This window comes from Cynocephalus volans, chromosome 14 (genome assembly GCF_027409185.1).
Source record: "Cynocephalus volans isolate mCynVol1 chromosome 14, mCynVol1.pri, whole genome shotgun sequence".
In the NCBI taxonomy this organism is placed as follows: Eukaryota; Metazoa; Chordata; class Mammalia; order Dermoptera; family Cynocephalidae; genus Cynocephalus; species Cynocephalus volans.
Window position 1 is genome coordinate 35,522,072 of NC_084473.1, and position 72,089 is coordinate 35,594,160.

Sequence of the window (72,089 nt, forward strand, 5' to 3'; positions counted from 1 at the left end):
TGTTGGGTGTGATCTGGTGCTGGTCATGAGTTCTCAAGAGATTCTCTTGCTGGGTCCCTCTCACTACATCTTCTAGTCTTTTCTGCTGTGGTCATCATACCCTTTTCAGAAAGCACTCCTGAGTGGGTGACCTTGTAAATGACCCAAGTTGACATTCCTACTATGAGTTCCACATCTGGTAGCCACACACCAGTAGCCTGGCATTTAAATCAGAGGTGGCTTCAGCTAACATCCTCTCACAACTGGTAGCAGAGGTTGAGTGGTTTGGGTATGAATGCCCAAGTGTGGAGCTGGCAGAGACATTGCTGTTGAGATGCTTCCAGGAGCTTGGAAGGGAAGGTGGGCAGAAATGTGGGCCTCCCCTCTCTCAGCCTGTGACAGACTCTCCCTTTGCTGCTCCTTCCTTGCCACTGGCTGGCCACTCCCTTCCCTTGCTTCTCTTAGGTGTTTACACTTCTGTTTGCACAGTCACATCATCTTTTCCATTTTCATAGGATTTTCAGCTTCTTGGTGGTGCCAGCCTTTCTGTAATTTTTGTCCTGACCCAGTCACATATCCCTTTCACTTGCAAGATTGAGAGTGTTTGGGTGACTTTGTAAATTAGACAAAAGTTCCCTTGCCAACCTAAGCATCCAAGGAAATTGATCAGGACTTCAGGAAGTTCATGGGAGATGATATGCAGACATAGAAGGTGTCTGCTGGGAAGAATGAGCCAGGGCAGGACAGAAGCCACCAAGTGAACAAGAGGAGGAAGGAGCTGCCTAAGAGACACAGGATCTGCCTGCCAGTAGTCCATGGGGTCCAGCAAACTGCCTGATTGTCTTAAGTTGAGAGAGAAATACACCAAAGGAGAAATCAGTTGCTATTAAGTTCTAAAGCATTTTAACATTCCAAGCAAAACAATAAAGGCTGTGGATATCAACTCAATAATCCCTCTAGTACTAGGATTCAGGGATAACCCATTTCTCCAATCTACTACAAAAAGTTTCCAGATCACTCAGAAAAATATTCAGTCTTTCCTTATCAGCAGGCTGGTGCTGCCAGTAAAGATAATACTATGCTTTTCCCTAAAGATGTGCTGGATTATTGGCCATGGAACAGATGTTTGAGGTTTACGACTATGCCTGCTCAAGCATGATTTTTAAAAAAATAATATCTTTCAGGTGCCTTCTAGTATGCACTGACTGCATTTGCTAGAGGTCTCTTTCCGAACACAAACTCTCAACTCCCCTTCCATTTGGCTAGGGGATTCAGGAATGCTTGGATTTAAAAAAAAATCCTAGCCTTTGATTAGGGCTGAAACTGGGCTAACTGTCCTAATGGGGCTTGGTGAGTTAAATCTCCCCGAACCTGGTCTTGATGTGTTTGCTCTGATGAAATCATTTTATTACTGGTAGAAAGGTGATGCATACTCTTTCTCTCCTGGGTTGGATTCCTAGGCTAAGTCAGGTTTGCGGGGGTTAGCATTACCTCTTTTTCCCCATGTAAAAGAAAAACAAAGACAGGTGGTTGCATAAAGGCCCCAGTGAGTACATCTAAAGCACCTGTGAAAACTCAAAGTCAATATTTTCTTTAAAGGAAAAGAGAGTGTACACAATCCCGGTTGTTTAACTTAGCTGCCATAACAGACATGACCTGGATATCAATTCTTGGCCTCTTTAGTTGCTCAGTGTGTCCTTAGGGTCACAAAGTTGGGCAGTGCCCTTGTCAATTTGTTACTAACAAGATATCCTAGTATTTTGAACAACATTGCTATTCCACCTTAAGAAAACAGTAATAATATCATTTATACTTTTAAAATGCTAGTCATGTGCCTGGCAGCAAACTAAATGTTTTTGTGGACTGTCTTGTTTAACCCTCACAACAACCCTATGAAGTAGCTACTGTTATTTTCATGCACAGACGATAAAAACTGAGGCTCAGAGAGAATTAATTTGTTCACAGTCATATAGCTTGTTATTGATTCAACCCATGGTTGTTCTGACTACAAAGTCTATGCTTATTATTGTCAAGCTGTCTTCATCAGTTGAGTAAAACTTATCTTCTATGTTGGTGGCGTGTTTTTCCTTCCCAGGCTTTTCAGTTATCTATCGCCAATGATTTATTAGTTCTCACAATTCTGTAGGCAGTTCTTGTGCTCTCTGTGGTGCTGACCACACTCAATGGGGACTCAGCTGGGGCACCTTGGTTCTCCTCCACATGGCCTCTCTTTACAGGTGTTGTCTCCTTCTGCAGGGCATCTGCACATGCCTCTCTCCAGCAGAATAGTCTAAACTCCTCACACTGTGGCAGCTGGAATCCAAGAGGGAGCTTTCCAAGAAAACAAACCTCACTTTGTAAGTGCTTATCAAGGCTGTGCTTCTCTCACTTGCTAAAGATTCACTGGCCAAATCAAGTCACAAGATCAAGCTCAGATTCAATGTGGGAGGGGACTTTACCAGGGACTGAATACCCAGAAGTGTTATTCACTGTGGAGGCCACAACTTAACAGTCTACCACATCAGTAATAATAGTAATAGTGATGATATTGAAACTGCATAACTAGTTTCAACTGGTCTCACTTCTTTATACTACCACATTGTCTTGCAGGAAACTCACTGAGCATGCTCAGGGGAGGAAGATCATGACCTTGAGCTCTACAGGAACAAAGTTCCCAGCTGGTGGAGCGAAAAGACTAGACATTTAACTGCTAGAGCCAATTCTGAAGTGAGAAGTCCTACAATAAGGAAGATCCAGTGTACTGACCAATCAAACTCTGCCAACTCAAAACTTCCGTGCTCCTTGACCCCTTAAAACATACCTGGACCCTAGACTGGGGAGACAGATTTGAACCTTGCCCCTGTCTTTTTTGCTGGTTGATCTTACAATAACGTCTTTTCTCAAAAACCAGTGCCAATAGTATTGGCTTCTATGTGCATTGGGCAGTAAACCCTTGCTCGGTAACAATATCTTTCAATTATCAAGCACTTACCACATGCCTGTCAATGTGCTATAGGCTTTACACAGCATTTCTCTTTAATCATCATAGTAACCTAACTTATTAGTTTGGTTTTATTTTCATGTTATAGGAGAGGAAACTGAGGCTCAGAGATTCAATTAACCTGATAAAATGGCAAGAGTAAATTCAAACACTGGTCATTCTGTTTCCAAGGCCCCAATATAAAAAGAAAGTGCAATATATAGAAAATGAAAAAAAAAGTAATAATGCATTTTTAAAGTAATGTTAGCCTTTGGAATTTGGAAGGAGAAAAGAAAGACATTAGTCAGTGGCTTCCACGCTGAGTACTATAGCCTGTTTGGGGGCCTTCCTACCTCAAGACTGACTTTCTTACATTTGCAGCCATCCTCTCTAATTCTGGCATTTTGAATGGAGAACACAGTCAGTAAACAAAATTGGGTATCATTAGGCTAATTAAAATATGAAGGAATATAACATGACTTCTTTTAATCAGCCTCTTGTTTTAATCTTTGGCAAAAAGAACCAGCCTTTCCTTTGGCTATGTTTTCAAAAAGTTTCTCAGCCATTTGGGAAGCAGAGAGCAGGAGAAGGAATGGAATGGAAGGAGCTATCCCTCATAATATTGCAGATTTCAAAACATAGCTTAGATTTTTGGAAAATCCCTTCATGATCATGAAAAGTGCAACGACTATGTTCAGATGTCTTTGCCAGCTAAAAACCACCATGACACTTGGGCTTGGTTACAAATGTTCTCTGCTTCCCCACCAGCACCCAGGCCTGTGGCCCAGGCAGCAAACACAGTGTTTGGCCTGTCCCAGGGCTGAGGGTATATGAAGCGCAGCCATTGTTGGGTGAGCCTGGCTGAGAGGGCAGTGCTTAAAAGCAAGGGAATCATGTGGAAAGATTCATGGAAACTTATGTTAAAATATGATACCTCCAAAAATAATTTCTTGCAAGCAGCAAGAATTAATGCATTGTGAAACAAACAGAGCTTTCACTATTAACCTCAGGGAAGAAAAAAAAATGGGGGTGGCTGGCTCAGTGGAAAATATTGGCTGTGAGAGCTGTGAATTTTTTTTTTTTTTTTTTTTTTTTGGCTTTTTCCATGCTAGATGGCACTAATTGATTGAAGAGCTTAGTTGTTTGGGAAGAAAGTTGCTGGGTGAATAAAAATTAGACCATGGGATTTTTGGTGCATCCATGGGTGTCCTCATTTTACTTTCGCTACTGTGCCTGTCTCATTACTTCAACATTATTTTGGTCTTTGAGGTAATTTTTAATTTTAAGTTGATTGTTTGGTTTTTTTGAATGTAGAGATTTGGAGGGAAAGCTGACTAGTGGGCCTGCAAATGTGCTAGCGTGGGTGTGGACAGATCTGATTGACAGTTACATGGCATTTCCCTGTGTCCTCTCCCCGCACCCTGCACTCTAGTGGTAGTAGTTTAATAATACAAAGATCCCAGAAAATAGAGTTTCTTAATCAATTTCTTTCAAAATGAAGCCCGTGGAGAAAGGAGCCATTTTCTCTGGGCAAATAATAAATTCTTACAGAAACTTGTAATTGCAGTCATTTCTCCCTCTCCACCCCCCAAAATAGACCTTGTGGTGTGAAATGAGGACAGCCAATGATTCATATGTGTTTATAATTCATTCTAGAAATAAAACTGAGCCGGTAAAATACAGTCCAGGAAAAATAGGAAGAATGAATAGTTTTAAGGGCACATCAGACTACTTGGGCCAAAATAAAAATATTTGGTATAACTTAAAATAAGTCTATATTTATTTTTTAGAAGGTAATGTACAATTAGAGTTTTCTCTGTCTGTTGAATAGTCACTCAAAAATAGTTTTGTAATATTCATTTTGTGACTTACAATTTATGGAAGGATTATATGCTTTGATCTCTCATCAGTGGTTCTGTAAAAAAGGCTTGTCATGTTATGTTGTTGACAGTAATGGTCAAAACAGAGGCTCAGAGATTTTGTCATTTTCCTAAGGTCACATGGGTGGTGAATGACTTGAACTTGGGTATTACTACTCTAAAGCTCATTCTCTGCATTAACTTGTACTGCATCCCATTCTATAAGACTTTGTAATGATGGTCCCCATGGACCTGCCCACCCATGATCTGGGCAGTGAAAAGAGTTTTGGAAAGAATTAGGAGAGCTAGTTGGATTAGAGTCTCACCTGATATTACTTAGTTGGGTGACTTGAAACACAACACTAAAATTCTCCAAGACTCAATTTTATCATCTGTAAATTTGGAGGAGATATTTATCTATAGAGTTGTTGTAAGACTAAAAATAGTGAATGTAGAAGTTCTTTGAAGATGGTAAGGTGCTCTACCAAAGGCACATTGTTATCGTTTATTGGGCACAGACTGTAAATCTAGTAATAGGCCAGGACCTATAAGAAATTCAGAAGGCTTTTTAATAGCCCACTTGACAACCTCTTTACTTCTTTACCAACTGCTCTAGAAGCTCCATACCCTAGTTACACTGAGCGTTTTAATTTTCCCTTACTTACCTTGCCCTTTTTTGTCTCTGTGCCTGTGCATATTTTAGTCTTCCTGTCTAGAATGCTCTTCCCCTATGAACTTGCATGAGTCAAGTTCATTTTTCCTCTTATGGGCTCCTCTCCACTTTGTTCACATCTCTACTATAGCACTTGCCACCATGTGTTGTAATTCCTCTGTTCATGTATCTGCTTGCTAATTGATGAGGTCCTTGAGGGAGAGGCTGCCAGCTGTATTAAGCGTGCCTAGCCATAGGAGACATTCAAAAGCTTGCTTGCTTGCTGAATGATTAGAAGTGCAAGAATTACTGTCCTGACTCACAAATACATTACAACCTAATTGAGGGGCAAGGCAAATAGACATAAAACACATTAGCAAAGTATTCATACATAAGGAAAAGTATTATGTGATGTGGTACAGACCCTTAGCTGTGCATAAATTCAGGTAAGCAGGAGATCATTGAAAGTTAAGTAACCAGGGAAAGTTTCAATGAGTATGTGTAATTAGCTAATACTATAGAATAAATGGAAGACATGTTAAAGACATCAGAATGCCTTTAGGGAAGCAACCCTGTTTGTTGGAAGCCCTGCTCTGGTACATGCTAAATACTCAAGGCATCTGCTTGGGGACAGAACTGGTCTGTTCTAAGGAGACAAGGGATGAGGAAAGGGAGTATGGAGGTGGATTGAGAAAGATGGCTAAAGATGACATGCCCAACAAAGCTCAATAAAGTTGACTAAATCCTGAAGTGTTGGAACTGAATGAATTTTTTTTACAAAAATGGAAACAGTGGATTGACTTGAACCAAAGACATTCACTCTGAATACTGGAACAGGGAAGCAAAGAGAGAAGCAAGGCACAGGTACTCAGAGAACATGAGAAGGGCTTCTGAGAGTCCAAAGACATAGATCTGGTCTCTAAGGGATGGTGCTGGGGAGCAGAGGGAGGGGGAAGCTGACACCTGGATGACAATATCAAAATGAATTGTTTCTCCAAAGTAAAGAATTGGCCATGGTCTTAGGGACTCATCTGAGTTAATGCAACATAATATTTAAATTCTCTTTGTAGTCACTCCTGTAGCCACTGACTTCAGTCCCGTAGTCCATAAGTGTCAATCTGCTGACCGTGCTGAAGAGGAAAAGCTTTCACCCATCTCTTGTCTGTAATACTAAATTCATTTAATTTAAAGAACTGTCTTTATTTTGAAATCATGTTCTTGTTCTTTTTGTTGTTTTATAAATGTCCTTTTAAAAAAATGAATCGATAGTTTTTGATATCTTTACGTGGCAAAATTAAAATGTCTCAACTTCACATTCATCTCCTGAATTTCTTGGAAATTTCACTGGTCTATAAAATCCAAAAGTCTAGCAACCACCTCTCTTAATATGACCTGCAGTATAATTTCAATTAGCTAGTTTTCCTGAATTAAATGGAAGGAAGGAGACTTATTTTCAGCTCCTAAATCCATTATTGTCGGTCATGGTTGGAGTTGTTTAAGGCAAAGCCTTTTGACTTACATCATTCATAACCTCTTTGAATTAAAATTTGTGAGTGGATGACTTGCCACAGGGTCCCTCTGAAGGCTGCTTGCATATGAACAGGGTTTGGTTCTATAATCAATATGCTATTCAACAAAGTAAACCCTACAGCTAGCAGAAATAATAGCTTGCATTGTATTATTACAAAGCAGTGTTTATGTAGTGATTACATATTTTCACTTACATAATTATGAATGCACAATTGGTATTGTGTTGCACGGTAATTAGCCACCAATGGCACACATTTCTTGTAACTGGCTGCAATTCCTGTGACTTTTCATATCAAGGCTAGCTTCATGAGCATGTGACCTGTGTTATTGCACAGAGTCCATGCTCAGGAGGGCATATGCTTGGCTTAATGCTTTGTGGTCACTGTCTTGAAATTGTTAATTTTTGAACGGGGGACCCACCCCACCTTTCCCTTTACACACAATTTTACAGCCCTACAACTTATGTGGCTGCTTTTTTTCATATTCAACAGCTCTTATAAGGATTTCAGGATGGATTGGGAGATAAAAATAGAAGGACTGGGCAGAGAGGGAAGCAGAGAGACTGGACCTCTTTACACATCTCAGGAGCCCTGGGCTCCATTCCAGCCAGGAAGGCTTCCCCTATTACATGGTCCTAGCTCTTTTATTCTATTGGAAGAAGAAAGAAGGATTAGCTCTTTAGAAAATACTGGGTTTAAGTTAGTCCACAGTAAGGAGAATGAGCAGGGAGGTATGTGAAAGGAGGGGCTGATGGAAATGGTGGAGAAAAGAAAAAGATGTATTTGGAGGTTTGAAAATGTGAGGCACAGCCAGAAGTCAGTGGGACACAGGGCACAGGGGGGTCTGGAGGAGGAAGTGCTCCAAAGGAAATCTTTCTCACCTCTTACCTCCCTCTGGCACTGACCTCTGGCCTTATTTTAGATGCTGGGCTCAGCTGGCTTTAAGTCTTGGTTGAGGCCATCGAGTGGAGGGACAAGCAGAAGAATCTGAGCAGTCTGATTTGCAGAAGAATTAAGACACCAAATGTCTCCCCATGACCTAAAATCCCATCTGACAGAGAGCATTTATGTGAATGCAGAACAATCACCCTGGAAGGGTTAAGGGATAGGGTGCGACCCTTGTGCCAGGGGTGTCTTTGGCAGGAGGTTGGTTAAGTGGCCAAGGAGGGACTTTCTGGGGGAACAGAAGCACTTGATGGGGTAAATCACTGCTGTGAAGTTGGCAATGTAACCTCCTCGCATCTTCAGTAAAGCTGGTATGGTTTCTCATGGTTTTGTGTTAGTAGATTTCTCTGTGGAGCTCAAAAGAGTGCCAAGTTCTGAACTCACGTTGATTCAACATGAAAATAGAAATTGCTCATGTAGGCTCAGGAAACAGAAGATGGAGGGGTGGGGAGGGCATGGAATGGGGGATGGGGGAGGTGGGGGACAGTGGGCAACTGGCCTCCGGGTGTTGCAACCTCAGCGAGAATTCCAGTTCTGCCGTGATCTTCCCTGTGAGGTCCTGAGAAGGAGCGTCTGAGGCCATCATGTGGCCCCAAACTGTGGTGGGGTGATGGGTGTTCCCCAGACTTGAGCGAAATGAAGGCTGTGTAAGCTGTGAACCTGTCAGCTTTGTGAATTAGTCATCCTCGTCCCGGCTCTTTATAAAATGGATGCACTTGTTAGGTTGATGTTTTGCTTCTCTCACATAGTAGACTTCAGACACCACTGGAAATAGTACTTTTGTCGTTAGCTATGTTGCCCTTTTAATTTTTTCAAGTTTCTTATTTTCTCTCTCTTTCTCTGTCTCCATATGAGTGTTCTTAAAACTTTACTGGTGCTATGAGCTTAACTTAAAGCAGAGGATATGTTGCCAGCCACAGGCCAGAACTCTGGACAGGCATGAGGGAAAGAAATATTTTGGCAGCAATATAGCTTAGGAAGACAATATTTTTTACCATAAGTTACAGTAAATATTTACAAATGTAGTCTCCTGTGGGTGTTCAGATTCTGAGTGAAAAGCAATCTCAGGCACTGATATTTACTTTGAGTATTTCTCCTTTTTTCAGTAACCATGACTAATTCCCCTTTTCACAGAGTAGAGAGCAAGTTGGCTCTCAGTCTAGTGAAAAAAAAGTCTACTATACACATTCTGGTAGTAGGCGTACAGTTAGAATTCAGGAGTAAGAAAGCAAATGCAACTCCTAAGATGATAGTACCAATTAGTAAGTGAACTAAAGGTTGTCGCTAAAGGGGCTGAATCACAGGTCTACCAATTCTTACTCTGGCTTTTGCTAGGAAGGCAAAGAATCTGTACATTCTGGGTGTAGTACAGCAAATGCACTAAATCAAATGAAGGCACTTATTGAGTATTGTTGATGCTGTGAGAGGTGAAGACAATAAGATAAGATCCTTGCCTTCAAATATAAAGAGAATACATCAACAATGCAAAGTTAGGTAATCATAAAAATGTGAATGACACTTTAGGATAACAATAGGAGGGAGGCAGAGAACAGACGGGATTAATTTATGAATGGAATGTCTGGAGTTGTTTCAGAGAGGCAAGAGATTATTTGGGGATGGTAGGAAAAGAAAATCTCTCTGGAGGACGTGGATTTGAGTCGAGTATTGAAAGGGTGCATTCCACTCATGCAATCACAGAGGTGGTGAAATATCCATGTGCATGAGAGTGGGATGAGTGAGCCAATCTGGCTGAAATGAAGTCTCAGGATGGGGGGTGATTGACATAGTGCTAGAAATTGGGTTGGACAATAGAAGGCCTGGACAGTTGGGGATAGGAGCTTTTCCATGCACCATCAAAGACCTGCTCTGACGTGGTAACCATCTCTGAATCCCCCTTGGACCTCTTTTCCTTTCTGTTTTTCCCCTGAAGCCAGGAGTCCACTCTCCCTGTTAGGTTCATCCTTCCTGGCTCCACTGGGCCAAGTCCAACTGAAGACCAGGCATGGCAGGTGAGCATGCAACACCATTGTTGGGGCTCTCCAAAGCTTACAACTATTCCAAATTGGTCAGGACCAGCTTGGAAAATGGAGTGGTGATGTCCTCTTGCTTCAGGATGTGTAGAAACTCCTTCCACATGCACAGTGGAAACAGAGAGTGCTTCTGTTATCCTCCACTGTCCTAAGAACCCACTCACCTGGCTCCTGACCTAAGAGCCTGAGAAGTAGGTGTAAAATTGGGAACTTGTTCAAAGGACCAGTATTGCATAAAGATTCATTTCCACTTCTGAGCAAGGCATTATGAATACAGAGCTGATAATACGTTATTATAAGAAAATGAAAAGCACAGACTTTGTGGTGGTGCCTTCAGAGTTGAGTAATTCTGGAGAGTAATTATGAAGTAAGAGAATGATTATACAAACTGCAGACTAAACATTTAGGCCCTGTGTGTGAGGCCAGCTGAAAGAAGAGGTAATTAATAGGCAGTTACAATGTGGAAGATTCTGGAAAATAGAGTTTTGTTGTCTGAAATTTCACTGTCTCTGACAGAAGAATATTAATCAGATGGACATAGCTGGACCAAGTAATTCTGAGAGGAAGGGCATTCTCAAATTACTTTTGGAAATAATCTGTGGTGGAGTTTGGTTCCCTCAGTCCCTCTATGGAAACAGTGTTGTCCTTGAGTGTTACGGCTGGCAAGCCCGTGGATAGACATGTCATATGCACCCCACTACAGCTGTACAAGCAAGCTGCTGCGAGCATTAGACACGTGTTGGTTTTCATGAAGTTAGGTGTCTGGTCTCTGTTTCTTTTCCTTTCAGAGGTACAATGGTGCCTCATAGAAGACCCCAGGGCAGCAGCATCTGCTCTGCAGCTTGGCAGACTACAGCTGGCCCTGAGCCTGGCTGCTAATTTTCTGGGTCAGGGATGGCTGTGGTGAGATGGAACTCAGCCAGGTAGGACCCTCCAATATCTGATCACCTTCTCCTGCCATAGATACACCGATTATTAGAAGGTGTGACAGGGATCATTACCTTTCTTTGGGTCACAGGGGAACAGAAGGGAGAGTCTCTGGGCTTTTGGAGATGCAAAAACCATAAAGCTGTTCTTTGATGACCTTCAACTTATTTTTCTCCTACGTTTTTTGTGGCTCTTTCCTATTCTCTAAATGTCCATTTTTGTCTTCCTTTGAAATGCAATTGAACTCTTCCTTCCTTTTGCTGTACCCTACTTCCCAAAATAATCTCTACTCCCACCCCTTCAGAATGTCTATTTCCTCAAGGCTAATCCAAGAAGAAGCAAATAGATTGGCTAATTCACACTAATATCTGAATGATTAGTGCCCTTGGAGGGTTAGAAAATTAAGGTAGTTATTCACTACAGATCTTTTAACAAGTGGTTGAGAACATTTTATATCTTCCTCTCACATGTATTGTATACTATTCACCTCTGCAAAGCAGATGATCTCACCAACTCAATTTACAGAAGAGGAAACTGAGGCTCAGAAAATGTAAGTAACCTACTTAAATAGTCTAGGAAGGGCTTGAACCGAGATCTCTGGTTCTAAGAGGCCTTGCTTATTCCCTCAGCAGATGGAAATATGTTTGGGTAGTTGATTCTTCTCACCCTTACGGACACCTAATGTGTTCATCTTTAAAAATCAGCAATCTGCTCAGGAGGATACAGGGAGAACTGGGACTATTGTGCCAAATGTGTAGCCAGATCTGTTGTTTTCTTATCAAATGGCCATGTTTTGAATCCCTAGAAACCAGCAAAGACCTACAAAAAAAAAATTAAAAAACAAAGTCAGGGAGTTCTGCTATTTATTTTTTAATAGGTTTTCCTAAAATTATGTTTTATTACAAAATCCTGAATACAGGCCACTTGCTACAAGATGATCCATGATATCTCTCAGCCCAATGATAGCAGCTTGGGGTTTTCCTTTTTTTCTTTTTTCTTTAATTGGGCACAATGTTCCCAATTGTATTCATTATAGAAGATAAATCAAACACCATGCCTGGTCATTTAAAGTCATTCTCTTCTTGACCCACTTTATTCCATCTGGTCTTCTGGATGAAACAAGGGTGAGACATTGAGCTGAGCTGAGTTCTGCTCTAGAATGAGCCTTAGTCTTTGAAAGTTACTTTCTGTGATGACAAAGCCACACATCTGGTGAGTGACAGATGAGGAAGTTTCCCTTGGGATAAGCCAAGTGGGGGTGATTTAGATCACCCGAGGGTGATGTCATAGCACAGGATCAACTGAAACTTGGTTAGGCAAAAGGGGAATCCCTTGTCTCTCATAACCAAGCCAAGGGAGAGCAGGGCTGTGGCTAGACCTTAGGGATAATTGGGATGAGGACTCGATGATCATAAACCTTTGCCGCTCCATCCCTGGCTTCTGATTTTCTGACTACTTGGCTCCATTGTGTATGGCAAATGTCCTCCCAACAGCTGCAAGCAAGACCAGCAGAAGCAACCAACCCTCACAGCTCACAGCCTGGCTCTGGTGCTCACGCCCAAGACCAGTTGACATTGATGGTAGCTGTTTTAAACCACAGGAATAGAATGGAGGAAGAGATATCTCCCAAAGACAAGAAATGCTGTTCACAAAAGAAGGGTGCTGTGTAGCTTCCAAATAAAGAATACTGTAAATGGCTGCGGAAATCACAAAGAAATGATAAAGCTGATCATTTATGCATGACATAAATGTAATGTAGGTTTGAAATGCAGGTTTAAAAAATTGATTTGTAACATCTAAAATTCCCACCATTTTATATTACTGAAATAGAAATATGAAGGAATGGAAACATCTTATTTTAAATATAGAATAAAGTTACACAAAGAGACATCAGCTCTTTGACTCACACATTTCAAAGACAATGACAGTTTTCAAGGGAAAATAACTCTAAAGGGAAGTTTTGAAAAATAACAGTAATAAGGAAGATTTCAGGTTATAAAACAAAATTCCCACATTATTTTCTCTTGAGTATGTACAATGTAACTGTAAAATAATGAAACTAAAGAAAAAAAAATGGCTGGCACACTAGAACCTTAAAACAGCAAGTTTAAAATGTACTCATTTTATTGGTATAATAATAACAGCTAATATTAATTGAATATTTACCAAGTGCAGGTAACTATTATAAAATTTTTATTGGCATTATCTGAATTAATTCTCAAGACAAGTAGTTAGCAAACTAAGGCCTATGGGTCAAACTCAGCCCACCACCTGTTTTTGTACAGAACTTTATTAGAACACAGCAGTGCCCACTCATTTACACATTGTCTATGGCTACTTTTATGCTACAGAATTGAGTAGTTATGACAAAGACCATATGGACTGCAAAGCCTAAAGAATTTATCATCTAGCCCTCTACAGAAGAAGTTAGCTGATCACTGAAAAACAATCCTACAAAGTAGGTACTTTTATCGCCGCTTTACCCCAAGGTCACAGACTGATAATTGTCAGGATAGTGTTTCAAACCAAGGTCTGTCGGAAAATAAAGTGCATGATCTTTTTAGATAGTTTATAATTTTAGACAGCAGAGAAAACAGGTCCTAGAGTCAGACTGTTTGGATTCATATCAGACTCCACAACTTAGTAGCTGCATATTGGACATTTCGCTTAACTGCCCCATGTCTCAGATTCCTCCATAACTTGTCCAGTTGCTAATGGACGTGGTTGGTCCCATGCAGTCCAGTGGTCTGTCCCAGGCCCTGCACCTCAGGGCCTCCCTTACTTTGGAGTGTCTTTCTCAACATTTTCAAAGTTCTCCTGGGGACAGCTGGGGAGATAGCACCATCTGGACAGAGTGCCCTGAGCTGAGACCAGTATCCTTGTGGCCTCTGGTCCCATTTTCTCCCCTTTGTGGTGCTCTTTGATCTCTGCTCTCCATCCCTCATGTGGGGTAGATCAGTATCCCAAGGAGCTCCAGGACTCATATGTATGGGGTCATTCTGGGGTCCTTGACCTGGCCCTGATTCCAGGAGGGTGGCCTGACAAGCATCGCTCCCCAGGATAACCCAGTCTTTCTTTATCAAGACTGTGAGACTGAGCCACCATCTAAGTGCAGACACACTGATTTTGATGTCTTTCACTCATGCAGGAGCCATGAGTTCAGAGCTGTGGGATCCCATAGCCCACTGCCAGCCCTTGGGCTTGAGTGACATGTGGGGTCCATGGGTTGGCTCTGACACCTCCATGTTCCATTCTATAGCACCCCAAGCAGGGTTCTATAGTACCCCCTGGCTGAAAAGGTGGCATCACACTTCCTTTCCCCATGTACCTCCTGTCACTGGCACCAGGATGGTCGAACCTCATCCCTGAGTAGTCTTGTGGCAATGTCATTGACCTCAGAGCATTTGAGACTGTTGCTCTGCAGTACCAGCACACCCTTGTGATGGGTGCTCTTCCTTGCCTGAAATCAGTGTGTGGACACTGAACTCTCCATGCTTAAGCTGTGCTGGTGAGAGACAGATATTCCTGCACAAATAAGAGCACTCTTCTTGTTCTGCTCACCGCCCTTCCCCACCCTCCCCACTGGTGGTGGTGTGTGTGGAAGACAGAGGTGCTGTCAACGTTGAGAGAAATCTCATTCTAGGAATGCAGTGATGACCCTAAGGAGCTCAGGGGAACATATGGTTGGAAAATATGCTGTTCTATGTTTATGCTATAAAATTTTTAAGCAGTGAATTTAACAAAATCAGAAAATGAATTAACATTCAGCTTTTCCTGCATACTCTGGGCAAGACCTGCCTTTGTGATCATTTTTGCAAAGCACAATAACAACCCTTGAGAGTCAGTGGAAGCCAGGACCCATGGGTGGCAGGATGGAGATGCAGCCTCATGAGTGATGATATTCCCAGCATGAAATAAATGGTATTAGGAAAATGCAGAGACAAGAAAGTCTATGTTGCTTCAGTACAGACAACTCTGAACAGCCCCAGTGTTGTGAGTAATAACAATGTTGCTACCTTTTTCTCCCAGGAGAACCGTGAAATTAGCACATCCAACAATAAAGAACCCAGAGAGATGGCTTTGGCACACAAGGAGCAATGGTGCCTGCACATGATGAACCATCTTCACTTACACTACATTTGACTGGCAATAAGCAAATAGGAAAATACCTCATCTTTACCCATTATTCTAAATCTTCATCGAGAAATCATTTCTTCTTATAGGCCCACGAATTTTGCAAAACGTGTAAGAAATCAAATTGTTTATATAGACAGAGACCCTGCAAAAAAATATTTTCCAGGGACACACACCCTAGAGATGGCCCTGCTTGGTGTCACCTTGTTTTCTTTTTATGAAGTCGCTCTTGCTTTCACTTGTTTCTCCTGCCTCTGTACAGGTTTGTGCTTTCCCATACATTTTCTTCTCATTCAGGTTGCTCTGTCTCTGCTGTCTCCGTTTCAAAAATCAGCTTATCCTTTGTGATATTGTGTGCCCATCAATTGCTTTTCGAGCGGGTAATTTTACACTTTTTCTCTCTGTCTCTTCGATCATCTGCCTGTCAGTTGTTCTCTCTCTCTCTCTCTCGCTCTCTCTGACACACACACACTCGATAAACACATGTACACCACACACCTACACACACAACTGGTGAACATTTTGTTTTCATGTTTAGGCAGCATGTTTACACGGAATGTTTCTTGCTTTAGGAACTATGAAACTCACAAAATAGAGGGACACACATTTAGGACAGAGAATCCAGGATTACTTGCCATGTCATTCTCAGATCTTGCATCTGGACAATCAGGTTACAGTGTGTTAAGAACGCCAAGATGCCCAGGGTGGCACAAGTGGAAATTCTTTTAGATGCTCTGTTGTGTGCTCTTGAGTGACTGTGGTTAGAACTTGGCTCCTTACATCTTTACTTGCCTGAGGATCAAGTGTCCGGTGGCCTGTGACAGCTGCAGTGTTGGATGAGGTAATTGGGTGCCCTGTGTAATTCCTCGCTATGTGTCTACGTTTTGACTATAGAAAGTTGTTGAACTAAAAATCACATTTTATGCTGTTTAAAACTGTTTGGATAGCCCAGTATCCAATTTTTGCTTTGCACCAGGAGGCACTACAGTCATTGTTTAGGTGACATTCCTCTCTGTTACTACAGATGAATTATATTCCTTTATTCCTGATGCTATTTGGCTATCCTAGAAATAGCCAATGACACCAAGTAGGATATGAAATCAGTTGCTGCTGACTTCCTGTCCTATTATGAGGTCATGCCTGGCAGGGCAGGGTATCTGAAATGCATTTGCTTTAGCACATTTAGATAACGTATGGTAAAGGTGACAGGTTTTTTTTTTCTTTTTTGCCAACTTGTACATTAGTGTCTCCTAAGTGGCAGATTAACATTTTCTTAAAGCACTCATGCTGATTAAAAATGTTTGTTCAGGCTTGTTCAGGACTCTAAGTGCTTACAGGATCCAAATCACATTCTTTTCCTTTAAGCCAACAACATTTTAAAAGCCTGCTGTAGGCCTTGTGGGTTAGCTCAATAGGGAGAGTGTGGTGCTGATAACACCAAAGTCAAGGGTTCAAATCCTTGTACCAGCCCGCTGCCAGAAATAAATAAATAAAAGCCTGCAGTAATAGCTGTATCTCATTGTAGCCAACAATAATAATTTTCTACAGGGCTATTTTCTTTTATAAGGTAAATGATAAAACTTGTAAATATGGAAAAACAATCTGCTTCCATGTAAACATTTGCAAGTATATCTATTTTTTAAAGGTTTCAGTCCTATTAATCTCTATAGCCTTTTAGTACATCGGAGAAATGCCTAGTACCTTTTTCTCAAAAATTCTTTTTCAGAATTTATGGCATTTCTTATATCCAGTGAAGACCTCCGAGAAGCCATTTCTCGTGGACTAATAAAAAAATTCTTGGGTGAGCATCAATTTTAGTGTCTACTTTAAATCCATCTATTCATTCTTCCATCCTTTCCTTTGTTCAATAACAGCTCCTGTGCTGGACTGGGAGTGGGGTTGGAGGGCTGTGCTAACCCATCAGGAGGATGGACTTTGTTCAAATAGTGTGGGAGACCCACTGAACAGGGGCCAAGAAGGAGAGAAGGACTGATTGCTGGGGATTCTAGCATAGGATTCATGGGGAAGGTGACATTTCTGACAGAGGTGCCAGTGGGCTGGGAAGAGAGGAGGACCTCATAAAAATACATCAAGGTAAGATTTCTGGAGTTTGGGGAGTTCAGCAACAGTTGAGTGGTGGGAGCTGAGTGTGTGGGGTCAGGGCATGAATGACACTGGATGCGGAGATTGAATCCAGAAAAGGAAGGGCCTTGAGTGCCATTTTGAAGAGCTTGGACTTTGTCTCTTAGTTATACGGACCGGGTGAGGATTTTAATCAGGGCAGTGACTTAAGGTGGGCAGTATTGGAGTCAGAGACTCTCACAATAATGTGAGCAGGAATGAAGACTTAAGACAAAGACCTTCTATGTGATTATAGACCAACTTACCACATAATAAAACAGATTGAAAAGATTAATGTATAAGTAGTCATAGCCCCTCTTCCTCTTCTCCACACCCTCCAGGAAAATTCTGGCAGAGCTATGGATTGTGAATTGGATTTCCTTTGGAGTTCCTTGAGAGAAGGACATAAATAATAAAAATTCTTTAATTACCCTTTGCTGCTATATCATGGTTTGTTTATTTGTTTTTTTTCCGCTGTAAGCTGCAATGAGATCAGTCCACATAGAGCTCTAGGCTTTTAGGGTTACATGAGATTTTTTAGGAGAGCTAGTATAATTTGGGTGTCCCATAGGTTAATTCCCACTTGGTGAAAGTTGGAAGACCTACTGGTTAGTCACATCTACAAAGAGTAGATAGGCAAGATCCTAAGACCCCAAATCCTGTCCTGTTCCCTGCTACCATTGTAAGTTCCTGAGAAATACTCCAGGGAAGGGACACACTATCACCAGCCAGGGCTTTATCTCTAATGACATAAGTACTTATTTTGGGTTATGCACCTGGGTCAAGCCTTGGGTGAGCTGCAAGCATCCTTTGTCTCCTCTAAACCCAACCAGAAGCAGTTGAGGTGACATCCTTGGTCCTCTCTCCTGGACTCTACCTGGTTCCTGCTTGGTTTTCTAAGTGAAGGAAGAAAGAGACTGCTGCTTTCTAGTCATAAGACTCCCCCAACCCCATCTCACTCCACCAGCTGCTCGGAAGGGAGGAGAGAGAGGTAATCTAAGTTTTAGAAAGTTGAACTTTAAAGGAAGAAGTTCTGAATGGAGCCCCCCACCCAGGAGCCAGGATGCGTATCTTCTCTGTTCCTCCCAGTCAATCCTCGGCAGCCTAGGTCCAACTCCACCTCCTTGGGTATGGATTAGGATTTGGGGATGGAAAGCATTAACTTTTGATTCCTGAAATGTGGATTTTATGCTCAGGTTCTGCCAACTAACACAAAGCGTTCTTGGAAGGCCTCGTATGCCTGCTTAGGAGTTTGGGCTTTACGTGGTAAGGGGAATCTTTGAAGGTTGTTAAGTTGGGATTTGATAGGTTTAGATGTTCTTTTAGAGAACTTTAAAATCTTTTTAGAACCCACCACCAGCAAAATAAAACAAAGACATTGGCAGGGGTCATACTGAAGAGGAAGCTGCTGCTATAATAGAAGCAAGGAATGATGAGGACCTGAACGCAGTGAGCAGCGGTGGGCGTGGAGACAAGAGGGCGGACGTGAGAAATTATCAAGGCGGTCGAGGGAGGGTAGCATGGGGGGAGCAGTCACTCCCGGGTTTGTGTCCTGAGCCACTGGCTGGAGGGTCGTGTGGCTCCAAGCACAGGAGGAGGATGACAGCGCACTGCTGGTGATGTTGAGCTCAGTCTGGAATCTGGCAGATCTGGGACTCCTGCAGGACACACTAGAAATGTCCAGGGCTCTGCTGGATATTCAGGTCCAAAGCTCAGGAGTCTGGCCAGGGGGTACTGGTTTGGGAGTCAGTGGTAAAGAGCTGGTAGTTGAAACTCTGAAACCAGAGGTCACCAAACCAAGGGATGAATGGTGAGGGTGACCTTGGGGGGCATAGTGGTGACAGGGCAGGGAGAAGAAGAGGGACCAGGAAGGACTCCGCGTGGCACAGTTAGAGAGGGAGGAACACAAACAGAAGGGCTGAGAGGAGGGGCAGCGCCACCCGGCAGAGCCAGATGCTGCCATGAAGGAAGGGAGGCGGGACGGCGAATGTCTGTGACTTTAGGAACACAGTCCACTGGTGACTGTGACAAGTGCAGCCTCAGTGGCATGGTGGTGGTGGCTTCAGTGAATGCCAGGTGAGGAAAGGAGACACTTGTGTAAACGACTCTCTCAGGACCGTGTTTGCTTTTCAGGGGGAGACACTGGAGCATGTCTTCCTCAGAAGCCCCTGGGCACGAGACCGACAGACTGTTGTCACCGTGGGGGTCACGACAGCGTCTGGGTCCTGAGCCTCCTCCTGTCGCTGAATTCTCTTGCTATTTACATGTCCTTCTCAGCGCCCTTGTTGGCTCCCAGGCCTCCCGGGCTTCTCTGCGCCTGTTTCCTGCCCACCGTCACAGGTGAAGGATTTGCTGTGCCCCTGCCACCACCCCACTGCCCACGGCAGCCCTGCCTCACCCGGTGTGCACCCGACCTCCCCTCTAGGGCTATGCTTTCCTTTGCCTGCTTGTGGCACATGCAGATCCCAGGACTCTGAGTCCTCTGAAGAGCTAGTGAGGTGACTACTCTGGGGCGGGACCTCCCCCAGGGCAGATGCTGGGTGTCAAATGTGCTACAAGGGGGTCAGCACCTGTGCAGGGAGTTGCAGCCCGGGTCAGCCACCACAGCCCTCTCACTTCCCCACGGGGCTGTTCCAGTGTCATTTTCTTTGTGTGCTGTGATGTGGGAGGCACTGCCCAGGGGAACCCCACCTCCAGCACACTGCCTGTGTCTTCGCCAGTCAGCTTCCTGAAAAGTACTTAAATGCCTCTCACATCACTCTTGGTTCTCAGTGGACCTTCTGGCATCTTCTTTGATTTTCCCTCTGCATACAGGGAAGGCCTATTTAACTTTGCCTGGAGTGCGTGTGGGAAGGAACACTTCTGAGGCAAAGAGCTACTGGAAGAATATCTCCCTAGCAACCACTGAGTACCCCGTCTGCAGTCTTTTCTACTTCTCTTTTGTTGTTAATTGGATGGCAGGGATTGAATCTGGCCCCTGCCACATCAAGTGCTGTCTGGGAGTGGAAACAAGCCTCACAATATGTTTTAAGTCTTTTATTTCCCTCCACCTCTCCAAAGTCTGCCATCATGCAAATACTTGACTAAGGTTACACCAACAGCAATCAATTGTGAGTGACAGTGACCCTCCTGAAGGTATCTGGCTTGGCCCATCAGCTCAGCATCACACCTGCGTCTGATTTGACCCTGTGTTACCCTATCTGAACATGTGGCACATGAAAGTAGCTCTCTCGTGTGCACTCGCAGGATGCTTTCTGGAGATGTTAGTGCAGGGCTAGACTTTGCTTCTGCTGATCTCTTGCATGGAATGTTCTCCTCTTCTTTGCCACCAGCCAGAGCACCACTAAGTCAGTGTAAATTCCTCTTCTCACAGTGGAGACTGAGGCCCAGAAATTCAGGGTCATCTTGGCTTTATCCCCCTTTGAGAACCTAACCCTTCAAGGTGGTCTTTTTGTTCATTCTTTGTATTAGTTGGCTGGGGCTGTCATCACAAAATACCACAGACTGAGTGGCCTAAACAACAGAAATTTATTTTCTCACAGTTCTGGAGGCTGAAAGTCCAAGATCGAGGTGTCAGCAGGTTTGGTTTCTCCTGAGAACTCTCTCCTTGGCTGGCAGGTGGCCACCTTCTGAGTCCTCACAGGCCTTTCTTTTGTGTGTGTGTACCCTTAGAGTCTCTTCCTCTTTTTATAAGGACACCAGCCCTATTCAATTAGGTCCGACCCCTATGAGCTCATTCAACCTTTATTACCTCTTTGAAGACCCTTGTTCCAAATATAGTCACTTCAACATATGAATTTTACAGGAACACAAATCAGTCCATAACATTCTCTAACCTTAACATTCTCCATTTTTCTGTATTCTCTCCAGTGCTTGGGTATTGCATTAGTTTCCTATGACTGCTTTAACAAATTAATACAAACTTAGTGGCTTAAAACAATAGAACTGGTCACAGTTCTAGAGACCAGAAATCCAAAACCAGTATCACTGAAATGAAATTAGGCTGTCAGCAGGAACACGTTCCCTCTGGAGGCTCTGGGGGAAAATCTGTTCCTGGCTGCTTCCATCTTTTGGTGGCTGCTGGCATGCCTTGACTTCTGGGTGCATCACTTTGTCTCTGCCACATTGTCTCTTCCTCTTCTGTGGGTCACATTTCCCTTTGCCTCTCTCTTATGAGGACAATAATGACTGCATTTAGGGCCTACCTGGATAATCCAGGATAACTCCCCATCTCAAGATCCTTAACTTAATCATCTCTGTAAAGTCCCTTTTTCCAAATAAGATAATATTTACAAATTCCAGCAATTAGGACCTCCTACCTTTGGGGGCCATTGTTCAGCCTACCACAGGTATATTGTTCACATATAACATCATTTGGTGCTTTAATAATGGAGTCAACCCACAAGGAGAGACCTTGTTGGAAGAGCAGGAGACTCAAAGATGTCTTTCCTGGGCATAACCAGGCCGGATCACACCCTCCCAATCATACTGTAGAAACCTGGCTCTGTCCTGTTGCCTTCTCCTGAGACCTGGGGATGGGTGGGGACAGGGTTGGAGGCTGGGGAGCTGAGAAGCCTCCCTGGGGATGATCAGGGGTAGGAAGAAAGGAGTTTCTCCTAAGCATTCCTATTTCATGGCTGGTTAGAGAAGTGGGCACCCCACTCCTGGAAGCCATTTCCCTTATGATATTTTGTTTACTTCTGGCTAGAACCATCTCCAGGAGTGTGGGCTCCAGTAACAAGGTTCTGCTTCCCCTGGTCTTGCACCACCTGGTCTGTCTATTGTCTGTGTTCTGTTATCATGACATTTACCATTTTTCCTCTCAATTACCTAAGGTACCTGATGAATATTCAATATGTTTATGGAGTCCAGAGAGCCAGCTGTGTTGAGAATGAGCAATTTTAATCAACAGTGAACACATCACTTTTTTTAAAAAAGAGGGGTTTACTACAGGGTGAAGCTTCACAGACAGTGCTTTATTTGGTCACAGGAGCCATAGTCTGACGCTAGGAGAAGAGAACTTTATTGGATGCTGTGGATGCTAATCTAACATCTCAGACTGTGTTTGTCTGCTTTTCCCTCTTGCCATTTATGGTGAAAAATCTGCTGCTAGAGCACGATAAATGTTTTTGCTTCTTGTTTCTAGTCCTGTCCCAATTTCACTTTCATGCAATTGGGAGTAGGGGTTAGAAGATAATTGCCAAATTGATTCTTCCACTTTTAACAATGTCCCTGCTTACTTTACAAAGTTATGTCTGAACATTATTGCTTACTCTGAAAAATTCATTATGTAATTTTTAATATTGTTTCAGGCTTTTTGAAGTTTCATGTGTTTCTGGGGCATTGCTAATGGTTTACCTTAAGAGTGCAGAAAAAACTATTATAAAGGAGACTTCAGGATAAAATCATAATCTTATGGAAATCATGTCACTAAGATGCTGCTGTTGAGAGGGGGGAGAAAGGTGGAGGGAAGATCAGACAGTGAATTAAGAACATCAACATTTGGCGTCAAAGGCATTAATACCTTGAAGCCTTGTGTCCTGTAGGGTGAGTGGAACCATGTCAGTCACTGAGAGCTTTATATTAATCTTCTGTACTATCTAATTTGGTCGATTCAAAATTAGACTTAATTGCAATGGTTGCATGTACAACTTTGGCACCAGGGAGTCGAGCCAACAACAACCTCTATTAACTCCTCTGGTGAAGGGCACATTTGGTGACAGATAAATCTCCTAGAGAAGCCTCTCTCTTCACTCTCTTCCCCTCCCCCCTCTTTTTTTGGTCTTTGGAAAAATTACACACTCAGTGAACTCACTCTCCATGCTTTTCCTGGTCTCTCTTGCTTCCTTGCCCAGTCCAGTTGCTAGAGACTTGTGTTTCTACAGGAAGCACCTGATAGGGGAATTCACATCCGTTGTTGGTGGCTTTACTCCTAGGATTATTCTAAGGGGAACTCCATGCCTAATGCAATGCCTCTCAAAAAGGAACCCATCCCCAGTGGTGAATTTTCTAGCCTTGGCTCAGCTGAGTAGAGAAGTAGTTTTGAGCGGGATGGCCTTTCTAGGGCCACTCAGGTTCTGCCTATTTCACTTACACACATGGCTGGCCATGGGTATGAGGGCAACATCCTTTGGTGTTTTAATGAACAGTTCTTATGACTTGTGTGAAGGATGAAATTTTCTAAGAAAGCAGTACCTCAAAGGGTCTCTGTCAGGATTTTGAAGAACCAAATGTAATGGAAGAATTGTTTTACTGTTTTATGTGGGTCTTTGTGGTGTAAGTGTTGAGGACCTTGGGCTGTGCTGAGAGGACCATTTTCCTGGTGTGCCCTGTAGGGTAAGGGCTCAGCTTGTGGGTGAATGTGGTCTTCCCAGAGGGGTGGACAGTCCAGAAATCACCCAGAAGTCTGGGACTTCTGCCTCTCTCTGGGCCTGTTTTGTGAATTTGGACTTCAAGAAATTTGGGAGAACTTCAGGAGCTGTTTTCTTCTACTCCATTAAGTTGGTTTTCCTGCTCTGTAAGCTAGAACCCCTGGCCCTCTTGGAGTCTAAGGACCCAGAAAAAGGAATTCTCAGCTGAGACTCAAATGACATTTGAATTCTTTTCTGTTTGCAGGTGAGCTTTTCCCCTTAATTCATGGGATGCTCCATCAGAGATTATAACCCAGCCTGGGAAAACATGAGTTGAGAGAGGGTGTGAGGAAGTTTCTGGGGGTGCTGCTAGTGAGATGGCTGCCCGAGTGTGTTCAGTCCTGGGACTAGAACACAAACTTGTTTCATCTGGTGGTATTTCAGGTCTTAGCCCCTCTCACTTCCTTTATCATCACAAATGACTTTACCTGAACACCTCACATCAGCCTCACTTTCGAGTGTCCCTACTCTGGCCTTCAGGTCACAGAACAGGCCCCATGGACTGTGCATGAGATTTCACAAGATGGTGGCTTGTTTTATATAAACATTTAACCCTGGAAACCACCTGTTTAGCAGTCTGACTCTAGAGTCTTTTCTTGTTCCGCTGGGAGACTTTTCTCAGGAGTGAGTGCAATCTTTCAGACCTGAATGTGAGCATTTTTTACTCTAATCGCTATTCCTGGATTGTTTTGAGTAGAAACCCTACTAGGGTGGGAGTGTATCCTTTTGTTTGCTCATAATCTTCCTCTCAAGAATACCTTCTGCCTTAAAAACACCTCATTAATCCCTTGAGGTCCCCTTCTGGTCCTCTTCCATGAAGCTACCCCAGTTATCTCCCTCCAGAATTCAAAGCTTTTTCCCCAATGATCCTTTTGGCAATGAATCACGCATGCCTTCTGACATAACCCAATAATCATTTTATGGTGATAATAATACCCACTTCACTTGTTCAGCTTTCCTAATTTTGAGGTACAGCACACATCTCTGTCTGCATGAGTCTCTGAAATATTAACTCCACACAATGGCTTTGATTTGGGCAGACGTTTTCATCTATCACCCATGTCAATCTGCTTTCCATGAAGGAAATTTGGCTGACCTTCAAAGGATGAAGATTGTTGACCCCCCATTAGAAGCCAATAGAAGTGACATCACTATCAGATTTTTTTAGAGTAAAAATGGAAGATAATTAAATGCAGCACAGTAGTTGTAAAGCCGATGTCATTGTGTTACACATCACTTCAGGAAATAAGCATAGTTCCCATTCTTCCATGTAATGTTCATTGTAGCATTTTACCACAAAATAATGACTCCCTGACAATTCAAGAAATATTTAGACCTACTTGCCCAAAAAATAAGGAGAAAATTAAACATTCTCAGATGGAAAGCTTGCTGGATGAAATGGCGTACGATCAGAATAAAGCACATGTTCTAGTTATAGAAAGTGTCAATAAATCTACCATAGAGACCATCCTCTTCACTGGAAAATAAATGTATTGCTTAGCCAGTAACAATAAGTTTATTTGTGTAAATAGTTTGGAGTAACATGGCTTCTTGAATCTTATACAGCCAAATAAACCAGGCCTCCCATCTGGCTCGGTCAATGGTGGCTCATCACTTGGCATCTGGAAATTTCTCTTATGTTGCTTGATCTGGCTCAAGAGTGTGGGTGGGGACCCAGGGCAGCACCCAATAATTCTACTTATGTGGCTTATTTGTCTAAGAAAAAATAGGGTCAATCATTAAAATTAACCTGGTGGACTAATTCCAAAACCTTAGAATTTTATTATAACTGCCAAATTTGGGACTAATTTCCAAGAGAGAAACTCATATTGGAGAGAGACCATCATGTTGAGTCATTCCAAGGTGTTTATATATTTCACAGTATAATGTTTTGGTTTACTGGGCTCCATATCAGGAGGATTAGAGCCATCACCTACCATATAATTTTGTCTGTTCTAAAATATTTATCAAGTTAATTCACAGACTCATGGGTTTCCTTCATTCCATTAACTTCAAGTGCTCATGAGGAGCCCTAAGAAAAAAAGGTAGCTTGCAGTAATATAAAAAGGGACTACACTGTGATTCTGGTGAACCAGATTTTCTTTTCTGTTCAACCAGTTTATTGTGTGTGCTCGTTGACAGTGATTTTCACTCACTGGAATGTGATAATTAATGACTTCATATTTGTGAAGTGCTAAGTACCCAGATATTTTGATCTTTTAAAGCAGATTTTTCTCTTTTTCTTAGGCAGAAATACAGCTTGTGCTTCATTAAGTCTCACTGCCCAGGGAAAAGATCACCCACAAGAACCTTGCCTACCTCAAGAAGGGTCTCTACTTATACAAATTGCATGGTCTCTTAGGGTCACAGGCAGCTTGCCATTCTTTTTGAATTTTCAAATAAAGCGCATCTTGGATTTCCTTATCTTTAAACAAGTGAAGATAAATTAGGTTAAATGTGGGAGAATGTTCATTGGCTGAGAACATCAATCCGGATCTCAGCAGGTGTGAGTCTAAAGTGCCTCTTTGCAGGAGAGAAAGTCATCACCAGCTGTGCACCTGCTCTGGAGAAGGGACAACCATTAGACTGGCTGCCAGGGGAGAACTGACTCAACAAAATCATTTAGAAGCCGGATGTGGCTTTGTTTCCTCTTTCTAATAGGGGCATGTTTGTTGCCATCTCAACTGCACCTAACCTAAAGCGTGCATGTGAAAAAGCTCGAAGAAAGTAAAATGGCTGAACACATGCAGGATGCATGATTACTTAGACTATATCAAACAAACCCAGTACTGGCAGAGCTGTTCTCCATGCTTACCAGAAAGGGAGCAGAGAAAATGCACACAGACATGGCTTCTTCCTCCTCCTTTCACCTAACAGATTAATCTTTTCCTTGAGGTCACACTACAGAAGAAGAGTAAAACGAGACTGAATATGATCAATAATAATTAAGATGGAGGAAAGTGTTCAAAGAGTCTGGCTAAAACCGGCTGCAAAGTATGAGATACATTGGGATCTTTCTCATTAACAAGATATAGAAGAGGCTGGGAAGTCCCTGGAACTGAGAACTGTGAACTGTGAGTGGGGTTTGGCCCACGAGAAAAAGAACACTGGATAGTCATGGGATAAAGAAACACAACTGGGAAATTAGGAAAGCACTCAATGCTCTGAGAAGACTTGTTCCCTCTACTTGGTGAATCATCCTACGTGCATTTCACCTGCAGTTCAAAGGTTATTTCAGATGATAAAATTGTAGCAACTCCAAACCAGGTGAATGAATCACTGAAGTCATCACTTCAGGGATATTTTTCAAGGAGAAATGAAAGTTTGAGAGACAGCACTGGCAGTTATTGTGTGCAAATGATTTTCTTTGAGGAGGAAGGATGTTTGACATAGGGACAGGAATCAGTGTGTACACTTCCTGTTCCCTTTTCCTTCCCAATTTCCTTAACCATCTCTGGCTCCTTGGGGTTGGGGGGAGGTCCTCTCTACTGCCCTCTTTTCAGCTTCTTTAATCTTTTCTCTATGGCATCTGCTTGGTGCACAAACATTTGTCCTACAGGGATGAGACTGGGCTTGCAAGGGCTTGCCGTAGAGGTTGTTAATGTAAGGGAGAGGATGCATAGAAATGAACATTGAGAGGTTGGCATTAGTGTTGACACTTAAAAAAGATTCTGATCTCACACATTCATTTTTCCTAAAGTTGAGGGGTCTTGTTTCTAGAATCTCAAACTTTAAGGAAATAATCGAAATTACACAGTGGATTAAAATCATCATTTACATTATTTTAAAGGTTCATGTACATTTTAGAGAAGCAATTTGTCTAGCTAGACTTCAAAAAACATCTCTTATGTTCTTACTATTATAAATGAGCAAGTTCATTTTAACATTTACTTTTTATTGTGTTGTATGAAGTACCTATGTAATGCAAGTATGTACTGTACTAAAATACCCATATTTCCAAACATTATGTGGTTTAGCCCACAGTCTCTGCAGAAAAATCATGAGTAACCTGTGCCTTTACATGTTACAATCCATTGTTGGCTGCTGTTAGAAGTATGACAACAGATGAAGAAAAAAATAATAAAGCTAAGTATGAATACACTTTTCCAAACACACACATACACAGCTTACAATGGAACCCCAAAGGAAACAAGTTGAATGACAACATTTGATGTTTTATCTATAAAATGTAGACTCTGCAATAAAAAGCCAAAGGCACATAAAAATATATTTTAACTTTAAAAATAACTTAGTTACAGTAATACTTTGCTTGTGTCTTACCAACATGTAGCTGACAGTCAAAATTTTGCAATATAGATATAATAATATATAGGGATATATAAGAACTACAAGAAAATCCCCCAACCCCATAAAGTTGTTCAAATGTGAAAACGGAGAAAAGTTTTAACAAGAGAGAATTTGCTATTGTGAGCCCAAACAATATAATATAGAAAAGAGTCTAGAAAAAAGGCTTAGGTGTTAAATAAATTTTGACTTCCTCTTGCTCAGAAAATGTTGGAGTACTGTAAAGTTCCTTAATGTGACTCACCCAGCCCTTCATAGCTAGTACCAATCCTGGCCAAGCCAGCTTTCTTACATGTCTGCGAAAAATGTGAGCTGAACCTCAGCAATGCCCACCGAAAATGGGCTCTGACTGACTCACTTCCTCCTTCTGCCAGCACAGGTTTGTTTTTCTAAACTGTTTTTGCAAACAGGGCATAACAGGTAAAAAAATATTTTGGAGGAACATTACTTTAGAAAACGCATCACGCAACTGCAAATACATCCAGTGAAGCTCTTCCCTTCAACTGTGGTTAGTTTTAGTATTTTTGTTTTGTCTTGTTTTGTTTTGGTGTCTTTCACCCCAAAGGAAAAGAGCTGGCATCCTGTTACTTATTTTTATCCATAACATTCAGCACCTCGTCTAAAAGTGAGGGCCCAAGATCAAGCTGCAGGGAGAGGAGGGAACCTGTAAGATCAGAGAGAGACTCTTCTGATTTGGTCTTTCCCTTGATGAGCTCGCATGGAGCAGCATGGTCAAACATGTCCTCGGCCGCCCAGTCGGGGTACTGTTCGGACAGGCTGGAGGAGTGGCTGTCCCTGCCCTGGCTGGACTGAGATGCGGAACCGCTGGACCCCCATGAGGTGTCTCCCTGGTGCACTGTCCCGTTCTCCAACAGACTGCTTTTCTCCTGAGCTTTTTCCTCTATGACCGGCTCACAGCTAAGCCTTGGCAGCTTTGCAGGCCCAAAGGACTCCTGTTTGGAATTAAATGTCACAGGTGACAATAAAGGCAACATGAGAGCTTGGGACCCTCCAATGGTTGGGAGAGAGATGGCGTTTTTGAGCACTGGGGAAGGCGTTTCTGTGAACATAGAGTCCGAGGTGCTGTTGGCCCGTAAGAACTCGTTATGCCCAGGGAACTGGCCTGTGTATGCTTTCTCCTGGTTTCCCGGTAAAAGCTCATAGTTCCCTTGAAGAAAGGAAATATCTCCAAAGACGTCATGCTGGCCCTCTTTGCCAATATGAATGGTATGGCGAAAGTCTCCAAGGGGAGGGCTAATCATATCGGGAGACAAAATGTCTCTCAGTTTAAATTTCTTTCCTTTCTTGTTATTGGCAGCTTTCAGGTAAATTGGGGTCTTGGCTGGCATTTTGGAATTTGAGAATGTTTATTTCACTAAAGAGAAAAATGGCCACTTTCTTCACAGATGCTCTATGTTTCCGAAGAATCCTTTTTGATAGACCTGTCACATCATTTTTCTCAAGTGGCTTCAGAAGTGGCTTTGAAATGAGATGGGGTCTAAGAGACCTTCCTGAGGTTATGGCCAAGTGAGGCTTCCTGGAGAGCAGGTTACATCATCCAGTCCCTTCCACACAGTGAGAAACCTGGAGAAGAAACCAAAGGTTAAAATCTGCTGTCCCCTCAGGGTTCATTCTAGTCTGTCTTTTCACAAAAGCCTGTAAATAATGGCAGGGTATCGTTTCTCTCCATCAACCAGGATAAAAACTTTAATTCACTAATCTTAGTCTTACTTAAAGGGAAAAAAGGAGAGAAAAAGAGAGAAACTTAAAAACCCCAAACCTATGACATCAGCACTTTTTAAATATGGCCATGCATACAGTTTTCTGGACATGTCTAAGATTTTAGTCCTTTTCCATTATTCTAAGAACTACTGGCAGCATGTGACCAGAGTGATTTCAGTTCCTTAGACACAACCGGATTTGTTTTAAAATATATTTTCTTTTTTGCATTCGTGTGCACACTAGCAAGACTGATAACATGGCAAAGGTGATATGTCATCGCAGATTCCACCTGAACCAATGAGGGAGAGACTCCTGTTGCTGGCTTCGGAAAAGTACGAGAGGGCCTATGGAGAGGAATGCTGCCAAAAATATAAGGGAGCTTGGAAGTGGATCTTTAACCACTTGAGCCTCAGATGAGACCACAGCCCCAGCCCACACCTGGATCACAGCCCAGTGAGACCCAGGAGCTAAGCCCTGCCCAGATTCCTGACCCACAATAACTGAGATAATAAGTGGGTTTTACTGTATGTCACTTAAGGTTGTAATTTATTACCAGCACAGAAAACTAACACATCTTCCTGGCACATACTATATGACCGGATTAGAAGATAAGAGCTGGAAGAAGGCTTTGGGGACGTCAGGCCCTCATTGTACTGACGAGCAACTCATCTGAAAATAATCCTGTAACTCTTCAGCTGCATCAGCTGATACGGAGAAGCTAAAATCCAGTATAGCAACTCCCAAGATGGCTCTGCTGTGACCTCTCCCATTGGGCTCTCCTCCCCCTGCTACAGAGCCTGTAAATAAATACTCCAAGGGCTGTGTGGGACGGTGGCTTGAAGAGAGCCACATCTGCTTTGCAGCAGCTGGAGGCCATCTGCATCTGTGGCTCCACCCACTGGCAGGGCAACAACTAACCGTTTGGGAAGCGGCATGCCCGGCGTGCTAGGCCTGCTGCCGGGCAGCCCAGGCCCAAGAAGCTGAGAATGATGAACTAGAGACCCCCAGCCCACCTCTGGGTGTGAGCAGGGGCTGAGGTAGCATGGGAGATTGGCAACCACTCAGAGTGGGCTGACCATGAAGCTGCCAAACACGACATGATCATGGGTCCTGATACTCTCTCAGAGCTGTAGCTCTCGTTTGGGCCTTGTTGCAAAAACAAAAGTTGAAACCCTGGGTCTTCCTGCTAAAACATCAGAACTTCCTTCCTGTATAAGTGCACAGCATGTGGTCCTGGCCTAAGGCTCCTGCCACCCAGAGACGCTGACACTGCCTTCTTGTCTCTCTGGGCACAGTGTGGGTGATTGCCTGCAGGAGCAGTGGGGGTACCAAGGCCGCAGAAGGTGGCGGGGCAGCCCTGAGGAACAGCTGCCCACTACGGCAGTGTCCTCAGCACACATGGCCAGGAGGGCAGCTGCCATAGAAAGACACAGTGTGTCCTGTGCAGCTCAAGGGTGCCAGGGCTGCCTGTGGTCAGCTGGTGGTGCCAGGGTTATGCAAGGCCAAGACCTAGGAGGAGTGTTCCAAATTATCAAAAAATTAAAAACCAAAAAAACCCCAAAGATGTAGCCAGAGAGCGGGGTGCTCTGTCCCCTCTGCCTGGATCACTCACACCCACCCTCTAATTGAACAAGGATGTGGGACAGTGAGGAGGAGGAGGGGGAGGAGGGAATGCCGGCTGCTCTGAGGGCACAGGGGACAGGCACTTGGTCCTCAGGCCTCCTGGCTGGGCCTGCACTCCAGTCGGTCTCTACCCAGCCATGGCACTGGCACCATGGGCCTCCAGCTTGGGGCATGCTCGGCCTGGTTGAAGCTGAGTTTTATGTCAGTGGCATGAAGACTAGGGTTGGAGCAAAGAAGCAAAAAATAAAGAAAAAGATAGGAAAAGGATCAGCTGCAGACAGTGAGATCCTGGAGAGTGGGAGAGACCAAAGGAGAAGGTATCTTCAAAGCATTTTTCTTTTTTTCTACAAATATTTATATGCTATTTACTATATGACAGGAATGTAGTCTTCTAGGACTTTAGAAATAATCATTTCTTTTGAATTTCTACCATGTGCAATTACTGGAAGTTTTTTTTTTTAAAAAAAAGGGAATTTGGGGGAAAATGTCAGTTTCATAGCTTTAGATGAGTTGATATTTGTGATGCTGGGGAAGTATCTGGTGGCTCTGACCTAGTCCCTCTGACTTGCCTGATTTCTCTCCTCCTCCAGCTCAGGGGCAGCCACGCTCCATCCCAGGAGGAGCATCCAATCCCAGGATTTCTTATGCCCCCACTCCCCCCTCTCCTCTCTGAATACCCTCAATGGATACCCCTGTGGCTTCCGCAGTTTCCCCTTGTCCCTTTTCCAGGCTGTCTGCTCTTTCAGCTTCTCTGCTTACACGGAAACCTAACGGGGTGTTTTCACTGGTAAAAAGTGGCTGCTCCTGGAGAGGCCATGTACATCCCCTGGGAACCTGCAGCACGTAATACAAGAGTAAATATGTATTGTGACTCCTTATGTGCTGGGCCCTGTTCCAGCCTCTGAAATATACTAGCTTACTCACAAGAACCCATGAAGCAGCTACTGCTAATATCCCCATTTTACAAATGAGATGTGACCGAGTCATGGACATTGATGGCTCTGCTGAGTCCACACGGCTACCCAGCACTAAGCCATGTGGCTGGGCTCTGGAGTTTGAGGTCTCGATGTGATATTTAATGAGCACAGCTCCAAAATTATGGAGGGGGCCCATTCCTGTTTAAGACACAAATGTGTGACAATGCACTGGACTGATGGGGAACAGGCCTGGCATCCATTGGCCACGAGGCATGAACACACCCAGCCTCTACAGAGGACAGCTTGGCACCATCTCTCACTACTGTGGACTATGCTCTTGACCCCAGATTCCACTTCGGGATATATCCAACTCACATAAAAGGGAAATAATGTGCAAAGATGTTCAAACCGCACATTTCATAACAGTTATGAGTTGGAAACAACCTAACTGTACACCTATAGAGGACTGGTTAAATAAATTAAGGTGCATCCATATAAATAAATACTATTCAGGTCTAAAACAGGATGAAAAAACTTTCAATATGCTCATATAGAAAAAGCCCAGAGATGTACATCTTCAAAAGGAAAAAATAGGTGCAAAAGTGTGTAAATATATTTGTATTTGCTTGTATAACTATAAAATATTTCTGGAAGCACGCACAAGAAATTAATAATGGTGACTGCCCACAGAGAGGGGAAGTGGATGGAAGGTGACAAGAGTGGGGAGAAAACTTTTCACAGTATATCCTTTTGTGATTTTGAATTTTCGAATCATGAGAATGAATCAGTCATTTAAAAAAAACAATAATAAATACGAAGGGCTTGAATTACATTTTCATGGAGAGCCAATTTTATACATGGTGCTTAGATCCTCAAAAGCCTGCTGAACCTGTGAGTTACTGATCATAACACAAACATTTCTGTAGGGAAATGTGTTCAAAAGCCAAGTCTGGGACGGCAGCGCGTGGATATGTACAGACCAAACAAGAGGTCTGAGCTTCGTCTCACCTGAGCTTGGCAAAGGGACAGATCACTTCTTCCTGCTGTGATCAGCACGAAAGTGGCAGCAGGCAGAGCCAGAAACAAATCGCAGCAGGAGATTCCAAGTCAGGGAGCACCTGAGGGGCTTTGCTCTCTGCCCAGAGGAAGAGGGACCTGCTTGCAGGAGGGAGGAGGTGGGAGAAGAGTAAAAGAAGAGCTAACCCAGGAGGGCTTGTAGGCCAGAACTGAATTTATACCAAAACCGAGAGCGAGCCCTCCTGGGTATTCCACGAGCCACATGAAGGAACGTACACTCTGTGTATCAGTCCAGACGCCACCAGCAGCATCAGCTTGCGGGCACTGAGCCAGCTGAGGGTGCTCATCACCCACACTGGGACTGCTCCTTTCTCCACCTTTAGCCATTTTCCTGCCACCAACAGCTCACTTTCTCACTCTCCATATTATTCTCCTCTTTCTCCAGCTTTCTTGAGTTGCTATTATTCCTCTACTCCTGCTTTCTTCCCCAAATCTTAAGAGACAGGAAGAAAAAAAGAAAGGTAGTTTTTCTTATGTGTAGCCCTTTCTCAAAAACCTTTCCCTTGACTGTGAAATCCAAAGTCTTCACGACTGCCAATCCATTTCTCCTAGGTCTTGGATCATGGTCTGTTCCTCTTTCCCCCCTTAGATGACACTCAAGATAATACTCATCTGGGAAATTAGATTCCTTTGAAAACAAATGCTCCAGTTCCTGGGCACTGGAGAGGATGGATCTGCCAGCACAGGAGTCCAGCTGCCCTGTCAGCTGCTTGGTATCCTCATCAAGGTCAGAGAGAAGGTCCGGCAGACAGATGTGTGGGGCAGAGTCCAGCTGTGAAGGGACATGCTGCCACTTACAGGTATTTATGAGGGATCCATGGGTTTCAGGACACAAAAGAACCTGAGAAGAAGTTAAAGCTACAGTTTTGATAAGAAAGGCACAAGAGTAGGTTGTCATTCCTGCGCTAGGCTGGACAATTCTAGTTTCTCACTTGTGACTTAAAGCATAAATGACAGTGATAATAACAGAATTACAGCAATAACAATTCAATTAAGAAAAAAACTGAAGGGGTCCTTTGCTTCATTTCTTTATCATCGTTTTGGCAAACAGAATGATGCTGAAAATATCAAAACAGGGCAGCAGCCAGGAGGTTGGGAAAAGCAAGGGCTTATAAAAAACAACAGACTGAAAATTGGTTCCTGGAGTACTCAGAGTTGACTGTATTGGCAACTCATAGGGCTCTGAAAAGAACAAAGAGTTTAGGAGGAAAAAAAAATCCATTTATTTTAAGAAAGGAATGCTTGATTTGTCTACTAATTGTTTTTAGATTAATTCTTAGTGGAGACAGAGGCTAAAAAAATTTCTTGCATCCTGCAAACAGGTTGCAATGTGTAATTTAATGTACACATGTACAAATACAGGGGCAGTTAGGGTGAGGGGGTGCTGCTGTCGAGGGACCTGTGGTCCTTTTCCTTTCTTCTACTTGCAGGAAGTGAGCCTGCACCCCACTTCCCCTTTCTGGCTTCACTGTCACATCCTTCAAGGACATCCTAGCTTCTGATCACTTGTCACTGTGCCTCAACACAGGATCTGTGTGCCCTTCCTCCTAGCACCCAACCACAGCTTCACTGCACCATCTGGGCCCCAAGCAAAACTGTGAAGTTATTCCTCCTTCGTGTCTGAACCAACAGTGCTGGGGAACGAGGATGACTTGCCAAGAACCCCCCACTAACTCCCCGCCCCCAACCATCTCTGGGTTATTTCTTTCTGCTGCCAACCAGGAGGAGAAGATCATAATTCCACTGTGCTAAGCCCCCAGAAAGCTTTATTTGACCCTGGGCTCCATAATTGAAGGGATAAAGGCTACTTGAAACATGTTCCTACATGCTCTCAGTGGGGCAACCAGAGGCAAAGAAACTCGTGCATGACATGTGAGAAAAACTGAAGGAACAGAAGGCTTTACAAAAACTAACAGAGGAAAGCTAACCTTGAGGGACCTGAAGGACTCATTTAACTGTAATGGAAAAGGGATTAACTTGTTCTGGGAGGCCCTGGAGCTACTAAGCAGATGCTACAAGGAATCAGCTTTTAGCTTCTCCAAGACTGTTTCTTGAAAGATGGAAGGGGCTGCTTTGGGGACGGTGGGGACGGTGGGGATGGTGAGGAGGAGGCAGGGAGCACAGTCAAGGGATGCGGCTCTTACCAGGGGAAGCAGCAGCCACCCTGAGCCTCCTCGATGGTGCGCAAAGGGTTGGTGGTCTTGTTCCTGTTTACTGAGTCTCCTATATGGGAAAGCCGTCCCTGCTACTTTCTTTAAGACCTTATGTCCCATTCTCACACAGAAATGCTCACAGACTTTCCCTTGAAAAGGCCTTGTTTGAACACGGCTGTGTTTTTACTAATATAGAGATGACCAGCCAATCTTTGGTCTCAGAAACACTAAAATATTGCTACAATGTAGGCACTCATGCCAATCCTTTTACAAACCTCTGTAGGAGGGCTTCTCCAAATCAGACAAAGAATTTTAAAATTCAAGGGAAACAAAATCGAAGTATTAGAAATTCAACAATGAACACAAATAAAAATCTAAGTCAGAAATTAATGTAACTAGAGAACACTCAGTAAACAGCATCCTGAAGGGGATGCTTTTCATATTTTTAGTGTTTTACTCCACCCATTTGGGAAGATACGAAGATGCCTTTTCTATTTTTAGATTCTTATCCTCTCCCCATATCCTCTAAGCTGAGGACACTGTTATATGCTGCAAGACTGTGAAAGTCCATTAGCTGAGTTCCCCAGCTGCCCAGCTCTGTCATACAAATGAATTTAGCCAGACTGGGCAGGCTGTATTTTACAGGCCCACTCAGAAAGTCTGACACATCGCACCTTCAGTTATTTACGAATGGACTTCTCATTTAGCTACAGCTTGTATTTATATTTCTTTTACAGCCCTGATTATAGAGACCCGCACAGACCATATGGGAGACTCACGGCTAATTTGCGTACACTCCTCACATTCACAGGATCTAATCTGAAAAATCTTACAAAAGCAAAATCAGAAGACAGAATGTCCACCTCACGAAGTACCATATCTGCGCTTTTGAAGAGAGTCCATTAGGACCTTTTCCCCTAAAAACACGAGTTATTGGGGAAGATTCGATATGGACATTGATCCCTGACAGTCACAACAAGGCAGGAGTAGGGCAAGTTCTGTCATGCCTGGTTCATTTATCATGACTAGTCAGGAGCACCCAGGCAGGGGCTCTAGCTTGGTGGATATGAATCTAGTAAGGCTACTGCTATGAATCGCTCACATGTTTCCATAATTCATGGATCCAACTTGGTCTGCGATGCTGCAAGGACAAGACGAACACGGGAAGAGAATGTGACCCTGAATTTTCAGCACTATGCAGCCAGGATATTCATTCTAAACTCTGCTTAAGGCAAGGAACTTGTGAAGTTCCTTAGTTGCTCACAAAAATCTACTAATATTTAAGTCAGCAATTATTCTATGCAGAACTCCAGTTCTGGCAATAGTAATAATACCAAATAATCCCAAATAACAAGTTGACAGTAGTCCAGAAATTCAGATTATGATCACTTGGCCTGTACTACCTTAGAGAGCCAAGTTCTTAGCCCTTTTTGCCTTTATGGCACACCCTCAAATTTAGGCCCCTTGAATACTCTATTTTACCAATGGGGTGAAGGGACAGATACGGCATTTCCGTGCTGTTCTTCCACCCTGCTATGGCCCTCTGCAATCACCCACACGTCTTGGATGGGCTGAAGCGTGGCTTCTCTGCATCACACCAGCACTGGGCACATTTGGAATATGGCAGTGGCCATTCCATCCTCAACCCACTTCCACGGAATACTCCCCTTAGTTATCTGTATACTTGTCTGTTTATGTATTTGTCGAATGAATGAATATACTCTCTAACTAGGCTGAAAGATCTTCTGCAAACATGAACTGGGTCTTATTCATCTTTTTGCCTCCCATAACTCATGGCACACAGTGAACTTCACATTTAGAAGTGTTAAGTCCATAACCCCTGCTAGACTTTCCATTACAAAAGATGGGCTGATTTGCTCCCAGGGGCCAAACCCTAGTACAAGTCCACAGAGGTTCTCTAGAAAGTGGCAAATTTGAAATGCCCAGTTCTGTAAGGAATTCACATGTGAGCAGTAATGGCTAACCTCTGAGTACTTGCTGTGTACCCACGTAGATATGTATTATTTCATGTAACACTTAGAACACACCTTTTAGGAAACAGTCTTATATTAAGCGTATGTCTCAGGTCAATCAGCCAAAATTGGAGGAGCTAGGATTTCAGCCACAGCTGCACTCGTAACCACTGCTGACTTCATAACCTGAGGACTGCCAACCTGAAGACTATCTGCAAAGTCCGACAGCACCAAGAGGAAATGATGCACTAAGAGATGCTAACTTGACCTTGTCAGAAACCAAGGATGAGTAAAAAAGGTCCTAGACCCTGGCCTGTCCAGCTCTAACTCACTAGGACTTTTCAATATTTTTGCTATTGTCAAAAAGAATCTCCAAAAGAATTTAATTGTGTGATTAAAATTTAAAGTAGTAAAAGCCCCCCTGAGCTTCAAGGAGAAAAACAAACATCCTGTTCTTAGAAAATAGCATTAAGTGCTGTTAATTCTTTTCCCAGAGGAAGCACATTATACAATCACGTGGCTTTCACCAGGGACAATAGCTCCCTAACTTTGCCATTGATACTCACTTCCCTCCTACCTTTCTGAAACCAAGAACCCTGCGTTCCTTACATGGAATGTCCTCCCACCTTCTCAAAATCAACCCCTATTCCTAACATCCTCCATGACCTGCTTCAGAGTCACTTCCTTCCTGGAGGAAGTCTTCTCTAACTCACCTCACGTAATCCAGCCTCATGCCTGCCCGGCTTGGAGGTTTTCTTACGGCTTGTGTGGAGCTTATACTATGTGACTCACTATTTTCCTGTTTTCTATTTTGCTGATTTTATGTCTGATATCTCCAGGAATGTGGTAAGCTCAAAAAGAATAAAGTAATCAAAGGTGCTATAAATGAGAGCTACTGTTAATAAAAGCTGCCTTCTCTTTAAGTGGGATCGCTTACAGAGCCTCCTCTAGGGAGGCCTCAGATTTTACTGAGTAAGCCCTTTCAGTTTTCCCTCCTCCCAGCCCTTAGGTGAAGGATCTACAAACTACAGTAGGTGCATCAAATCCAGGCCCCTGCCTGTATTTGTAAATGAAGTTTTGTTGGAACACACCTATGCCTATTCATTTATGCATCGTCTATAGCTCACTGGTTCTCAGCTGAGGGTGATTTTGCAACCCCCCAGGCGACATTTGGCAATGTCTGGAGATATTTTTGATTCTCATGACTGGGGGTGGTGTTACTACCAGCATCTAGTGGGTAGGGCCAGGAATCTTGTAAACATCCTACAATGCACAGGACAATTCCTTCAAAACAAAGAATTATCTGGCCTCAAACCTCAGTAGTGCTGAGATTGAGAAACCCCTGCTTTTGTCCTACAAGGTCAGAGGTGAGCGGCTGTGACAGACAGTCTATGTGGCCCTCAAAGCCTACAATATTAACTGACTGACCCCTTACAGAAAAAGTTGGAAGCCTGCCTTCGATGCTGGCATTTCCCCCAGGTTGGACAGCTGTTTGCCATCTCCTACCCCTCCACAATCCCCCTGCAATCACATCCCTGCATGTGCTTTAACTGCCACCTCTAATGACAACTTCCAAGTCAGTATCTTCAGCCCACACGCTCCTAAAGTCTAGACCAGTGCTACTTAAAGTGGGTCTGTGGACCACGGCCAGTCCATAACAAGATAAGTAAAGAAATTGAAAGTAAGCTCCTGGGTATTTTTCCACACTGCTGTAACAATCAAGCGCATGATCAGTGGGCTTTTTCTCATTGAACAGGCCACTGGCAAGTTTGGGATCCATGCATTTTTCAGCTTGCCTGGGAGTTGCCTGTGGCCCAAGTGGCATACTCACTGTGCGCAGTAGTATCATTATACAATGGATCAGGAATTGAAAACAAACAAAAACCAGAAAAACTGTGGCCCTTCCCAGAAAGTCTGAGAAGCACTGGACTTTCCTCCCTGTATTTTAGACTCTTTCACCTTGCTCCCCTCAGATACTCCATATTCAATGTGTCCCGGATAGAATGTGCCTACTTTCTTCCCTGTCTGCCCTAGGCATTTGCCTCCTGTACTTTCCTCTCTTGGTAAACGGCAGGAAGTCACCGAAATCAAAAACCCAGCTGTCATCCCCAACTTCTCCACCTGCCTCATTCTCCCTATTGAGTCCTACAGTCCTATCACCGTGACTCCTCAGCCTTGCTTCTGGCCCTTGTGATCTCTCTCCTGCACAAGGACATTTGCCTCTCCACCTATCTCCCTACCTTTCCTCTCCCCTCCTATATCTTCCAATGTCCACCAGAGTGAGCTCTCGAGAATCCTTACTGACCTTGTCACTTTCTGCTTAAAACTCTATAAGGGCAGGCCCACCCTTACACAGCCTGAAGATAAGATAAAACAGCTAGTGAGGCCCACCTAGGCAAACTGGGGGGCTGCCTATCCCTGCAGCTTCATCTCCTGTCAGTTCTCCAAGGCCTCTTAAGCTCCCACAGTGTCTTGTGTACAACTCAAACCTACCAACAACTGTCTCCCCGACTAGGCCGTCATCCGGGAGAGAACTTCATCTGACTCATAGTACGTGCTGAATAAACATTTGTGGAATGAATGTACAAATGAGAAAGCTTGAAAGAGACTGCTGTGACTCTTCCTCCTCAGCGCTCCCTGCCCTGCTGAAAATGCACATGGAGTCTTCCTATGACTCCTACAGGAAAAAATCAAATTATTTAACAAGGAACTGTCACCTCTTTTCTTGTGGCAAAGGCTTTCTTTCATTTTGCCATCTTTAAGACATTTTAACCTTCCTCTATCTATGCAGGGTAATGATTTAACAGTTTATCAATGCAAGCCAGAGTAATTCTACAGGATGGTACAGATTTTGGGGATTAAGGCAAATATTTGCAGACATACTGTTTGAAAGGGAAATGACTTCTATCCATGACTGCAATGTACAAACAGTGTCTTACAGAAGTAAGACTCAAGGAAAATTTGACAATACACTCCCCTGAATTCAGACTCACATGTTATATTTAAGTCCAACTTAAAGAATGAGGCCCTGGAGAAACAATGAACCCACTCTCCTGAACTTCCCGTTCAAAAGGAAATGAGTTAAAGGGGGATTTGGCTTACTTGGCCTAAAATGTACAAGGAAACCTCAAGAAACTACAATGCATGTTCTATAGAAAACGGTTGTTTTGAAGACCAATGTGTGACTGGCACAGGTCAGGGACTTGGAAAAAAACAACCAATCGAAACACCTACCCAAACAAAATACTTACTTCATGGGCCAACAGAACAGCTATCTCACAGGATAACTCAAGGATTATAAGAGCTGAGTGTAAAAGTCTTAGCACAGTAATCAATAGTCATAGCACAACTACAGAGTGCTATGCAAACACAAGGCATTATCTTTATCCCAAATGAAAAACGAGAATACCTACTGATACACAATGTGGAGAGGAACCATTCTAATTGACAAAATAACCACTTCATTTTCTCCTTAACTGTATTATTGGTCATCAGCAAAATGGTACAGATGGGGCTAAGATGGTTTGCATCCACTCTGGGAACAATCTCCAAAATTGGAAGGGACTCCTACCCCCAGCTTGATAAGAGGATAATTCTGCTGTCAATGAAACTGGGCTGGAGTTAACTTCTCATATATATGTACCTTTATCCCTTATCCCCAAGCTGTAGCTGTTTCAGCATCGAGAACAAATGGGACCTCCTTGAGGTGGCAAAATTATAATCAACTGTTATCAGATAAAAGTGTTGTTTTAATATCAAACTGGAATTTTTTATAGTAGTCCCCTTCACACACAAATAAATACAGACAGTCTAGCACTGTCCTCTTCTATGGTGACCTACTCTCCCTTATGAATGATTTGGGGGGGAGGTGGAAATCCATATAATTCCATTGAAAGTTCATTTTGCTTTACTTTTTACGAAAAAGAAAGTTGAGACCAATGAGAAATTATCTTCTCTGATTTATTCAACTTCTATTTTGCTTCTATCTTAAGGGGAGAAAAAGAGAAAAAAGAAAAAAAGGAAGGAAGGATGATGGAATGAACCTCAGATTGGTAGTCCTGGCAGTGGTGGGGTCTGGAGGGGGTGGGTTTGGGGGGTGGGCACAATAAGCCCTATCAAAGGGAAATGGAAACACAAGGCGGAACTATAATCATAGGAAAGGTCTTTACACTTTACATGAGTCCAGATTTCCAGGGCTTGATGAGTGCAATCCTAAGGTCCTGCAAATACTTGTTTCTTTTTTATCACAGAACCATTTTCTAGGACTTCTGAAAAACTACAGAGTAGTTAAAAAAATACACAAAGGCAAATGACTTGATTTTCAAAAAACAGAGAAGAGAATTACTTATTGATTTTAGCAAAGCACTAGAAGAATCTCATTGATAGGCCAAATGACTTGAAAGACATCGGAGATGCACTTATCAAATCTATGGATGACATGAGACCCAGAGGGAGCCTCGATGTGCCAATGACAAACTGGGGTCCAAAATTACCTCGATAGACTAGAGAAGGTGCAGGACGAAACCCACAGGAATAAACTGAATAACACAAACGGGAAGTCCTGCATTTGCATTAAAATTAGTTATATATACACAAGTGCAGTATGGGGCAAGATCTGGCTGGCGGTTCTTATAAAAGTGGAGCCACAGTAGATGGAATTGGGGATGTGTGAGAGAAGAGAGAAAATGGAAGGGCAAATCGTTGTTTTCTTTAAATATAGCACTTGATAAGCTGTCAGGTGAGAGGCTCCCAAGGAAAGAACTAAGCCTGTGATTAAGATGCATAGGGAAGCCGGATGGAGCTTGAAGAGGAAGAATTCTAAAACAACTTGAGCTGCCCACCTGAAGAATGGGTGAGTGGCCCACCCCAGGAAGTTTTCCCGCTGAGTCTGAGAGGGAAGGAGAGCAAGTGAGGGGCATCCCTGCACTGAGAGAGAAGTTAGAGGAGATACCCTCAAGTCCACACTCCTAATTTAAAGCCGCAGCCCCTGGTATGTGCATGTAAGCTGCATGTACACACAGAGAGATGGTATAATTCTATGCCTGTTTGCTCTCGATTTTTACCTATATTTAATATCAGAGACAAAGTATTTTAGGATAATGGCTCTACACACTGTGTTCCCTGTCCCCTGTAGCCCTCAGGGATCAAGGGAAGGGAGACCGAGAAAAGTAGGGCCAACCTCTCTCATCTTTAACCACAGAAGTTACGTTATCATCTGCTAATTTACTGGGCTTAAGATTTCCTCTCTTATCTTTGCCTTAGAAAAAAAATTTTTTTTGAAAGAAAACTGGACCAAAAATGAAGATTTATGCTCTGTGTTGCTTAAACTCTTAGGGTCTCTGTTTTATTATGTCACAATGAGACAGTAGGACTGAGATAAAGTCCCTTTCATGTATGAAATGTTAGGGTTCTATGATTCTAAATATTTGCAGCAACATCTTGCTTACAGGGACTTTCAAGAAAAAAAAAAAGTAACCTTTCTAATAATGAAAGTAAGACTATCCTTAGAATCAAAATACTTTTTACCAGCTTATACAATTTTCATCACCCTTTCTCATCCTTCCTAGTATCAAATTAAGGGTAACAAGCAATGCCAGTGACTCCCGCAGTTTCCTCATCTGTAAAGTGAAAATAGTTATGGTGGGTGTCTTCTTCGGAGGAGACAATGCATATAAAGTGCTTGGCAAAGATGTGGCAGGCCATGAGCCCAAATCATTGGAGGGACAATTATAATTATCAATTACTCCAAAAAACTAGAGCTGCATAAGGAACAAGATAGGCTGGAAGGTTATCTACCATGGGGGATTTCTTCCAATCTTATTTCTTTTAGACCTTGGGATCTGGCCACCTAAACTGATTGTTTTAAATATAATGTAAAAAACTCCCAATACTTCTGGCTTCATTAATCTAAGAAAAAAATTGGCATTTGAAAGAAGTCCCTGTTTATGCCACACAGGGACCCTGAGATATGTCAAGTGAAGCCCTACCTTCCCCCAAGGACGAGCCCCTGGCTCAAAGGCCTCTTCACCAGGAATATAGAACAAAACCACCCACCAGCATCAACTTACAATAGACTTAATATAATGTCAACAATCAACAAAATTTTGGAAGATATCCTATTCTGAAGTCATCTGAGAACAAGAAAACTGTTTCCAGTTTGGTGCTAGGGCATGCACCCAGTGAGAAGCAAGCAGTGGAGAGCCTTCCACATGCCTCCACCTGGCCCCTGGCTGGTCCTTTGCATATTCACATATTCAACAACAAACATCTACTGAGAGCCTACTGAGTGCCAGGCACTGTTCTAGGAATTGAGGTCCCAGCAATGATGTACTCCAGTGTGGAGAAACTGATAATAAATATACCAATAAATACATGCCTGACACAGCGATGACTGGTGAGAGGTCTAGGAAACCTCAACAACCCTTATTCTGTGCTCTGAGTGGACACATGGGTACCACCATCACTCCCAGGGCACAAGAATGCTTTAGAGGAGATTTGAAGCTGCAACAGCTCAGCTGAGAAGACTCTGAAAAGGTTCCAGTGGGGGCTTGACTGATTTCCACAGTACCCCTGGATGAACACGACTACCAGAACCAAAGGACTGGGGGAGCCTCCCCCTTGATTTGAATGTTCTGTAGCCTGGGAAGGAATAATTTTACTACAGCAAGACTTCAGCTCGGTAAGTGACCACGACTTCTGACTTGACAATAACTAAGAGATGATGATGCTATACGAAGAATAAGATAATGTGGTGAGGATTTAATTGTCCAGTTTTTCATTAAGTCCTATTATAAAAAATAGATGAATGCCAAGATAAACTAGGTTCAGTCACATTCCTCAAGGAGCCAGCGGTCTAATCAGGCAACCACATGGGTCATTTAAATGCAATAATTGTTAAGATAGGAGAAGGTACAGGACACTATGGAAAGGTCTCCGACAGAAGGAAAAAAAGGAACAGAATTACAGATTGAACCAGGAGAAAGCTTGGAGAATGCACATCCATCTCCTCTATTCCCCTCCTCTATTTTCACAGATGAGGGGATGGAGCCTCCCCAGAGAAGGGGAGAGATTTGCCTTGTGACTGGCTAGCTGGTCAGTCAAAGGCTTAGAGCCTGGTCTCCTGCTGTGTTAAAAATCAATGTTTTAAGTCTGAACTGACCCTTGGCACAAAAGTTCTAAAAAATTAAATCAATAAAAAGGGAAAGAAATCAAACACATTCCAAAATGGCGAAGTCACATTTCACCAAAAATGTCTTTGCTTGTTTTAAAAATGTGTGTAGCCTAAATGGTTATGATGTATTTGAACAGAACAGGTCTTTTTCAATGAAATACATGACAGTGATCTATCATTGACATGATGTGTCTACAAATATGACCTTCAAGGTGTCACCAGAACATGACAGATTCCCAAATGTGTAAGCTGTCTAAATAGAAGCCCGACTTTGAAGTTGCCTGCCTCCCACATTTGCTTAGGCTGCTCTGCAGAGGTCTGCTCTTCAACCTAGGGTTTTACATTATTAGCAGTAAGATAGCTAGGCTTACAGGTGCCAGTGATCCTGGCTCTCTGGATTCTAGAGCTAGAAATTATCTGAGATCTTCTAGTGCCAAATGCCTCATTTTAAATATGAGAAGACTGACAGGTCAAAGTTACACAACTTGGGTCAGAGCTAAGACCAGAATCTATTTTTTTCTGATCTCCAGTGCCTCATATCTTCTGATGGTCCTCATGTAATTCTGTATTAGTTTTATCAAACAACAGAACTGGGTGTTTTTTGGCACCTTCTGGTGTGTTCAGCAGTGGTCCTCTAAAATGTCCTTGGGTTCTTTCAGCTCTGCAGGGCATACTGTTGCTTCTGCCTGGGGCCCAGCATCTCCCAGAGTATTTCCTGCCAGACTAGTCCTGCAGCTGCTCTGTGGGCAAAACTGAGAAACTCTGGACACTATTTGCTCATGTAGATTCCCATACACAATGGCATATTAAATGCTCTGAAAAGTCCTATAGAAAGAGACCTCCATCAAGCTGGATTCCCACAGAATTGTTTCCTATTTATGTCTCAATGTATACTTTAGGTGGTGCCCTATTAGCTAACTGCAGGTGTGTGATCTCTGCCACACTCCTTAACAAAGAACTAAAGGCTAGAAGGCTAATAATAACTTTCTCAAATATGCAAATAAAACTCAAATCACTGAAAATCCTTTTAAAAAAATTTTTAAATTTGGTATTCTAGACTTCTACTATTAATTCATAACTTAGGCATGCAATAAGGACCAAAGAAACACTAGATTGGAACTCATCAGGTTTTACAGTTTGCTTGGCTATTTAGAAATAGTAATCTTTTTAATATCAGTGTCATGTTTCATATTATAAAACTGTACGGTTAAATTTCTAAAACTGCTTTTCCACCAGAGGTACTGTTAAACTCCATCCATCATCATGCAACTCTGGTGAAACTTGGCCTTGAAGTATCTCAAGGTCAAGGAAGGCATGTTTTTAAAGGAAAGAAACATACCTGACGACTGCTGTAGAAATATTTGGTTACTTATTTAGTCTGGTTTGTGGGGGGTTGTTTTGCAGCCTTTAAAGGGTGGGGGCAGGAAAAGAGAAGGTTCCAAATGCAGTTGGACAGCTCCAAGGTTATTACCCTTGGATTTGAGGCAATCTGTTATTCTGAGCTGTTCTTTCCAGAACCCCTACTTCAGTCTGAGCAGACTCCCACAGCGAATCGCAAGCCCACTGCAGGCCATGTGGGTCATCCAGGGCACTCCTCTCGGTTTCAAAGGCCTCCTTGCTCTATCTTTCACACCAGAAGCTTATCTAACAGGGTCCACGGCATGTGCAGAACTGTAACAGTGCCCGACTTCTGCCAAGCACAGAGCCCAGTGCCTTCCTGCCTAACTTGTGGCTCCTGCCTCTGCTTTAGCTCTGGGGACAATATCACTACCAAACCCTGTACTAAATGTCCTCTGAATGCCAGGAACTGAAGGGCCAGACATGGTGGATGTGCTTCCTGGCCTCAAGGGGGTGACTATATAGACACTGTTACTGGGCTCTGCAACCCCTGACTCTCTAGAACCTCGAAGCAAGAATGTGGTCCACACTAGAACTCCACTTTATCCCTGGCCCCTGAAATTCCTTATCCCTGGCTGTGGCATGGCTTTCTCATTCCAGAGTCCCACATTTTCACCTAGTAAATCTCTCTGCTTATAAAAACTGCTTACATTAACTCCAGCAGTTTTCACACTGTATCCACCACAGGAGAAGACTGTTGCCATACATGTAGGATTAAACCAGCTTTAATAAAAAAAAATAATAATAATTCACATCGTATTCCCTAAGGCTGGCAATTACAATTACTGTCATTTTCCCGTGGGCATTGGTACTGTGAGATATAGAGTAATCAAAAACGAGTTCCTTGCTGGAGGTGAGGAGCAATAACTAGAATTAGATTTAAGAGCTTCCCTGCCCTTCCTCCCCAGGGGGTAGGATGTGGTATTTAGCACAATGTCAAACAAACTTGAGTTCAAACCCTGACTCTGCTACTTCTTACTTAGCAGTGTGACCTTGGCCAAGTTACTAAACCTTTCTGAGCCTGTGTTCTCATCTGGAAAAGAAGAGCAATACCGTCTATCTCAAAGAATATTTATGAATATAAAATGAGAAAACCAGTATTAAACACTAGGAAAGCAACAATGAAAACATCAACCTTTTATTGCGCCTGCTCTGGGCCCAAAACTGTTCTGAGTGCATTATATTTTTTAACTTCTTTAGTCCTCAGGGTAATATTATTATCCCCAGTTTCCATTTGATAAACTGAGGTACACAGGCTAAGTAACTTGCCCGAAGTCACACAAGTATTAAGTGCCACAGCTAGGATATGTCCCCAGGCAGTCTGCCTCAGAGAGGCTTCATAACCCCAGGGCTGTTTCCCATCCCCTTAACCAACAGAGCTGCTGACTTTCACGTAGAATTAGCTACTCATGCATGCACATATAGTCTATGGGAAGTTATATAACTGGTGGGTCCTCAGTCTCTGCACCTGTAAAATGGGGATGTTAACAGTTGGTCTTTCATAGAATGATTGCTAGAAATAAATGAGTCAATCAAGGTAAAGGGCCGAGAAGAGTGCTTGGCACTTTCCATGTAGGAAGTACTTAATATCCTAAGTTATGATATATTGGGAGAATTCTTGGGCTTCTGTGCTTGGGTAAAGGAGATTTTTGTGGCTGATGAGTCTAGTAGTTTCAAGTGGCTATATTTGTTCTCTGGCAAACATACTACATTTAAAATAGATTTAAGTTCTTTATTCAATCAATAAAAAAAAAACAGGTCCACAGGATTCTGGTTAGAAAGAAATCAGGCTGGGCCTAAGTGAAATCAGACTGAAAGCAAGAACCTTATTAAACAAAACAAAACAAAACAAAACAAAAACCCAGAGCTATGTTTCTGGAGGTTTTTCCGGTTATGAATTGTATTCCACCCTCTGAATAAATGCTATGGCTAATGGACAGAGTTTGTGAAAATTTACATCTTGTCAAAAATCTTTAGGTCATATAGGTTAAGGAAACTTTATCCCCAACACTGTTGAATACCAGGAATTTTATAAGTGAAAAGAGGCAGCTTTTGTGAACATGTTGGACACAAAACATCACCACATTAAAGGAAAAGCTGGAGAGCAGAAAGGGGAAACTAGCTCATGTGAGCCCTTCTGCCATAATTCTTATGGCTTTGTATTTATTCATCTTGCACTACGTTTAAATTTATAATAAAAAGCAAAAAATGTGCAACACTTATTACTCCGGCTGCCTTTACATGTTCCATTGAGTACAAAACAGAATTTCACTGCTCAGATTGAGGGAAGGGGGAACTCATTCTAATTTCATGTCTGTAGTCACTGCCACAGCCTCAGCACAATGTTCCAATCATGGAATTCATAATGTAAATCTCTAGCAGATGACACACTGGAAAACAGAAACTGTCACGGATCCAGAAACACTTCCAAATTTCTCCTCTAAAGCTATCTGTGAGCCTAGAGGCTGGGACTGAGTGTTTTACTCAATGGGTGAGGCCTATTGAGAAACCTACAGTCTGTGAGAGTCTTAATAAAAGAATTTTCAACCATTCCTTGAATACATAAATGGTCTTTATCATTTATTTCACATGTGACAGTGCTAAACATTTCACAACTGCCCCGACTTATTTCTGGCTTACTCTTAACTGCCAATAAGAATGCATACGAGTTACAGGTGATAGCAAAAAGACTTCTGGAACTGTCCAGAAAAGAGAAGGTGGATTTCCTGGTTGTTAGATGAAAGATCTTTTTATAAGTTAGAACATTATAAGAGTCTTTCAGATCCCCTTAGGGATACCCCTGGGGCACCATCCCCGCTTCCTGGTGAGCTGTTTTCCCCCAGTGGGTGGTGTTACAGGGAAGCCCTCAAGATTGGCTTTGCTATTAAAATATGGACATCTACTTGCTCTCCTCATTTTTGTTTTTTTAAAGGCAGCACCCCCAAGAAGCTCTTGGATATTGTGAGGACTAAGAGCTGGGGGGTGGGGAGTCTCTGTCTCCCTAACACATTCATCAGTCGCCTCCCCAGCGTCCCCTACACCTTCAATACACATCAGCAGCCCACTCCCCCAAGTACACCAGGGCTGGAAAGATTCATGTTGCAATACCCTCCTGACATTCCTATTCCCGCCCTCATTTTAATTCACTCACTTTTTTTTTTTTTTTTTTTTAAACAAAATGTAATTACTTGACTGTCAGCCTAGGCTGCACTCTGGGGTTTTTACTCCTTTCAACACAGCTGCGTTCCCGGCTTTGATGCTGCTGTCCACGCAGCTTATCCCAGCCACAGCCTGGCTCTCAGTAATGTAACATTCAAGTGCGTATTTATTTTTAAACTGACCTCTCCTAGACTGTACAGTATAAAGGAGGTCCTGCCAAAAAATATGCTACTTTCTATTTATAAGATGAAACACATGCCTCCCAAAGTCGAAAGGGGGATGGAGTGTAATAATTCATAACGAAAAAACGACTGGCCAGATCCATTCGCCCTCACATGTTTGATAGTCGTCTGTGTCAAGACATTTAGTTTCGAGGAGAAAGAGGGGGAAAAATCTTCTAAACGTTTCAGCTGTTCAGAAAACTCCTACAGGAAAGAATTAAACTGCCAAATCTGCAGGCTGGAGCCCCTGCTACGATACCCTCTCTCAAGAGAGGAGGGGGCGCCCGGCGGGCACGGCCACAGCAGAGCTGCACGGTGCACCCATGTGCGGCCCTGGTGCCGATCCACGACGCGAGGGGCGCGGTAGCCAAGCGCGCCTTGTTCTCAGATGGGAAAACGCAATGCGCGCCCAGAACTGCTCCGTCAATAGCGCGGAGGGTGCAGTGTGGCCGCTCAGCCCCACCCTGAAGAGTGGTGGGCACAAATGGTGGAGCTCTGCGTGCTGGTGGTGCCACCGGACCCCCTCCCGGCTTGCTCTACGTCTCCTTTGGTCCTTAGGACACCAGCTGGTAAGGCGATGCCCTCGGTATCCCCGCTCTCCTTTGGTTTCCAAACCTAACACCAGAGCCCGCCGGAAGCGGCCACGCCGCAGGTCGGGCAAAGTCACCGACAGGTAGGGGAGGAGGAGCCCCGGGGCCGGCCGCGAATCACTCACCAGCAGCCGCCGCGGATCCCAGCCGCTGCCCGGGTCGGGGCGCCCCGCACCGACGTCTCCCGCAGGCGCAAGGAGTCCCCGCCGTGTGCGCAGATCCAGCCGGGTCGGCCGGCGCGGTGCCTGCTCACCGCATCATCCACGCGCAGACGGCGTGAAGGCGCCCCAGGCGGGCAGCCGGGTCTGCGGACTGAGCCGCGCTCGGGCCCCGCCGCGGCCGGGAAAGAAGGTGCGAGCGAGACTGTGCGCGCGGCGGCCGGACGCGCGGATTGAACCTGCGGCGGGCGGGGCGGCGCGGGGCGGGGCCGGTGGCGCGGGGGGCGGAGCGGAGGGCGCAGGCTGCCGGGCGGACCCTCCCTGCCGCGGTACCTGTGCCCTGGCCCCGGGCTAGCGGGCGGCACCAGCAGCGGGGCTGTCGGGCCCTCGGAGGACAATAGGCGCTCGCTGTTACCGCCCCAGCGCCACCCTCCGGGGTGCGGCTTCCCTCGAAAGAGAAGCCGCGTTCGGCTCCCTCTGCACAAAGAAAGGTCGCGGGTCGCTGGGTTCAAAGAAGGGCCCCCGGGGTGCTGCCGCCCGGGTGCCCGAGGACAATAGGACTCCGCCCGCACCCCGACACCCGCACTCAACCTCGTGCGCCCACCTCTTCCCGTCCCAACAAGCCGTCTTCTCCCTGCGAGGCTCCGGCGCGGCGGGCGGGTGACCCGCGGGGAAGCGGGGCCACCTGACTGCGCCTCCCCAGCCCGGCCGCGGCTCCCCGGGCCACTAGCAGCCCGGGCTCGGGGACGAGGGGGAGGGTCTCGTTCTGTCAGTTTCTAGCTCGCTCCCTCGGAGCTGCCGCCAAAACCCGGAGAGTGGATTTGCTCACTAGAGACGCCGGGGGCTCCTGGCTGAGCAAGTGCGCACGCGAACAGCTTTTCTTGTCTAGGGGGAGGCGCTTCCTCTCCCTCAGGGTCTTTCAAAGAGATTTGTTTCAAGCTGAGCAAGTGGGTGGCGGCTGCCCCAGACGCGCGACGAGGCGCAACTGTCGCAGCTGCCGGCCCAGCAGCGTAAAATTCCGGCCCGTGGTGGCACCTGCGCCCGCCGTTCATTCCGGCCCTGGCTGCAGCACGTCCCGGCCCTCCGGCGGAGGCCGGGCGTGAACCCGCTTAATTAATGTTAATTTTCTTAATCGGTCTCAGTCCCTTCCTTCTTGAGTCGTCGGCCTGGGGTAAGAGTAGGCGACAGGAAAGGGCGGCGTTTTCCGGCTAGGAGGTCCCAAGCCGCACAGTCGGCCTGGAAAAGGGGTTGGGACCCCGGGGAGTCAAACACTCCGGGCCTGGCCCCAGTCCTGGAACTCTCAGGGTGGGTGGAAATCCTGGCACGAAGCAGAGAACCTCCAGGGGACCTTGGCTTTCCAGAGCGGTATCAGCGTTAGGTCATCTCCGCGGTGCCCCTGGGTCTGTCAGAAACCTTATAGGGTGCACGTGAGGCCGACGTTGTAAACCAAGGCTGCCATTAAGGTGAAGTGAAGAGGAAACGGACACAACAGTTCTGGAAAGCAAAATGCTTGGGTGGAGTGTTAAAAGCCTCAGAGAAAATAATAGTTGGCAGGTCAAATGGCCATGAAGTTGGAAGTCAAATACAAAATTCTGCTGAAGTGATGTTAGGAATTTGACAAGCAAAACAGTCCGTGAAGATAAGACACCGGTATCGTTTCCTTTCTTCAAATGACAAGTGCTCCAAAGTATCCTTTGGCAGACACCTGGATTCTACTCCATATTCCTGAGTTTTACTGGAGGTTTATATTTCAAATATATGTTCCAATTGTCACTGAAGTATATATTTTATATATTAATTTATTGAAAAATATTAAATGTTATTGGCCTACTTAGATAAAAGTATTTTTATGACTATTTATGCGTAGCTTTTATACATATGGTATTTGTATAAGTACAAATAGTATGTGTATATATATATTTATAAAATACCACATGAAAAATTCCTTTTGCACATATAAAGACATTACACATGTATTTTTTTCTCTATTGTTGGCTGCTGATAAAAGCACTTTATTTCCACATAACTAAATAACGTTTACAGTTTGTGCAAACACAGAGTGGCAGGTTGTTTGAGGTACCAATTTTATTCTAAAACCCTCTTTTCACTTCTCTACACAGTTCCTCACCTTCTAGAGGTTTTCTCTCCCTTATCTACCCTTTTAAAATGACACTTCACTTCTAGGATCTAAACAGATTATGCAGACCCTGCCCCTTCCAGGGCCTGATGGTGCCGATTTGATTTATCCTGGCTTCTTTGATGCCCTACATTGCTGATTTGTATTGAGCATCTTTGCAGTAACTTCAGTGAGAAAAAAATGCCCTCACATAGTGAATTATCCTTCCAAACGAGTGCATTTCCTGTATTAAATATGATGGCTTTTAGATTTAATGGATGTCTTAGTCCCTTTTCTACTGCTGTAACAATACCATGGACTGGATAATTTATAAAGAAAAGAAATTTATTTCTTACAGTTCTGGGAGCTTGGAAGTCTAAGAGCATGGTGCCAACATCTGGTGAGGGTCATTGCATAACAGAAGAGGGAAGGCGGAAGCCAGAGAAATGAGGCTGAACTTACTCTTTTATCAGGAGCCCATTCTCATGAGAATGAACCTACTCCCGTGATAACAGTGTTAATCCATTCATGAGGGCAGAGCCCTCCTGACCTAATCACTTCTTGTAGGTCCCACCTGTCAACACTGTTGCACTAGGGAGTAAGTTCCCAGCCCATGAACTTTGAAGGACTCATTCAAACCATACCAATGAACTTAGATTTTAATATGTTAGGGGATTTTACTACTAGAAGAGAGAGGAAAAGCTTTGCTTCAGGAAGATTTTAGGGGTTTTGAGGTTCTACTCTGAATTTTGGAAAGGTTTAGCTTTGAAAAATTGGTGGTAATCTTAGAAAGAGTAATTGAGACTAACATCTGTAGTATACTTGTCAGGCCCAACAGTGGGTTTTTTTTTTTTTTTTTTTCTTTCTCAGTCCCTGCTTAGGAGAAGAGCCAAGTAGTGTTGGCAGTGCCCTTGCTATCCAGAAGCCAATCTACTTTGAGGGTCAGACAGCAGCATGCCAGTGCACACAGCAAGCGCTGACTATAGTCTCTTGCTACCAAGTGTGCTCCTGGGACCAGCAGCACTAAGCTTTACCCCACAACTACTGAATTGGAATCTTCATTTTAATAAATTGTGGATGGTTTGTGGGCACATCTAATGTTTGAGAAGCACTGGCCAAAAGGAGTGGTTCTCTACCTTAAGTCACAAACTCATTTAAAAATCTCATGGGATTTATGTGTGTGTCCCTTGTTGGGAAACACGTACAATTTCAAGGTTCCTCTGAAGACCAATCCATTGACAGCAAGAAGTCCTGGGTTAAGATCTTCAGTCACAAAGCAAAAAGAGTTACACAGCATCTGCTGGAGGAGTTAAGAGGAGATTCTTACAGGAGGCAGAGCTCAAATTAAGCCTTGAAATATGCAAGAAATTGGATAGGGAGAGGAGTTAAGAAGGGCATTTCAGGCAGGTGGAATGCACAGATAAATGGGCCCTAGAGGGAAAACAGCAAATATCCATTTTTATATGCCTCAATGTGAAACTTAATGAGGAGATTGTAGTTTGATAGCAGAATCTTTTTGCATTTCATTATCATTTCTCAAGTCTCCCCCCCCCCAAAAAAAAAAAGCTGGATGGTGCACTCAGTGGTCATTCCACTTCAGGGGCACAGGAACCCTATGACACAGGGTTTTATGGAAGACCTTGTTTCCTATTGCTCTCGCTTCTCATTTGCTCTGTGCTGGCCACACTGGCCTTCAGGCTGTTGCAGACCCACTCTATCTGCCTGGGGCACTTCTCCAAATCACCAAAAAGCTTCTCCTCTCCATTCATGAAGGTCTTTATTCAAATGAGACTTCAAGGGAGAGGCTTTCTCTCTATACTAGCAGCTCCACCCACATTCCCTTTCTCTGAATAAAGCAGGAAGAATAATTTCTTCATTACCTGTCATTACATTATATCTATTTGTAGATCCATTTATGGCTTGTTTCCTCTAATGTTTGGACTTTGCTGTCGTATCTCCTGTACCTAAAATAGGGCCTGGCACACAGTAGGTACTCAATATTTATTGGGTAAATGACCCCTTAACTACAACCAGTAATGATGTAGACGTGTGTTGACAGGCTCCATGGTTACAGAGACAAATATGTTAAACGCTCGTGGAATATACAGCAGGTATTCTGAGACTGAATTTTCAACCACTTCTCTTTAGTCTCACTGAATAAGAAATACGAAACACATGGAACATTTTAAGTTCTAAAATTTAAACATTTTAAAGTAAGGCTTACCAAAAAAAGTCTTTACAGTCCACGTATAATGCATAACTATTTTTCTCCTGGCAAAGCTGAAAGGTACTCGTGTGTACTCAGCTGGAGTTTTCTTGCAAAATGCCACATTCAGGCTGAATTCATGTGTGTATGTTCTCGATTATCCCCCTCAGTTAGATTTAAGAAAGAATGTAAGAGAAACGGAAAGATTAGAACATTTTGAATAAGAATTTCCTTGTAGCCGAAGGATTCCCCTTCTTGCTACTCAATTAGAATTTCACCAATCCTGGAAATACGTTAAACAGTGTTAATGAATTTGGTTAACTAAGAAATTTTCTAACCAGTGATTTCCGTGTAAATAAAGAAGTTCAGGTCACATCTTGGTTAGGAGATTTCAGTTTCGCCTAATCAAATGCAGCAGAAAGTGGTATGCCATGGGACTATGTTAGCAGGAGGACTGCTGGCCTAGCACATAGTTCTGAGCAGGCTAGACAGTTACTCACCGTAACTACCAAATCCTAGGACATTTTTGGCATTTGTATTAGCTCTTGAACTCAAGCCAGCACCAAATTACTTTGTGAATAAGGCCTTCAAGTATAGATGAATACTTGATCCTGACTGTTAGTGAAAACTAGTGACAAGTGACCATATAATTTGCGTAGTCTCCTATGCTTTCAAAAATCCTTTTACATTGTTTTGTCCTTCATTTTAGGTTGTTTTGTCCATGTTGGGTAGGTAAGGCATTTATGGTTGATTTACACATTTCCTCTTTCCATAAGGGATTTGAGGCAACTTAAAAGGCTTTTGGGTATAATAAGTCATTCTTTTTTTTTCTCCAACTTTACTGAGGTATAATTGATTGAGTCATTCCTATTATACATTTTGTGATGTGCTCTTTCTCCAGATACCTGTATGTTTCCCTCCTTAGCTTTTTTCAGGTTTCTGCTTGAACGTTAGCTCCCTGGAGGCCTTCCAAGACGTCTTATATAAAGTATCACCCATGGCATTCTTTACTCTTTCCCCCTTGACTCTTCACAGCACTTAACATCTGACATATTGATCACATAGTTGTTTGTTTATTGTCCCCTCTCCCCCAGCCCAATACCACTAAATGTGAGTTCCATGAGGGCATAGGTATTGCCTATTTTATTCAATGCTGCTTCCCAGTCCCTTGATCAGTGCTTGGCACATAGTAGGTGCTTAATAAATATTTGTCAAATGAATGAATCCCAGTGCTTAGGACAGGTGCTTGGCACATGATAAATATTTCTTGAATAAAACAATGCTTTAATGAATGAACTAGAGAAAGGCCTGTGATTTATTCCAGGTCACACAGATAGCAATAATTTGCTTTATCTAGATTTCAATCCCCAGTAATTCTTTCTCTGAGCCTTCTTCATTTGTATACCTGGTAGACAAATCTAGACTGTTACATTGTCAAAGTTTCTTTGTTCACCCTATTTGTTGACAAAATGAACGTTATAGAGCTATGACAGTGATTATAAGATGAGCAGGAAGAATGACTATTTCAGTTAATGTTCTAGTTCAGTGAGAAACAAGATGGGAGAAGAGAGGGAACGGGAGAGGTCTGCAATAATATGCCTCACCTTCATTTCTCCCACTCCCCTACATGCGTTTATACATGTGCACAGAAGGACCCATAAACCCACACCCATAAATCTCCCCACCGTCACACACATCAAACACACCACTATATACACCTGCATGATGTTTTCACTCTCTGTTATGTGAATCACCTTTCTTATGTTATCCAGGCTCAGAAGTACCTGTGCACAAAGGACAGATCGTCTTCTGAGGGTTAATTACAGGTCACTCAAATTGGACTCCCATACAGAGAATCAGGAAATGCACTGTAGAGGACAGCCAGGACTGTCCTTGCATTTGCATCACGAGGAACATCCTAAAGGGATATTTGTAAACCTCATCTGACAATAGTCTCTTCCCCCTCTTAGAGCCTCATGGTGGCGGCTTCCACTCAGGGCCAGGATCCTTTGCTGCAGCTCACCTGGTGGGCGTGTTGGGCTCTCCAGCATGCCTCTCCTGCCTGCTGTAGTGGAGGCTCTGAAGCTATCTGGTAGCCGTTCCTCACTGTCCAGTGGACTCCCACCTGGTCATCAGCTTTCTAGAGATAATAGTTATGGTGTTTTTCTCAGGAAGGGTAACAGGTAGGTGTGAGGCCTTGATGGCACTTTGAGCTACCCATCTGCTGACTCGACGGGTGGGAGCTGGAGGGGTGGGAGCCATCTCACACATTCTATGCATGTTTACTGGGTGCCCATTTTGTGCCAAGGAGTTGGGCCAACAGTGCTGGCACTCTCCTGGTGATGACCTATATTTCTCTCATCTTTTCAAACTGGCTTGACTGAATGTGGAAACTATGTTCTCAAAAGCCTCCATCTAGACTAATGGGTACAAACCTATGCTATCTACCCTAAGTGAATTATTGTGTAGTATCTGCATGTATTAAAACAACTTATGGTGCCTCACAAATATGTACAAATAAATGTTAAAATATTTTGAATTAAAAAAAATATATATATACACACACACACACACCATCTGAACCCTCCAGGGACATCTAGGTGCCACTAACTGTAGTCAGGTCACATGTCTGAGCATCAGGACATGTTATTCAAAATAGGCAACCATGAGACAATCAAAACTTGGTAAACTTGTGCTCACAGAAATGCCATGAAACAGACACAGATGAGCACTGAACGCTGCACTTCTTCAGTGCTAGGAGTCTCCTCTGTGGCCCTGTATTAAAATCTTTGTTCCTGACAGTGGTCTAGGACTTCCTTTTTGGTTTGTAAAGTCTTCTTATAAATTGTGTCTAATTATGGGTCTGTGTAGAAAGCAAAGATAAGAATTTTGCACATTCATTCCATTATATTGTATCTCTTAGAAGCTGCCACATAAATCTGCTTGCTGGTGAATATGACCTACTGTTCTTTTTTTCATTCAACTTACATTTGTTGAACACCAGGGTGAGGCACTGTAACAGGTACTTTAAAGGATACAAAGATAAATATGCTTCTGATATGTAAGCAGTCTAAATTTGTAGAGATGATTAAAAAGGCACACAAATAGCTATAATACAAGATAATATATAATAAAGGTCATCAACTTCATGATATATTCTAAATGCCAAATAGGGACACATATTCTGATATGTTGTCTGACAATGGAACAACATGTATTGAAATTGGGATTATATGGGATGAATGGTCCAGTCATACTGATATTTCACCATATGTTAATGGTTTTGAAGTGTTCCCCTCTGTAAATGGAATTATAAGCAGGACTCTGATATATATTACAGGTGAAAGTACAGTTGCTCTGGTTGAGCTATAGTGGGGAGCCCTTTGCTCTTAGCCCCCCACCCTCTCACCAAGGAGTTCTTGAAACTCCTTCCTTATTCTCATTGGCTCTGTTATGGACTGAATATTTGTATGCCCCCAGAATTTATATATTGAAATCATAATCCTCAATGTGATGGTATTAGGAGGTGGGGCTTTCTGGAGGTGATTAGGTCATGAAGATGGAGCCTCATCGATGGAATTAATACTCTTAGACCCCAGAGAGTTCCCTTGCTCCTTCCACCATGTGAGAACAAATTGAAAAGATGGCCACCTGTGAACCAGGAAGCCGGCCCTCACCTGACACCAATCTTGGCCTTGATCTTGGACTTCCCAGCCTCCAGAACTGTGAGAGATAAATGTTTGTTGTCTAAGCCACCCAGTTTATGGTATTTTTGTTATAGCAGCCAAGACTAAGACAAACTCTAAGAAACACAGTTGAAACTATGGCAAGATGGTCAGTAAGTGAAGAGATTACTTCTGGTTAGAGTGATTAGGATGGCCTGATTAATATAGGGGTGATTTCCGACTTTTCATTGTACAGAGCTGGGGCACATGGTCTGGGTGCACCTGTATATGGTACAGATCTTTACAACCCAGGTAAAGGGCCTTCATAGAGGGTGCCAGTGAGGATCCAGGACTTGGTTGGTGAGCTTCATGGCCAATGTGGGTTCCAAGTAAAGAGGTGAAGGATCTGGAGTTCATCTTCAGCTTCCTGTGACCTCCTTTCTTGTTCTTCATCTTCCTCCTCTCTATTCTACTACAAGTGACTTCCTGCTGTCCCTTCTTCAGCCTAGAGCCATGGGTCCCTGGATATTTGTCTTTTGCCAGCAGCAACACTCACAGTGGATCATAACATTTCTTTCTTTAGAAAAAGACACTAGAAGCTCATACCCCTGTCACTGCAATGATGGGTGAACAGTGCCATCCTCAGGGAATGCTGTTTGCTTCCAAGGAGGACAGGTGCTATGGGTCAAATGTGTCCCCCAAACATTCGTATATTGGAAACTTGATCTCCATTGTAACAGTAAGAGGGTTGGAAATCTAGTTATAATATCTGAAAGATTGGGCCTTTAAGAGGTGATTGAATCTGGATTGTGAGGACTGTGCCCTTGTGAACAGATTAATCCACTCAGGAAGTAATGAGTTATCGTGAGTGTGGTTCTGACGGCTTTATGTAGAGAGCAAGTGAAAAGGTTTGCTAACTCATGCCATTCTCTGGCCATGTAACAGCCTACGTTGCCACCCAGAAGAAGGCCTTTGCCAGATATATACTTCCCAGTCCCCAAAACTGTAAGAAATAAATTTCATTTCTTCATAAATTACCTAGTTTCAGGTATTACATGGTAAGCAACAGAAATGGACTAATACAGCAGGCTTGGGAGGGAGGATACACTCCAGAGCCATAGAACCACAGAACTGGAACCCCCGTCCCTTAGCAGAGCAATCTGCCGATCAAAGTTTTATACCACCTTGGAGTATAGTTAAGCTTCACACATTGCTTGGGAGGTGGGCTGCCTACTTTGAAGATCATGCTGTCCCCACATCCCCACATATTAGGATTATGATGGAAATATGACCAAGTCTCAGATACCATTCTCTTCCTTCCTAATTGCTTTATTATCCATTGTCAGGCTAGTGACCTTGTTAGCCATAAAGCAAAGCAGGGCTTATGGAAAACCCAATGATGGAAGTCATATCCAGATTTTCAAAAGTGTGAGGGTTGTGCAGAGATTTCAATTCAATTGAAAACTATATTTATTGAGTTTTTTCCATTGAAATAGATTTTATTTTTTGGAGCAGTTTTAGGTTCAGAGCAAAACTGAGCAAAAAGAACAGAGAGTTCACATACGCCTCCTGCCCCACACGTGCACAACCTCCCCGACTATGAAACCCCACATCAGAGTAGGACCTTTGTCACAGCTGACGAATCTGCATTGGCACATCATCATCATACAACCTCTATAGTTCATGTTAGAGTTCATTCTTGGTGTTATATATTCTATGTGTTTTGGCAAATGTAAAATGTATGTATCCACCATTATTGTATCATATAGAATAGTTTTACTGCCCTGAAAATCCTCTGTACTCTGCCTATTCATCCTTACTTCTCCTCATTCCCCTTCCCAGTCCTGGCAACCACTGATCTTTTTACTGTCTACATAGTTTTGCCTTTTCCAGAATCTCAGTAGTTGGAACCATACAGTTTTTAGCCTTTTCTTCTACTTTGCAATATGCATTTAAGGTTCCTCTATGTCTTTTTTTTACTGGTTGTGAATATTCATGAGATACAAAGCTGATTGCCACCCCTGTGCCCAAGATGTGAAGGCCAGATCCATGCTGGCAACATGCCCATTACCACAAATTGTGTTTGTACCCCATGTCCTCCACCTAATTATCCCCAACCTCCCTCCTCCTCCCCTCCCCCCCACTCCACTCTGTAGCCCAAGGAATGTTCTCTCCCTCTGCAAGTCCAATGCACCACTGTGGTCTTTCTTTCCTTCCTTCTTTCTCTCTTAGCTCCCACTTATGAGTGAGTACATGTGGTGTTTATCCCTCTATGCTTTGCTTATTTCACTCAACATAAGTTTCTCCAGGCTCATCCATGTTGTTGCAAATGGGAGAATTTCATTCTTTTTTATGGCAGAGTAGAATTCCATGGTGTATATACACTATGGTTTCCTTATCCTTTCTTCCATCAGTGGACATTTAGGTTGATTCCATGTCTTGGCTATTGTAAAAAGAGCTGCGATGAACATGGGAGTGCAGGTATGATGATTTCCACCCCTCTGGGTATATACCCAGAAGTGGGATTGCTGGATCGTATGGCAGATCTATCTGTAGTTGTTTGAGAAACCTCCATAGTGGTCGTACTAATTTACCGCCCCACCAAAAGTGCAGGAGTGTTCCCTTCTTTCCAGACCCTTGCCAGCATTTGTTATTCACTGTCTTTTTGATTATAGCCATGGAATATCATTCAGTGCTAAAAAGAAATGGGTTATAAAGCCATAAAAAGACATGGAGGTATCTCAATGCAAATTAAAACTACATTGAGATACCTCCATGTCTTTTTATGGCTTTTTAGCACTGAATAATATTACATTATCTAGATGTACCACAGTTTTTTATTAATTCACCCACTTAATGAATATTTGTTGAGTTTGTGCTCTGAAGAAGGCACTAAGCTATATGCTACTGGGGAATATAATAATAGAAGGCATGTTTATAAAACTTGTCTGGTCATTCAAGGAGCTTACACTCCTTTGGGCCTTTGTTCAGTGGTTGACTGGAGCAAAGGGGTTATAAGGAAGATTCCAACTAGTTAAATCTCAGGTTTCCTGAATGGAGAATGTGTTTGAGCAGGACTTAGAAGGATGAGTAGGATTTCAGCATTGTTATGGACTGAATTGTGTCCACCCCAAAATTCGCGTGTTGAATTCTAACCCTCAGTATCTCAGAGTGACTGTATTTGGAGACAGGGCTTTAAAGAGGTAATTAAGGTTAGATGAAGTCATAGAGGTAGCCCCTAATCCAATCCTACTGGTATTCTTATAAGAAGAGGACATTTGGACAAGAAAGCAGGCACCATGGGTGTGTGTGAGGACACAGTGAGAAGGCAGCCATCTGCAAGCCAAGGAGAGAGGACGCAGGAGACACCGACCCTGCTGGCACCTTGATCTTGGACTTCCAAGCTTCCAGAACTATGAGGAAATAAATTGCTGTTGTTTAAGCCACTTAGTCTTAAAAATACCCAGTGGTATTTTGTTATGGCAGCCTTAGCAAACTAATACAAATGTGAAGACGGGAAAGAGGGTAATTCAACAGTGAGGATGGCATGAGGAATGTGCAGAGGCTGGAAAACGTGGCCTGAGTTCCAGAACAAGATAGAGCCAGGGGAGCCAGCAGAGAGTGGTCCATGGGGGTGCAAGGATGAAATGGGCCCCTAGGCTTGCCTTCGTGTCTTCAGTCTGGAGGTGGTGGCTTGGTGTACATAGTAGGTGTTTGTATTCCACAAGTTTTCAAGTTAATGAAAGTTGATCTTTAAAACATATTGGCTTACTTCTGTTTTACACCTGGTGCCAGCATACAATGGTTTCAGTACACTGAATTTGCAACACTAAAAGACATATTTGGACAGAGAAACACCAGCTAAGAAGATGTTGAGATGTTTCTTGTCACCGGGTACCTTCCCTGGCTTTCCTTCTCTTGTATTTTTCAACCTCAAAGCAAAATCGTTCTTCAAAACAGAGGTGAAAATGTATCTAATTGATTAAAAGAACATCAGAGCTTAATGGGATCCTAGAGGTCATCTAGTCCTGCCCTCCCATTTTACAGCAGAGAAAATAGAAGCCCAAAGAAAGTTAGTGATTTTCTCAAGATCATCTAGTTAGTTAGTAGCAGAGGCTTCTAGTATAGAAATTCTATTTGCTAAGTAATTTTGCTTCTCTTTGGAGAAGGAAGCTCATCCCTACAAGGATGAGAAAAAGAGAGTGCTCTGGGTTACATCTGTGGGAGGGCCCTGGCGTCCAGATGAAAGGCATGTGCTCTGGAGTTGGGCACCTGGGTTCAGACCTCAGCCTGCCATTATCCAGCAGTGTGACCCCGAGTCACTACTTAAGTTCTCTAAGCCCTAGTTCTTATCTATAAGAGTGTTGGTGGTGAGGGGAGGTTATCATAGAACCCACCTTGAGAGTGGTGTGACGATTAAGTGAAACAATTCTTATGAATGTGAGTGGCACATTATCAGACCTCAAACACATGCTCTTATCTATTTTTCCTACCACACAGGGATAGCCTTCTTCATCTCTGTGCCCTGGGGCCTGGCACAATTTCTGTTGCAGAGTCTGTGAGCAACACAGGCATGTTGAATGAATGAAGCATCTGGAGCAGCCCAGGAGAAAGGACAGCACATAAAGCTGGGAAAAGAAAAAGGAAAACAGAACTTAGAATGTGGGATGATATATCAGTAAGGGAGATCTGTAAATATTTAGATTCTCGGGCAAGTAGAAGGATTTGAGAAATGTTAAATGGCGGTAAAAGTAAAGGGCAAATCTTCCACCTCCGGGGCAGGGGGTCACAGGGGGTCATACAACAGGTGCGCGTCACATGCTTTGCAAAGCATGAAGTACAAAACAGGTGTACAGGAGGCATCAATACCAGAAGCAACCACACCTTACCAGGATTTGAGGAAGAAAATGTTATCCCAAGTATCTGGAGAGGCTCACACTGCTTCGACCTCAGGGACCAAGGGAAAAGAAACCAAGGACAGTCTCAGGCAGCTCTAGTGAAAATAGACCCAACAATATAAACTATGCAAGAAGGAATGTATTAAGCATGTCTTTTTATTCTCATGCTTTAATATCTTGGGGCCTTGCTGACATTGGAAGGACTGCCCCTTCCCAAGGCCAGTGAATTACTAGAGATAGAAAACAACTTGCCTGGGAGCCAGGCTTTCATACGCAAAGCAACCAATCCAAAGCCAACACCTCAATCCTCTCCTTTATTGGGCTCTCACATGCAGACCCACTATGCCCCTGCCCTAATCACCCCAGGCCAGGGCCAGATACCAGAAGACTAGAGACAGCCTGTATACCCCACAGCCTGCTGAGACCATTCAAACTAGACAATCCTAAACCTGCTTACCCTGCCTTGCCTTTCCCCTGGAAGCCACAATAAAGGCTCTTGTCCACGTTTTCCCCTCACATGCCCACTTTCTCCTGACTGACTCTGGTGCTTCTCCATGTGGCCCTACACAGTGTGCTGTGCCTCCTGTTTCTAGGGATCTATAAGTATAAGAACGTCTTCCTTTATGGCCATGTTTTCCATGTCTGTGTGTCTTGCCATATCTGGTTAAAACAAATCCTAGATACCCTTACAAAAAAGGAGCCCTTGGGGTTTTCAGGACTGTCTTCTTTACACAGGTAACAGCTCTCTCTTCCCTTACTGGCTACATTTTTAATTTTGGCTTGGAGATGATATTCTCCTGTGTTCTAAGTTACATTCTGCACCACCCTCCCCCTTTTAATTTAGGTAAAGCATTAGCTCACACATCTCTTTTGTTCTCTAATTTGAGGATGGTGAACTTAGGAACTAAAGTCAACTGGATGAAACAATCTGATGGTTTCTATATCCCATTTCTAATAGGACCCCAAATAGGAGTACCACTTCTCCTATAGCCGAAGCTATTTCAAAACTGTCTTTAATGGTTAGTGCCAGTGACTCAGATTTCTTGTTTAGTTTTTAAATTTTACTCCCCACTTCTGACAAACTTAATATTTTAAAAAGTGGTAAAACAAATGAGATATTATTATGCACCTATTAGAAAGGCTAAAATCCAAAAAACCTGATAATACCATTTGCTGGCAAGGATTAATAGAACTTTGTGGAACAACAGAAACTCTCATTCGTTGCCACTGTGAACTCAGAATGGGTCACAGCCACTTTGGAAAACAGTTCGGCAGCTTCTTACAAAGTTAAACTTAGCCATACCGTATAACTTAGTCAATTTTCTGTTGTTATAACTGAATACCTGGGCCTGGGTAATTTATAAAGAAAAGATTTTTATTTTTTACAGTTCTGGAGGCTAGGGAGTTCAAGGTCAAGGGACTGCATCTGGTGAGGGCCTTCTTGCTGGTGGGAACTCTGCAGAGTCCCAAGGTGCCTCAGGACATTACATGACAAGGAAGAAATAGCATGCCATATTGGCTTTTATAACAGATCTGCTCTTGTGATAACTAACCCACTCCTGTATAACCCATCAATCCATTAATCCATTCATTGATTAATCCATTTATAAGGGCAGAGCTCTCATGACCCAATCATCTCTTAAAGGCCCCTCACCTTAATACTGTTATGTTGGAGATTAGTTTCAACATGAGTTTTGCAGGGAATAAACATTCAAACTATAACACCATAGGACCCAGCAATCACTCTCCTAAGTATTTACCCAACTGAGTTGAGAACTTATGTCTACAAAAAACAAAACAAAACAAAAAAAAACAACCAGTATGAGAATGTTTATAGTTGTTTTATTCATAACTTCCCAAAACTAGAAACAAGCTTTAATAAGTGAATGGCTAAATAAACTCTGGTACATCCATACAATGCAATGAGCTATCAGACCCCACAAAGACGTGGATGAAACTTAAATGCAAGTTGCTGGGGAGTTGTTTGTTAGTTTTCTCCACTGTGAAAGAAACCAGTCTTAAAAGGCTACATAATGTATAATTCCATTTATGTGATATCTTGAAAAAAGCAAAACTCTAATAAAGATGGTGAATAGATCAGTGGCTTCCAGGGACTCACAGTGAAAGGAAGAGTTGAATAGGTAAACCACGGGGGATTGTTTTGGGTGGAGAAACTATTCATTATGATATCGTAATAATGGTAGGTGCATGACATTATGCCCTTGTTAAAACCTTCACAGCACAAAGAGAGAACCTTGATTATGCAAGTTTTAGATATCACTTAGGAGGTTGGAGGATCCAATGATGGAATGCAAAATATGACAAAGGAATCTAACTGTATTACAGATGCATGAAACGACCTCACTGAAGGGAGTGTGGGAAAAAGTGCTGATCGAAGTAAATTTAGAAATGAATGGAGTCTCTAAGATGAAAGGCAAAAGGAACTCTACATAAGCACCATGGCTTATAAAGCTATTTTCTACGAGGGTATGGGATAACAATTATGGAGGTACTATACAGTACAATGGAATTGAACCATTAAGTAAATGGATGGCTGATGGTGGGAGGCAGGTTCCTCACTGTGGGAGGGAGAGGATACAGATAAGCAAAGGGAGAAGGCTAGAAATATCCATGTGGTATTGGGCTGGAGTTGGAGACATCATCATATCTAGCTTAGTATATAGCTAAATAGTTATATATAGAAATATGTATAGATATGAGGGTACTTAAAAAGTTCATAGAAAGATTTATATTATCTTTTAATTCTAATTCCCCACAAACTTTTTGATGTACCCTTGTATATGTGTGTATATATGGGTTAATATATACCCATGTATGTTATTTCTCTGTCAGCTGAGAGGGCCTAGAAGCAATAGCACCCCAGCAGCTAGGAGCACACCCAGATCTTGATTTTTAATACCATTCTCTAATAAAAGAACCAAGGCTCTCAGGAGAAATGACTGATTCTAAGATTGGGGCAGAAAATATACAAGATGAGTCTGGAGCATCTGGTAGTTCCAGAAAGTAAGGACGTGCTCAACAAAACCCCACAATGACGACTATGTTAAAAAGACACAGGAACCAACTGAAAGAGCTCTTGATCCCAAAGCCATAACAATTTTGGCAACAAAACAAAGTAGTATTGAGTTATAACCCAAAGCATAAAATAAATATCCATAAGTCCATACTGATATAAATAAATAAGTGAGAGACAATAGACAAATCTCCCAGGCAGAAGAATTCCAAATAATTTATGTAGGTATTTTAGCATCAAAGAGATAGACTATAAATACCTTCTCCTTAATTGTGGGCTGCACATTGTGACTTCCTTTCAAATAGTATAGTATGAAGAGGATGGGCGGGGGTAACTTCACAGTGGAGAAAACTAACAAACACTGCCCCAGACAGGTGATTAAGGTCAGTATCAACAGCCATAAATCATGTTGATAGTAGGCAGCCTTGACATGATGTGATGAAAACGGGAATTTACTTTTGTGGTCTTCCTCCTCAAACCCCATAACCTTAGTTTCAGTCATGAGAAAAACATCAGACAATTCCCAACTGAGGGACATTCTATGAACTATCTGACCAATACTTCTCAAAACTGTCAAGGTCATTGAAAACAAGGAAAGTCTTAGAAACTGTCACAGCAAAGAAGAGCTTAAGGAGAACTGACAGCTAAATGTAATGTAGTATGCTGGACTGGATCCTGGCACAAAAAGGATGTTAGGGAAAAACTAAGAAAATCTGGATAAGGTATGAACTTTAATTAAAATAATGTATCAATATTGGTTCATTAACTGTCACAAATGTACAATAGTAATGTAAAATATTAATAATAGGTGAGAATGGATGTGGAGTATATGAGAACTCTATTACATTTGCCATTTTTCTGTAAGTCTAGAATTGTTTTAAAATAAAAAGTTTCTTTTTAAAAAAGTGCAAGAAAAAAGGTTTAAAAATGCTGAGCAAAGGATATGCACTTTATTTTACTTAAACTGATTTCTTTCTTTAATTCATTGTTTTATAATTTAGGGCTTGGAAATTTAACTTTTAAAATAATAAAATGATTAATTTTCAACTCATCATAAATAAAGAGCACTGAAAATCTTAAATAAATCATAAACAAAGAGGAGAAAACTAAAGATAAACAAACCAGCAAGAACAGGGGTTAATATGTGTACAACAGTATAGAACTCTACATTTTTTTCCATACTGATGATGAGGGTTGATCACCATTGTGATTTGCATTACTTAAATAAAAGCATGAAAGTCCTATGACAAAAGGTAACATTAAATTTAGCTAATCGGTATTGCTACACAGCGTTAGTATACAAAATACTGCTGGCCTTGGAACATGCTTGGAAATAGGTGACTTTAGAGAATCCAGGCAAACCTGAACCCTTAGGTATAAATTAATAGGTGAGTGGGTATCTTGAAACTATGACAAGAAGCTCCTGTTCACTTTGGTCCTGGCACTGGCAGGTGTGTAGCCCTTGTGGGTTACTGACACATGAATTCAGATCATTTTCAAATGTCTGGCAGTCTACTCTGGAATCTTCTAGAAATTATATTGACTCTTGTGCCCACTATCTCTAAGAAGATGGGTGACAGAGATGCTCTGAAGCCTTCTCTGGAAGGGCTTCGTGGGCCATAGTGCCTCCTGGACAGAGGAAGTAACCTCTCTTGCAAAGGGGGAGTTGAAATACACTCTCAGTCTAAATACTGACCCTGCACTCCCCCCATCCCCCCAACGCGAACAGATTCTGTGTTTGCTGTTTATTCAATACATATTTAAGAATGGTTGATATATGTTAGGTTTGTGCTAGAAAGTGTGAGCAACACAAAAATGAATCAGACATGGATCTCTCTGATCTTCCCTAAAGGAACTGATCATCGAATAGAGGAGATAATATTTGCAGAAATAATGAAACAATGTAGAGAGTGATCACTGGAAAAGAACATTTCTGAGTAGACAGGGGAATTATTCCATTTTCTCCTCCTTCCTAGTAAAAGCGATGGGATCACATGAGGTTGTCAATTATACCTTTGGTTGCAGCTCTCATCCTAGCTCACCTGGATCCTTCATCTGCACCCTCTCTCTCCCCAGTCACCAAGTTGAATAGATTGGACCACCTCATATGGCTTCTCATAGCCTTCAGGATAAAGTAAAAGTGCCTAACTGGTTGTAAAAAAGTTCTATCCTGCCCTGGCCTTGCCTACTTCAGCCTCATCTTCTACTATCCCCAGGTTCCAAAAATAGTGAATTACTGTAGTATCCAAAACTGCCATGTTCACTTGTGTGGGCGCAGTGCTACCCCCTCTTTCTAGAATGCCGTTCCCCTGACCCCATCTGACTACCTGCCACCTCACATCCTTCATGGCTCAGCAGAAGCATCACCTCCTCTGAGGAGTGCACAGGGGTCCTGCCTGCTGGGCTGTCCTCCCTCTCTGATTATCATAGCTTCTTGCCCAGGGCTATGTCTCCTTTATTATCTCCTGGGGTATACGCCCTCTCTTATTTCCATATACTCTTACTTATCCTTCAAGATTCTCCTTTGGTAGCTCTTCTCCTCGTAGTCAGAGTTAACTGTCACCTGCTCTGGTGAATCATTAAGACTTTGTTTATTCCTCCATTACAGTACTAGTTGCATCTGATTTGTGTTAGGTGCTGCCATGTTTTGTCTGATTGCAAACCATTTCAGAATAGGAACTTTTCTTTATCTTTTATTTTAGCACGATGCCTGGCACAACAGCTGTTGATTAAATTAATTATCCTTTCTGCATTTACTTGGGCCTCTAGGCAACCAAACATCTCAAGGCAGATGCAGAGGCTGCCCTAGTTAGCTCCATTTCTGGACATTCTAACAGCCTCTGCCAGTCTGCATATGATTTAACAAGCCTCCAATAACCAGGAAATAGAATTCACAGCATGTTCATTTCTTCTCTCTAGATACCTGTTTTGCAATTATGACCAAACAGAAGGAATAAATCCAGATTACAATCAGAAATGTGAAAAGGCTACTTGTCAACCGCACCATTGTTTTGTGCTGGAGCTAGCAGAGCAGCCTCGGCTGCACATTCCTGGGACGTGAATAATATCAGTTGTGATTACACTTCAGTATCTCATCCATCACCAGCCCTGTGAACAGTGGAACACTGAATATAACCTAATTAGGAAATGTGAAGGGCTTTTGCTGGGGATGAGTGCTGGGGCAGCACAGGTCCCCATGCCTCCCCCCAACACAGGGACTCACTAAGGTTTATGCACAGGTTTGGATCCTGTAGGGCTTAAGGTCAGACCTCGCCAGTCTGGCCCACATTCCTCACGTAATACCCGTAAGCCAAGAAGGCGACACCTTGGATTCCATCCTATATTACACACCTCCTTAAATGCATTGTGAAGGAGATATGTCAGGACTGATAAGCCAGCCAATTTCAAATGGGTGTTAAAGTATCAATGAGGTGATTAACTCTCTGGCCTAATACATTTGTTCTTTACTGGTTTTGACTAGCCTTGAATAGGAACTCTGAATTTGTTGTTAACAGTTGACTTCTCATCTTTCATTGAATTCTTCTAAGCTTATTTATCTTTTCCTACACAGCTCTTAAAATGTACTCAGAGGGCTGCATTCTATTTCTATCTTCCAAAGTGCAGAGAGCAGAGGATAAGGATGTCTGCAGGCTTAATTATAAAGGGTAAGACACTGCCCTTCTGTTTCATGACTTTTCTTTGTACAAAAAGCTGCTGAATTCATTTACTTAATTCTGTGCTCATGCATTTTTCCAACACTTGTTGAACACCTGCTATGGTGCCAATTCCCCTCATGCCCAAGGTGCCCTCACACCCACCATTTACAGAGAAACTGGCAGGAGCAAAGAAGAGGCCTGTGGCCATGAGGCAGTGAGAAGGAGTCACCTGCTGAGGGTGTGAGCACCTGGCCAAGTGCACAGAGCTCCAACCAATTGAGCTAAGTGATAAGTCAACATTAACTCTATTTTGAAATGTTTTTTGTCAAACCACCCAATGCTGACGCAATGTGTAATCTTGTAACTTGTATCTTGCCCTGATTCAATGTGAGTTTTGATGTCATGGTTCAAGGATCTTTTTTTGCTTCTGGGACATGAGGTCTCAGGGATGATCACTAGAATCCTTTATTTGTCTTGAATTATGGTTTAGTCACCCTAGAGCTTCCCTGTAGTGTGTCATCTAAGTTTACAAGTGTCCTCTGTCCCCCTCATTTCATAGAACTGGGCTTCCCTTGAGTTCCCTTTCTGGGTATCTAGTCTATTTCCCTATAATTTTTATTGCTGTATTTCCTCCCCAAGGGATGGAGCTTGGCTTTGGGTAGAGACCTCCAGGAAGTGCTGGGATTTTAAATAGCACCCATCCAATTCTGTTCACCAGGTTCTGACCATGAATGAGGCCATCCCACTCCTTCTGCCTTCTAACCTGGCATTTGCCTGCATTATGTCTGGACGTTGCTCAATTACCTTGGTTGCTATTCCCTACCTGCTTGTTTGAATTTCTGTTGTCACTCTGGCCCCCACCTGTCCCAGAAGCTCTATCCCCCACTCCCAATCTGTCTTGTTAACCTGTCTTACTGAAAAAACTTGAAATCTGATCGGGAGGATAGTGCCGTTGTTGTTGTTGTTACGGCTATTGCCTAACTGTTAGGGAAACTGAGGCTTAGAGGGATTAAATGACTTGGCCAAGTACATGTCTAATAAATAGCAGAGCCAGGCCTCAAGCCAGTACCTCTATCTTTAAATAGTTTGCTCTTTGCCCAAATCCATGCTGTTTGCTCTGAAAATCTTAAGGGTGGTTTTGAAAGCTAAAGGTGATAAAAAACATGAAAGTATATAGGATATAAATGTGTTATTGTTATTATCATCAGCAAGTGGGCTTCCTCCAGTTTGCAGCAATGCATTTCTTCTGGGTCTACCCAAGTCTTTGAAACAAGATTTCATCTGCTTCTGCATCAGATGAAGCTTGCATGTGGGTGGAAAATTACAACAACATCTATAGTTGCCAGGTGTGAAGAAGTTACATTCCAAAAGTTCATTTGTGGTTATTTAGAATGGAGACCACATTTCCAAACAGATAATGCTGTAGATGATGGTTAAATGCTTGGACTAGCTCACAAAAGCTGTTTAGCTAATAATGCACCTGGAGTACATTTCTAATTCATAAGGTAGCTGAAGCAATGTATATAATATGTTCTTGCAACATAATTATAAACGCCCTGATCAATTAAGGAATGTTTGTTTTGAGTCCTGGTCTCTGTAGAACTGTTTCCTGACAGCGGTAGAGATTGGGTCACTGTTGGCTCCAGAGTGTTTAGGATTGGGAAATTTTCATAGTCAAGAGAGCTGGTTTGTCAAGTGAGAAGTGAGAAGCTATTCTGGAGAGAGGTCAAGTGTTTTTGGGGGAAAAAAAAGTACAGATATGCAATAGAAAAAGGCCAGGGAAACAGGAATACTAGGAACAAAAATGGTGTAACCAGAAGAGTCGGAGGAAAAGAGAGATTAAAAATTGGTAGGATCAGAGTCAGCTGAGGATGATAGTAAAATCTGACAAGGAACTGGGAATTAAAGGGACTTGGGCAATGTGGAGTTAGAAGTTTGGGATTTACAATGTGAGAGATGGAAGATTTTGGCAGAAGGTAATCTTGAATGCTTTGGATAGAGCAAGCTCAGTTTTAGAAAATGTTATTTTTTAAAAAGCTGAACTAGTAAAGTTAATGGAATTTAACTCTAACTTAGTGTAACCAGTGGACTGCCAGATTAGCTACAGATTCTCACTCATGGGGGACAGGGTCCAATTTAGGAGGAACATGGGGTCTGAGGCTGGATGGAAAGAGAGCCTCGCAGGGAAGCTAAATGATACTTCATGCCCAGTGAACTAGGAGAAAAATCAATCCTGCGGAGAAGAAACAGATGGCTTTGGTGGAATATGCATCTTTATGTTAGTCTTTGCCCTCTTACCATGACTAGAATGGGTAGGAAGTCTTGACTAGAATAGAATAAGAGTGGCAATGAAGGGAATGGCAATGATGTTCTCAAAGACACTATAACGGGTTCCTTTGTTGGTTGGTTGGCTTACATAGGGAAGAGTCTGGACCAGTTCTAGAAACAAGAGGATAGTAAAGGGGAACTAAAATATCTTTG

The 72,089-nt window shown here is 43.0% G+C and overlaps 1 protein-coding gene across 2 annotated transcripts; it reads right to left on the reverse strand.

The window, feature by feature from the left end:
- Positions 1 to 27,768: 27,768 nt before the first annotated feature.
- On the reverse strand, positions 27,769 to 50,158 carry CDC42EP3 (CDC42 effector protein 3). 2 transcript variants are annotated; one of them, XM_063078675.1, is made up of 2 exons: positions 50,001 to 50,158; positions 27,769 to 29,455 (listed from the first exon to the last, which is right to left on the reverse strand). In XM_063078675.1, the coding sequence occupies exon 2, from the start codon at positions 29,218 to 29,220 to the stop codon at positions 28,456 to 28,458; it is 765 nt and encodes a 254-aa protein (XP_062934745.1). In that variant the 5' UTR covers positions 29,221 to 29,455; positions 50,001 to 50,158; the 3' UTR covers positions 27,769 to 28,455. The 2 variants fall into 2 exon arrangements, with proteins under 2 accessions (XP_062934745.1, XP_062934746.1); XM_063078676.1 differs by lacking the exon at positions 50,001 to 50,158 and adding an exon at positions 38,050 to 38,091.
- Between the last annotated feature and the right edge of the window lie 21,931 nt (positions 50,159 to 72,089).

Excerpts from the sequence above, each read along its gene's own strand:
- CDC42EP3 (XM_063078675.1), bottom strand. The coding sequence starts at position 29,220 with ATGCCAGCCAAGACCCCAATTTACCTGAAAGCTGCCAATAACAAGAAA.